This window comes from Filicampus tigris, chromosome 11 (assembly GCF_054856515.1).
Source record: "Filicampus tigris isolate MCC_2025a chromosome 11, RoL_Ftig_1.0, whole genome shotgun sequence".
Taxonomy (NCBI): domain Eukaryota; kingdom Metazoa; phylum Chordata; class Actinopteri; order Syngnathiformes; family Syngnathidae; genus Filicampus; species Filicampus tigris.
This window is the reverse complement of record NC_141227.1, coordinates 2936820-3008908: the sequence shown is the minus strand read 5'-3', so window position 1 is coordinate 3008908 and position 72089 is coordinate 2936820. Positions and strand designations below refer to the sequence as shown.

At 39.4% G+C, this 72089-nt stretch overlaps 1 protein-coding gene across 1 annotated transcript; it reads left to right on the top strand.

Annotated features, from left to right (window-relative positions):
- Positions 1–19544: 19544 nt before the first annotated feature.
- Positions 19545–29470, top strand: LOC147139424 (uncharacterized). Its single transcript, XM_086045738.1, has 3 exons — positions 19545–20223; positions 27926–27995; positions 29460–29470. Exons 1-3 carry the CDS (start codon positions 19936–19938, stop codon positions 29468–29470), a joined length of 369 nt encoding a protein of 122 aa, XP_085901864.1. The 5' UTR covers positions 19545–19935.
- Positions 29471–72089: the final 42619 nt, after the last annotated feature.

The window sequence follows — 72089 nt, the reverse complement described above, 5'->3', positions numbered from 1 at the left end:
CTCACCAGCTCCGGTGTTTTGACTTCCCTTCCCCTCCCACACCTCTCATCGTCTCTCACAGACTCTCTGCCACACTTAAACTTTTTGTGCCAATGGAACACGGACGGTCTGGACATGAAAGTGAATCCATAAGCAGTCTGAAGCACTTCCTAAGTCAGCAATGCGTTCTTTCAGATCTTAACGCTAAATTTTATAGCGAATCACACTTCCAAAGTGTCCTCCCATCCCAACTGCTTCTGCAAAAACTCTGCTGTGACGAGCGTGGTTTAGTAGGTTCACTTAATGTCCGCGTACAGCTGTCACTTTCAATCTGGAATAACAAAAATTGGTATGTTATCTCATTAGACATGTCGTAAAGATATATCAAAATTACAAAAGTGTGGGATGATTATAACTGGCCCTACGAAAAAAGTCTTAAAACTTATTGAAGGCACCTCATATGACGTATTTTCAGAAGTGTGTGATTTGGGGAATGTCTACACTCCAAACAGAACTAAACTGAGGCTGGTTTTCGCACCCACACAAATGGAATGTTACAGCCAGGTAAGTGTCCATGTTGATGGAGCGCTCATATGTTTTATCCATGCACCCATACATACCCGCCTTGTAGGGAGAACATAATTTGGATCCAGTTTGGACACTAAAGTCCAGAATCCAACATCATCTACAATTCACGATCATGGAAATGAGGGATTTATCCAGCTCTCGTTTTCTGGTGGTTTGTTACAAGAGAATATAGAGACTTCCAGAGTTGGGCATTGTACTACAAATTGAGCGTCCGTTACTCGTAATATGTCAGTAGCGTGGTTACCCTTCGGCTGTCCATCATTCGCCTTTTTTCCAGGGGGAAAAAAATAGTAACAACTATAGGCCGGTCCGCCTCTAATTTTAAGCGAGCATTCCGTCGGCTTTCACTGAAGTTGTTCCCGTCATCCGTCAATCTTCAGCAAAACAAGCGTTCGTTGGTGACGGATAGACGGACCGGTCCGTCACATAGGCTCTGCAGAGTACGGTATGTTACCTGTCTGTATTGGCACAATAAACAAAAGTCAGCAGGGTGGTAGTGTGTTTATAATATTATAATAGCTCCAGTTTCTTCCTTATTCTCATGCAAGGCACAGTAAAGCCTTAGCATCAATGAGGTGTAGTTACTATTCCTCAATTCCTTGGAATCCAAAAAGCTCACTTATGAATGAAATAGAAAACAGTGAAAAACACAGTTCTTGATAAGCAAACTTTTATATCTAGCAAAAACTAGCCAGACTCTGAATTGACCACATCTCAAAAACTCACATTTTGAATTGAGCACAAGGGCCAAACAGGCTTGGTGTTTCTGCGATGATCTAATTTGGTTTTGTTTCATGTGATTTGGAGTTCAGTCATTTCATGTTTCTTGCTCATGTTTTGCTTGTAAGCCCTGCCTCTTGTGTCAACCAATCAGCTCTTTCCAGCCACTCACTTCTCATCCAGGTGGACCTCGCCTTGTCAGTCAGTGTGTACAATATTTTGTTCCCAGTTCTCATGCACTTTCTCTGTCATCTTGAACAATTGCGTCTCTTGTTGTTTGTAGTGGTAAGTCCCATGTGTTTATGTTCACTTTGTATTCCAGTTTTTGAAGTTTGGGAATTATTTTTTTTTATCCTGTTTTAACAGGTTGCAGGGACAGCTATGAATAGAAAATATATGTAGGAGTTTTGGAGTATTTGGGATTATATGTGGTTTAGCTTTTGTCCATCACACCCTGGCCTTTGACAATATGCAAATGTCTGGTACCCTAAACATAAATCATGCACCAAATATTGTCAGGTTCTATTCATAAAAAAACATACAGTTGTAAAAATGAACTGTGAATACTCAATAGTCAAAAACAGAACACGAGAAAACACATGTTGTCGTGCTCAGTCAATATCAAGATTGAAACTGCAGGTAATGAAATAAAATATGGACATTTATGGTGCACCATGATAGCAGTTTCCGATTTCCTTAAAGCTTTCTCACCGTTTGTCTCTTGCCATATCTACACATGTTGCATTTAATAAGGCTCCACTTTCCACAGCAAAACCTCAAACTGGATGCTTCTAATTTGTCATCCCGAGTCTGGCACTAAACTGACCAACCACAGAGTGCATCTGGTACATCGCTGGGGGTGGGCAGTGGTTAGCAGAGTAGAGAGTGGGAAATGTGTGGTTACTGGGAGGAGGATGACACTAAAGGCTTTTAATAAGCACTTGTGTATCTGTTTGCATGTGGTAGTATTTTGTGTGAGGGCAACAAGTTAGACGAGTCATCCTCAGCCAAGGCAAATGGCGATTACAGAATTCATCGGCCATGTCGGACTCAATGACAAACAGGAAGTGTGGATAAACACTAATCAGATGGATTATTGTTGACACAAACTGATTCAATACATACTGTAAATACATTGTGAACTAAGAAGAGTACACGGAAGAGTGCAGACCTCCATTAAGGTCCAATGCTTCTGCAAATCAGGCCAGATAAATGCATAATGAATCATTTAAAAAAGAAGGAAGGTGGCTGGATTTGTGGCTGGATTTGTGACACCAGGGTTTCTCAAAAATTGGCGGCGAGATGTGGACAAAAGAAGACGACTGTTTCAGTGTTGTCGACTGGTGGCCTTAAAGGGGTAGACCAAAATATTCGACAGTCGGACTCGTGACCAGCCCAGGGTGCACCCTGCCTCTTAACTAAATGCAGCTGGGATAGTATCCAGCTCTCCCATGATGCTAAGATGGATACGTGTTTATAAAATGAATCTATAATTATTTAAAAGACCCTTAAATATAAAATAGGCAACATACAATCTTGTTAAAGGGGAAGTCAACCCAAACATATTTTTTTTCAAGAATATGTTCTATGCAGGTTCACTAGTTGAAACAGGTTGCTAATGATAACAACTGCTTGCTACTAAAGCCGGAGACTTGTGCCGTATCGTACAATGACAGCGTAATTAACTAGCGGTTTGTTAGCGACCTAAATTCGCGACTGAATATGACTTCGGAATGGCGTTGCGTTGATGTTGGTGGCAAGTTGAGACGTCGAAAACGGAAGTCAAGTTAGCTGTTACGCCACCACGGAGGTCAACTTTAAAGTAAAAGTCTTACTAAGGCAATTGCATTGGTATCAATGACGCAATGTATTATTTGGTAAGCTTTATTTTGAAGTTAGCCTTTGCGGAGGTTGTGTGTTAAAGAACTGTTGTTCCATTAATTCCATCGACATTTTACACATTATTTTTTACTCTGACGATATTACGGGACAAAGTGTGTCCCTTTGCAATTCAATAAGGGACGCGTACTTACGTTCCTAAATACGGGACGATTCTGTTTTTCAAGGGACGGTTGGCAACCCTAGACCTAAATCACTCTGCACACTTTGATGCTGATAGCCTGACACAGATGTTGTTCCTACTGAAAACTTTTTAATAAACCAGGCATGCACAAGTATGTTGTTTTGGCCGGCAAAATCGCTACGTCACTTCGTCTCATAGACCAAAATTTATGCGGAGAGATGTATTTAAATTCTCACTAATGTTTCTAGAGAGGAAAATAAGTACAAAATGTTGATTATGTAAAAATTAAAACCAGTTGGCCATTCCGTAGTGGAACTTAGTATTTTTGTCTTCTGCATCTTTAACCAAGGCAAAAAAAAATATGTTTTGTATTTTTATCCGACCACCCGATAATTTGATTCAAATATTTAGTAGGATATCTGAATAGCAAAATATTCTGTAGCAGCAGCCATACTCTGCTTGACCTTCAACCAATTCAACTAGAAAATATATATGTACTCTATCAGCAAATGCACCACCTTTTACATGGCCATCTATTTTATATTTGGGCCTTTATCCACATTAGCAAAACCATATGTGCTGCAGAAGGATTCAAGGACTTGTGGAGATGGGCACCTTTTATGAAACCTTAAATAATGTTCCAGCTTTTGCTCTCTTACCACAGTATCAAGCTGATGTGGCTTTTAAATATCCAAATTACAACCTCTCCTTCTCTGCTGTGTTATTATAGTTATATATTAAAGTAGAGCAATCCCAAGGTGCATTTGGGAAAAGAGGAAAGCTGCATGAACTCAAAAGAGTCAATAAACGTCCTCTATTAATATTCTAGTGAAGACAAGCAAACGACTCTGATCCTTTCTCTCGTTTTGATGCTCTGGTTCTTTTGATGTTAATTTACTCACAAGCATTTATGACTACATTAACAGGCCCACGAGATACATTTTCTCAGGCCTAATGACCCTATGCTATTCTCTCCCATTTTATTCTTGGTTGAATCCCAGAAACGTGCATATTTTTAAGTTCGAATGGAATACGAAAACTAATTCAGCAGTACTGTGCTTTCCGATAATGATCTGAATAATGAATGAATGAAAACTACTTGAGCCTGCTAGTCTTTCCGTTTGAAGCCTATCTTATCCTCCTGATTTCGACCTCATATATGGTGGGCAAACAAACACTGATCACATGATGGACACTATAGACTGAAATATGTCATTGTGTGTGCTTGACAGTAATTTCATTACTGATGTTCAAATAAGAGAGGGGATCATGATCTGTCTGATCGCAGCTAGGGCTTTAGGGCAGACATCTGGGTGAGTTGAATGTTCTAGCTACGAGCAGAGTGGCTGGTTTATTTAGTGGCTTAAATAAGCGAGTGTAACCACATGCAACTACAAGGCCAAGTGTGAGATACTAATCTGATGTGACTATTATAATTAGCACCCATCAGTATTTCAGGCCGACCCACGTGGGCCCACTCTGTCCCTTGTTGGCAACAGCTAATCGGTGTCAAGAACATAATTTCCAGAGATGGGCACAAGGGATGGAACGGTCCATCCATTCATCTCAAACAACGCCCATTTTGTGGATTTTGGCGGATGGAGGACGAGAAGTCTTTTAAAAAGGACTGAGTAAGCAAGGACAGAGATAGAAAGATACAGTAATTGGTCATTCACCAAAAAACTGACAGAACTAGCCAATTCATCTACTGTATGTTCATAAAGGGTAATATTAGAAAGAAAGAAATATACATTTTCTGTGTATATATACTCCACTACACAAACTCAGTCTCCACTAGCAGTGTGTTAATTAAGTGAAGAAACATTAAAAGTGCTTGCGCTTCGCTTACGATTTTAGTGAGGAATGACATGTCGCAAGATGTTACCAAACCTCATTGCTGCAGTGCTGTTTGTGCATATATTAAACTATCCATATATCAAACATTTTTAATTCTACTTGTCCTCACTGGGGTCGTGGGAACCAGAGCCTATCCTGAGATATGGGATACACTTGGACTTGTTACCAGTCAATTACAGAGCTAAATAAAAGTGAGATATTCTTTTTCAAGCTTCAAAAGACTGTATTAGCTCAAGTCATAACCAAACTACTTCTTTCATTAAGTCTTAATGCTAATGCAGGGCAATGATCTTCTGTACTAAAATACAGATGAAAATTGTCTAAATCTTTCCATCACATTCACGGAATGTTGCAAGTGTATTTCCCTCAACTTGTCTTTCATTATAAATGCAAGTAGAGTATTAATAATACTAAATTACTAGGGTTGAGTGTGGTCACCGTAATGGTGCTTGCAGCTGTAACTTCTCTTTTTAGAAAACGGATGATTTCATAAGGTAACCCTAGAAACACGCCACCGTATGGATCACTGTCTCACTGAGGCTGGGCTGGTTGAGGAAACTATTAGCAAATTGAACACACCTACGCCCCATGGGCAGAAATACAGCCTACAAACACATTTATGCGCTCACCTGCTCTTTCACTTTTTACCGACTGAGGCCGGACTCACTTACTGAATGACATGTCAAGCTAGTGCTACTTTATTCATAGAACTAAGTTTACCTTCTGTAACCACCCGTTCTAGTTTATATTTGGGCAACATGTAGGGTAGCCAACCGTCCTTTGAAAAACGGAATTGTCCCGTATTTAGAAACATAAGTACGCGTCCTGTATTGAGTTGTAAAGGGATGCACTTTGTCCCCTAATATCGTGAGAGTCAAATAGTCTGGAAAATGTTGATGGAATAAATGAACAACAGTTCCCTTTTTCAGACGTTTCTGTCAAGACAGAAAGCTCTTTGCCCTTGGCTTTCTAAATTATAGATTAATAAATACATTGTATACATATAAGTGTATATATATATATATATATATATATATATATATATATATATATATATATATATATATATATATATATATATATATATATATATATATATATATATATATATATATATATATATATATATATATATATATATATATATATATAGTGGTCATCTATCAAGCAAGAGGTTGTGGCTTTGATCCCCGGTCAATGTGACCATGTCGAAGTATCTTTGAGGAAGATACTGAACCAGTGGCTCATCAGTAGGTAAATGAGGTACAGTGTGAAGCGCTTTGAGTATTGACAGTAGAGAAGCGCTATACAAGTGACAGCCCATTTACAATATGTCGCAGTTCGGTACACTGCCTCCATCCCGAGCAGGTTGGCATGAGCTCCCCTCCAGATGGAACTCCACTGGCCCAGGGTCATGTGGTTCTCCCACACGTTAGAGTTAGCGAAAGGAACTGTGTTGATCATGCTATACATGTTACTACATGCCCAGGGCAACAACAAAAAACGTGGTGGCCTTACTAGTATTAAAGTAAAAGTTTTGTTAATATCTTGATGTCAGAATACATTTGAGGCCATATCATGCTAAATCAACTTTTTTGAGCTTTTAGCCACGCTGAAAAGCTAATTCCTCAGCAAAAACACCCCCAAATTGATGTTTTGCCTCCATTCACCCAACTCTGAGCATCCCTGCTCATTCCTCCTCTCCAAGAAGCAGCTCCACTCCATCCAAGAAAACGACTGTGTCCTCACTTTTCTACATCACAAAGTGAGGAGCAACCCCCATACCGCCTCTCCAGACTAAACACACGCCCGCTTTCTCATATCAGCCACCAGTAAAACACTTGATTTTTGCACCGGAGTTTTTTACACACGGTGTTCTAATCACTTGAATGAGAGGTCTCCAGCCACCAAAGCGGAATGTCTCTGCTTCCCTGGCCCAACACTTGTGGCTCTTGCCTCAGGGATGGCTATTTTGAACAGCTGCCGACCGGCTTTGGACGCCACACAGTGAAGTGAAGACGACTAGCCGTTGCCTCGAAAGTGTGGCCAAATTAATGACAGTGACCTCGGAGTGGCGTGTGGTGCGGGGCTGTTTGGGATTAATGGAAAAGCGGCACTGCCAAGTGATAACGACTCTTCATTTCTGTTTCGTGCGTGGTGCACGTTGCAACCAGCTTTAGGACGACGTCATGAAAGGGGTGCAGCAGTCATAAGTCTAGAGGTGGGGTTTTAGAGAACTTTCAGGTTTATGGCCAGTCATCCCACTTCCATCTTAGAAAAGTAGCCACCAAATGACTAATATTTCAATTAGATTGCCATTGTGCCAAAGGTAATGTCTATAGTAGTGCTGTCAAGCGATTACATTTTTTAAACTAATTAATCACAAAATTTTCCATAATTGATCTTGATTAATCATATTTTTCTGCTACAATTTTTTACGACCTTTGGAACCAATATTTACTTGAGTAAAATCGTGGAATTTATGTGGAAAAAATAAAAGTACATTTTGATTCAAAGACTATTTATATATTTGTTTTCTTTGATCATTGAATACAATTCTTTTCCTGTAAAATACAACTTTTGAACGATACACCCAAAGACGTACAACTATTATGGTATTTGAATTTGGCTTTGCAAAGTGCGCAAATTATTTTGGAATTCTCCAATGAGCCGATCAACTTTTTAAAGTAAAACTACATAATAGTCCATCTTTGTGACTCTCTCCTCTAAGTTTGCCCGCAAAGTAAGCAGAGATCAGTTGCTACAGGAAGTAAATAAAAACAAAAAATGTGCATGATACTCCCGCGGGAGAGATGCTAATGGAAGAGGTTTATTTAAAGACAATTAGCTGGCTAACTTACTATTCAAACCCGCTGTGGACACGCTTCAAACGCGGCACTTACTCATGTACTTACCCAGCTGTGTGTACTTACTTCCATTGCGACCTGGGGTTGGTTTTGTCGTAATGTATAATTATTTTTGTCCAACAGACGACAAGTCTGCAACCTTTCAACAAGTTACTTATTTTCCACGCTTCCCCTCCTTCACATTTCCCGGTCTTCAAAATAAAAGCATGCCAGCAAACCACTACACAGCAGTTTTGCTACGGCGTATTTCCGGATGTACAAAAGTGCATGATGTGCCATACTTGAGTGCTTGCACGCAGCTTGAATATACTCCCGGACACAAGTTGTTTTGAAAGAAGCCTAAAATGAAGCCTTTCACCGAGTAGGCTGAGATGAAATTTTGCCGCCTCGCGAGTACGTCACACGCATGAGGGCCGGTTAGTGGGCCGGACTAAAATCCACTTCCAGCCATGCTTAGTCCAGCCATTTTTTAAAATGTGTCACCCCCCACCCTCCGCCCCCAAAATGGGCATCCAGCCGGTCTGGAGCAGGGACGGACTGCCCAGCTCTGAATATAATGCAAAAACATGAACGTTTAAATAAAGACGCTCAAAATGAAATAATCACAAAAACTTACTGGATGATGAATATACGGAGCCAGTACCGGTTCTGGCGGAGCCACCACAGCTTGGTTTATGGTGGCCCGACGGGGCCAACTCTCAAAAAGGCTTCACGTCAGACCCTACTTATTATTTTTACGTGACGAGAGAAAAACGGTGTTTGTGAACTGAGTTTCCAATGTCCATATGTATTTCTGAATCTGCCTCATTCTACAGGTTAATAGATAAGATAAGAAGATAAGAATGCCTTTATTGATCCCACAGTGGGGAAATTTTCGTTGTTACAGTAGCAAGGATATAGGTCACACAGGGGCGGCGGCATAATGTGGCCATTAATGTATAACATTGACGGCAAACATTTAGAACCAAACCTATGTAGATATACGCAGTAACATGTGTATATACACATGTGTATACACACCAACCTACATCTACATAAAAAATATGAGGAACACTCATTTCGGCCTGTACATAGTACAGAGGAAAAAATACTCTAAGTGACAGTGCTGCAGTGCTGTAGTGAAATGTAAGGAACAGCATTGGGTAAAAATAAAACTAGACTAACAGTAGTGGGGAATGTTGAGTATTGCACGGTATTACAGTAGTGGGGAATATTGGGTATTGCACGATACGAGCTCAGGTGCAGGACTGCACAATTGCACTAATGACCGCCAGTTTGTAGAGACTACACAATGTTCTTGTTAAAGAGTCTGACAGCAGCAGGCAAGAAGGAACGGCGGAATCTCTCCTTTGCACAGCGAGGGTGTAACAGTCTGTCACTGAAGGTGCTGTGGAGTGCTGTTAGGGTGCCCTGGAGGGGGTGGTCCGGGTTGCCCAGCATTGATGACAGCTTGGCCAACATCCTCCTGTCCCCCACCGAGTCCACAGAGTCCAGGGAGCAGCCCAGGACAGAGCCGGCCCTCTTGACCAGTTTGTCCAGCCGCTTCTTGTCCCGGGCCGAGACGCCGCCTGCCCAGGTGACCACTCCCTGGAAGATGACCGATGCAACCACCGAGTCATAAAAGTTCCTGAGGAGTGTCCCCTGAACCCCAAAAGACCTCAGTCTCCTGACATTGAGCTCATTAAAATGTCAAATACTCTCACGCAAGTCAAATGAAAAAAAAAAAGGTAAAAATATTCAACAGTAACAGAACTTCAAAGCTGGATTCAGACAAAGTTAAGTGTTGTGACGTCTAGTCCATAGACTCCTACCTTGATACTGACAGGAAAGAGGTGACAAAAGTAATTTACCCTATTTCAGCTGAAGCTGTTGTGAGAGCAGATGTCAGATCAAAATTGAAATTATTAACATGATTGCAATAAATGTACCTTCAATTTTGAGGATCATTTTCAAAGAGTTCAAAAGTTAGGAGAATCACAAAGCCAGCTGCCCATACTAATCCACACTGTAATTATACGGGTTTGCAGCACATGTCGCCATTACGCCAAGTGATTTTGGACCAACAAGCTTCCGCCTTTGCAGGCACATGGTATCCTAAGATGTGGCTGACACTGAAGGGACATCCCATGATCCCAACCCATAAAATTACAGTGTAAAGACCAGATTTTATTAGCTATTTATACTGTGAATCCTTCTGTATGGCTCAAATCCATATTAAAAGCTGACAATGAGATTATATAAGGCATATCTGAATATGGATGACTGCTCAATATTCTTATTTCTAAACTGCTGAGAGTTTGCCAGAAAAGCATTCCAAAAGACCATATGTGACATTTGTTGATCGAAATAAAAGAAATAAAAAGGTATTTGAAAAGAGAATACTGTTATTGTGCTTTCAGAAAAGAAACCCACAGTGCCAATTTATGAGGTTAACTTAGTTCCACTTATATGACCATAAAACGCACTCTGCTTACTCACCTGAGACATGCACGGGCGCACGCACACACGCACGCTCGAACACACACACACACACACACACGCAAAAATACCCACAAACAGGTAAGTATACAGAGTGGTGCAAACATAGTCCAGTTGAGCGGCCAGTGTTTTTAATGGGCTGGGAGATGAAGACTTCAAAGGCCACAGGATCTGACCAAAATGTTTTTTGTTTTTTTTTAACCATGGGTAAAACAACTGAAGCGAACTAATCATCAGGGATGGGCTTGTATTCCTTCCCCTTCTTCTTGTTTGTCGTCTCCTCGTAAGCGGTGTGTACCTTTTCAGGCCAAATATCCACACTAACGACAGTAGCAGATTTAACAGCTTTTTCTATCAACTTTAATTAGTCATTTATGGACTAGCCATCCATTTTGCTCACTTATCCTCACTATGGTCGCAGTAACTTGTATCGTGCTTTTCCACCATCAGTGTACATACTCAAAGCACCTATCCTCATTCACCTGATGAAAAAGGAATAATTTGGGGTTCATATATATATATATATATATATATATATATATATATATATATATATATATATATATATATATATATATATATATATATATATATATATATATATATATATATATAAAGAGCTGTCAAGAGATTTAAAAAAAAGAGGGATTCATTAATTATGATCTGTAATTGATCCAATGAATCTATTTTTAATCTCACAAAAAATACTGAGAAAAGACCCAAAACCCCCCATTACCAGCCAGTTGCTAAGCACACATAACATTTGTCTGAAGTCTAATTAAGTCAGAAAACTTCGACACCCTTGATGAATTTGATGAAATTTTCATCTTACCTCAATATGCTTTTTCAAGCTTGACGGCGAGTTTTTAAAAACTTTTAGGTGGTGGCACTTTGCTTTGCAAAGTTGCAGCGCATTTGAAACCAGTCGTTTTCGAATTACTCCTGCAAGTACAACCAGGGATGTGAGATGGTTGTCTGGGTTTTCTCGTAACGAACCTTTTCACTGCTGCTACTCGGTTGGAATACAGACAGGCGGACATTTTACCTAAACGTCTGCACTAGTTTGAGTGCGGCGAGATCTCATTGATATGTTCATTTGTGTCACGTGCAGGTGCAATGCATTGCCACGTACAAACCAATAGTGCCAAGATGGTTTATACTTCTCATACAACCACAATAAGAATCACTCGATCTATCCTAGCGTGATTTGGGTGTTTTGAACAATGATAAATGGGAATGAATGCAATCCAAAATGAAAAAAGTCACACGGCTTGTTTGTGTGTGTAAGGGATGGAAAGTGCAGATGTTTGAATAAAAATGTAAGGATAGAAGTACAAAGTAGGCTGAATAAGTACTCCGCTAAAATAGTTACCCCAAATTTCTTCTTAAGTAGGGTCACCTGTCACCTCTGCCCATTACATTCCTGCTGTGGTGATAAATACAATTGGGGCACATATGCTGCGGTACATAACTTTTTTTTGTTTTTTTAAATATATCTCTGTGATCTGGTACCAAGTACCGGTCGCGGACCAATGTAGTAGGTAGCCTGTACGCCAGTAGCGCTTTAATGCCAAGCAACTCCCCTGGCACTCAAGTGGGCATCAATGGAAGCGCTCTAGAGTGGTTTAGATCCTATTTGGCTGGCAGGACTGTTTCTGTTAGCCTAGGTTCTTCTAAGTCCCGCTCTGCCCCTCTATCGTATGGTGTTCCACAGGGTTATATTTTGGGGCCCTTGTTGTTCTCGTTGTATTTGTTGTCCTTCGAAAACACAGTATTTCCTTCCACTGCTATGCGGATGATGCTTTCTCCTTAGGACCACTTTTGTCCTGTCTAGAGGACATCAAAGCCCGGATGTCACAAAATGTTTTAAATTTCAACAAAAAGAAAACAGAAGTTATGGTGTTCAGTCCCAGTGGCTCTACTACATCCCACCCTGTTGACCTGCGCCCGCTGGTTTTATATCTAAAACCCAAAGTCTCGAATTTGGGTTTCAAAATGGACAGTGATCTTAAATTGGACTGGCAAATCAGCGCTGTTAGGTCCAGCTTCTTTTATCTTGGAAAGCTGGCTGAGGTAAATCCCCTCCATCCTCATGAGCACTTAGAAACAGTCATCCATGCCTATGTTACTTCCCGGCTAGATTACTGTAATGCATTTTATTTTGGAGTCAGCCAGTCCTCTCTCAAGCATCTTCAGTTGGTCTAAAAACGCCCCTGCTCAACTCCTAACTGGAGGTCGGAAGACGGAGCACATAACCACAATTCTGGCCTCCCTTCACAATGGCTCCCAGTGCATTTTAGGATTTGTTTTAAGATGCTTATATTTGTTTACAAGTTTTTGAATGGCTTTGCTCTCAGAGCTCCTCCACTCCTACACACCTTCCCGGAGCCTCAGGTTTGCGGACCAGGCGCTGCTCGAGGTACCGAGGACTAAGAGGGGATTGAGCCTTTTCTGTTGCTGGTCCTTCCCCTTGGAATGACCTTCCATTTAATGTTCGGCAAGCCCTCTCTCTGTCCATTTTTAAAACCCGTTTGAAGACCCATTTCTATTCTTTGGCTTTTGATTCGACGTGAGACTGACTGTTTTCTGCTGATTTCCGGTGTCAGTTGTATATAGTATTTTGTGTTAATTTATTACTTTCACTTATTATATTATTGCTATGTTGTTGTTGTATGTGAAGTGCTTTGTTACATCTGTAGCTTTATATAAATAATGTTCTATTGTATTGTATTGTAATGTGACTTACCATGAGCAGATCAGCAGCAATAAAGATCGACACTTTGAGGTTTCCTCACATGAAGAGGAGAAGGGTGGAGCAAAACACGCAGGTTCCCACAGCCGTCGAAGAACTCGGTACCACTGTTGTTTTTGGCAGGCATTTGAGATTTAGTCTTGTGCTTATGCTTATTAGTTTTCGTCACATTTAGTCATTCCTATTAGTGACAGTTTGAGTCTAGTTTTAGTCGACGAAAACTCAAACAGGTTTTAGTCTAGTTTTAGTCAACAGAAACTCCCCAAAAATGTTTTATTCTGGTTTTTGTAAATTGAGTCAATAAAAATTCAACAAGGTTTTAGTCCATTTTAGTTCAAAATAGGCATACAAGGTTTCGTACATACATTCCGTACCTACAGGCATACATTTTTTAACTGATTCATCAAAAAAAAATGTAAGTACTTTGGCGGCTAACCGCATTGCTAAGTCTAAAAAGTAATTCAATATTGGTGAAATAAAAAAACCTGGGGATTCCCGTTTTTTATTGTACACACACACACACACACCCACACACACACACACACGCACACACACACACAAACCCCAACGCGGACCAACCGGTCCGTGGTAGAAAAATGGTTGGGGACCACTGCCTTAATCTACTTTTAATATTTGACTTTACACACAACAAGTGAATGAATTGACATTAGCCTTGACGTTAGCTCAACCAAAATAACTTATGCCTCAAGTCAGCCCATTTACGCCACGAGTTATGTGGAAAACTTTAAGCACAATGAAATTGATCACAAGCCAATTGTTGAATAACAGAGTGCAAGTAAATGTATACAGTATATGTTAACAGGATGAGTTGGGACAAAATATCAGCGTGGTGAGCCCTCAGATATCGTTTGAGATTTGTCATTCTTTCCACTTAGTTTGTGGCCACATTCACCATTACCTTACCACTTTCTACAATGCATTGTGTTGTTCTTTCTGCTGGGTTGTACAGAAAGTATGTCCATATCTTTCCTTCGTTTCCGACCACCAAGCCCATTTGCTGTCACTGTCTCAATGTCCATGGTCCGTCAAAGGAAAGCGTGTGAGACACGTTTAGCTCGTCATCGTCTGGTTATCGTCATGAAAAAAAGTGGCGTTAACGAAATATTTTCGTCATCGTCATCGTTGACAAAAACAACACTGTTCGGTACTAATGAAACCAAGTTTATTTATTTACCCATGTTATAAGGTGGGTAAATGAATATTACATGCTGTGAGCACATGCTCAAACATAGCGTCCACAGTGTAAAAAAAATTTCATCAATTATGTTATTGTAACTTAAGTGTGTAATGTGTTTCAGCACATCAATAAATGTTTTCAATTGTTAACATATTCATATGTTCAAAGGTAAAAAACACTTTTAAGTGAGTTCCCCAAACAAAGGGTAAATTCAACTTTTGTCATCCTATAATTTAGGAAACACTAGTGAACAAAGGTGGCGACTTGGCGGAAGAACACTGAACATAGAGCTTCGTGACGTACTATGGCGGTGTAGACGTGGGATGCTTAAGAGAAAAGTAAGTACAGAACTCTGTTAGAAGATGACAACAATTACATGAATATTAGTCGAGTGGAAAAAGAATGGCAAAATAAATAATCACTCCAGTGCAACCATGTTTCTCTGTGGTACATTTTGGCTACCGGTTTGGCAACGGACTAGCCGGGCTCTACCCGGGAATATATCGCTATCCAGAAGCGACGCCACCGGCCCTCGAGTGACGTCTGCCCTGTGTTCCCCGACGGTCAGCGACAGAAGCAGGAGCAGGTGAGTAAAAATAATGATTTCTTCCTATTTTGCAATAGCTGGGCACTTGACCCTTTTTTGCCGGTCCGGCCGCGACCCTCCTTGACCTGGGTACCCTTTCGGCCGTGAACCCCCGCCCTTATTCATAAAAATTATCACCCCCGCCCCATTCTGCCCCCCGGGCCCCCCCCAAAAAAAGTGTCTGTGATTGACGCCGCTGCGGGAGAGATGCTGACGGCAGAGGCTTTTTAAGGATCATTAGCTAGCTAATTTACTATTCGAACCCGCTGTGGACATGCTTCAAAATGCGCCACTAGTACTTTACTAGTTACCCAACTGCGTGTGCTTACTTCCATTGCGAGCCCCGGGGTTGGTTTTGTCGTATTGTATAATTATTTGGATCCAACAGACGGCGAGAAGTCGCATTCAACAAGTTACTTATTTATTTTCCACACTTCCCTTCGTTCATGGCCTTCAAAATAAAAGCATACCAGCAAACCACTATACATAGCAGGTTTGCTACAGCATATTTCCGGAAGTAGGAAAGACGCCAGAAGAAGTGCATGAAGTTCACCTTGATGTGCCAGCGTCATACTTGAGTGCTGCGCCCAGCTTAATATACTCCCGGAAACAAGTTGTTTTGAAACAGTTGCGTTCCAAGTCGGGGGGCGCCGCTTCAAAAAGACAGCAACAACAATGGATATTGTGCCTGCTACAACCATAAAGGGACCGAGGTGACTAGACTATGCATTTAATTTTATTGCCAAACTAGTTTGCTTTGCAGCAGCAACGAGCTGCGTGCTGCACCCTCTCTCTCCTTCTCTCCGTGTGGGAAACTGTATGTCATCGACATAATGGACCGATCAGAGCAGCAACAATTCCGGATGGGTGCGTGGCATGTGTTGCAGACCTGTCGCCAACAGCACAATGCATCGGTCACGTGAATCAATGTGGCAGTTGTCGCTCGCGCTGATGCGGGAGTAGAAAGAAGCAGTGTGGGCTTTCTAACAATCTATAAAATCTGACAAATAAGAAAAATGATGGGGGTGAAAGAACTATAATGTTTTACCTAATTAGAATCAATGGGAATCCTTCTGGGTTAATCTTTTAAGTCGTGTTGGGAAAACTGCGTTGTTACAGCTGCAGCTGTGACGAAACATTTTTTTTATTTTATGAAATATCTTCTAATTAATATATAAGTCAACATTTCACAACACTAGTGTTGTGTGTCGTGGAGTACTCAGAGCCATTATCCACCAACATTTTGGTACTGACAAAATGGCGGTGATTCTCAGTCTTGTGCCAGCAAGCTGAACTGATGTTGACAAAGTGATTCATTGTTCTTTCTTGTCTTCTGCTCACATACAGATTATTTTAAAGTTACAGTTAAGTCTCAACATTCAGTATAAGTGTAAGTATTGGTGAATATATTTTTAACAAAAGCAGATAAGACTAACTATTGTTGACAAAGTGATTAATTGTTTTTTTAATGTTACTGTGAAATGACAGTGAAGTGTGAATACACAATGTAAGTACTGTGAATATATTTCTGAGAAAAGTCCTGTGTACTGAACTGATGTTGACAAACTGATTGTTTTCCTTTTGCTGCTTTATATATAGTACAGGTTGTTTTAAAGCTTAAAGTTTAGTTTGAAGATGCAGTATAAAGTGTAAGTATTTGTGAATGTATTCCTAACAAAAGACAACAAGCCTAACTATTGTTGATTAAGTGACTAATTGTTTTTTTTATGTTACAGTGAAGTGACAGTGAAGTGTGGAGACAATGTAGGTACTGTGAATATATTTTAGTGGGCTGAACTGATGTTGACATTGATCGTTTTTCTTATGTTCACTTTATATATAGGTTATTTTAAAGCTGCTGTTTAGTTTGAAGATCCAGTATAACTTATGAAATGCGCTATATGAATAAAATTGCATTGTATTGGATTTGTGAATATATTTTTGACAAAAGCCAATAGGCATGACTATTGTTGACAAAGTACTTAATTGTTGTTGTTTTTATGTTACAGTGAAGTGCTAGTGAAGTGTGAAGACAAAATGTAAGTATCTGCGAACGTATTTATGAGAAAAGCCAAGCTGAAATGATGTTGATAAGTGATTGTTTTCCTTATGTTCTCTTTACACAGGTTATTTCAGAGGTACAGTTTAAAGTGAAGATGTACCAGAAGTGTTAAAGGCTTTGTGAGTACAGTGATCCCTCATTCATCGCGGTTAATGGGGGGGACAGAACCCGACGCGATAGGTAAAAAAACGCGAAGTAGCGTCGGACTTATTATTATTATGATGATTATTATTATCTTGTATGATATTTATTGTACAGTTTTATTTTGGGGGGATTTGCGCCACTGTTATGCTGTTGCGAACCCCGACATGGTTCCCACACTTCTAAATATTTGTTAAACAATCAATTTAACTATAAAAATGCAAAATGAAGAACATAAATACCAAGCTGTAGGCAGCTTCAACCACGGCAGCTGACGATCACGATGGAACGTTCGCTAAAAACTACGTTAACGTTTTAATTTTAATCATAAAATTGACTTACCTTAACTAGAATGCCATAGTGTAATTTATCCAATCCTGCACTTTAAAACGCTTGTCATCGTCATGAAACATGAAAGTAAAACGGCCGCTTCTTATTCTATTTCTTCTTCCCTCCTTTTTCTTTGCCTACTTTTTCTTCTTCTTCTCCTCCTACTTCATTTAAAAAACGAAGACGGAGTATGGCCGCCGGATAGGAATCATGCATTAACTTTATCTTTGCACAATAACATCAATAAAGTCCTTTGGATAAAATGCAACGCGGGATTGTAGTTAAGGTAAGCTGTTTTAAGACAACCTAAGACCAAACTAACTAACACTTTCACACTTTATTTGGCGGTGTCTAAGTCGTCCGTGCTGCTGGCCGGCCAGGAGCGTGCTGCGGTGCGCTCACGACTTATAAACACAGCTGTTGTACTGTACTATCCGATTTTTACAAAACTTTATTAGAGCAAACACATCATTACAAATATGGACGAGAAACGGCTTGACTGACGAAATCAACGGCATAATTGAATAGTGGACAAGACTAAGCAAGAGGCTGCGATGATGCGCACCCAGTCAGCTCACATATAGTACCCAGTGGAAAAAGTAAATCCACTTGTGCCCTCGTTGGTCGAGCTCGCGCTGGGAATCAGTCACCGCCTTTTATGAGTGCCTGCGGGTGTGTAGAACGCCTCCGAGTCAACTCATATCTTTGAAACAATGCGTCTTTCTGCAATATAGCTCCCGACATGGCTGTATTGTTTCATCTTTAATTTGTTAGGAATGCTTCTGAAAAATCTGCGATGCACCGAGGGCGCGAAAGTTGAAGGATCACTGTATATTTCTGAGAAAAGCCAATAAGATGATCTGATGGTGACTGTGATTTCATTGTTGTTTCTATTTAATTTTCATAATATTATGTTATAATATTTATAATCTTATGTTATGTACTATTTTAGGATTTGAGGTACTTAATTTCTGTGTATTTTAATCTAATATTTTGTTATAATTTTGTACTTTTGCTCTTTTTAATAATATTGTGTATATTTTTCCAATGTTACTCGAACAATTTGTATTTGAAAAAAGTTTTGTTTTAAATAAAAATGTGATCTATTGTGGAATTGCATTTATCCTGTTTGTACATGCAGAGGTATTGTCAACTGGAATAAAAATCATACTTTGTTTTAACTTAAGCGGTTTCGTTTATTTTTCGCCATAAACATGTATGTTCTCCTAACATAGTAAGTAGTGCAAATAGGGTGTGCAAAGGTAGAATTTTGTGCCCTAGTGACAAACCTCTGTCATTTTACTTAACTCAAGGGCATTAGTACAACAATTATCCAACATAAGTTACTTTGTCGTCAGAGGCCAAAATGCAGTGTTCTCCTAACAGAAGGTTGTTTGTTAAAATGCATTTCAACTTAGTCGGATGTGTTTAAAAAACATATACACTGGCATTAATATGAAGAAGTAACACCAGTTTGCACAACACGTGTTCAGTGGCAAGAAGTCATACTCTTATGTTGTAACAATTTGTATTTATAAGTAATTTACAACGTATAACGTTTATTGCTTCATTTGATTAAACATAGACTAGTATGTGTGAAGAAGACTATTATGTTGAACGACCTCTTTTTTTTTACAGTGCAGGTACCACTATATTATCAAATAACAGTTTTAATTTGTTTGAAATTTGTTAAAATTAGAACAAATTGAGTGTCAGCCATCATCACACTTGGGATCTGGATGATTTTGCGTGTTGCTTTGGTTCGATGACAGCAGTACAGTCAGCAGACCATCACCACAGCAGTTGCTGGTTTTGCGTCCCCTAAAAATACCCCTCGCCAAGTGCGCACATCAAAGGGGGCTACAGCGTTGCCACGAATCCCGCCCCGGCTTTCAACCTAAAGCCAGCCGTGGAGGAGGAGCGTGCAGTGTGGGAGCAAAATGGGCCGCGGCATCTGAGGGAGAGAGGACAGAGACACTGGTTCAAGTTTCAGTAAGACGCACTGGCGGCAGACCTGCGGCACACACCGCGTTCACTTTAGAAGAGGAGCAACCAATTTACGCGACGCGAGTGGAGCTGAGATGACAACCCTTCCATCTCTCTGCGCTAACACCATCAGGAGCATATCTGACCGATGGGAAGCCACAAAATGTATTTCTTTCCAAGTTTGATATAGTTGCTCACGTGAGGTCATTTGGCGTCATTGTCAATTACTCGCAATTCGTCAAACGCAACAAATTGACAACTTGTGACAAAGCCCGCATTTGCAAGAGATCAAGATTTTCAACTGGTCTCCCTCATCCTGATGAGTTGACTGATTTTCAAGTGAATAAAAACGTTCTTTTAAGTTTAAAATGGAAACGGAACAGAAGTGGACAGCCGCTGGTAAAACGAGTCAAAAGCTACAGAAGAACCCTCCCGAAAAGCTGAAGTGGGACAACTGGAGACATTTTTATTCCATAACGATTTGTATTGCATTGTCGCTGCTAAGTGTTGGAATATGCATTGGAATTTTTGTGCGGACGACAGCGTTGCAGTCAAGGATAGTAAGTCTTGAGCAGCAGCACCTCTCTGCCTGGATGTTGTCCCTGGAGCAGGTGGAGCCCGTTATTTTGGACAGACTGGACCAAATCCTTGACAAGGTGGGTGCTTTTTTCCATTACTTTCACTATGTGTTGCCTAATCTTGTTGTTGAACTTAACAGAAATTCCTGCACCTTCTCAACAAAAGATGCCCTGCATCCATCAGAACCCAATTTTATTTATAAAGTTGGCAATTGGCTGGTAGTCATTAGTAATTAGTGATTATTTAATTATTTGTATTAGTTTATGGAATGGTTTCTAAGATTACAACATAATATTTACGAATTTTAATAGACCAAGTACCCTTAAACCCAATCCGGTGGATTGTCCAAATTAATGAATTGATGGATTTGTAAATTTGAGTGCCCTCAAGTAAATTGGTAAATTAATATGAAACTGCATTGGTTTAATAAAAGGGGCTCTTCCCGGCTTTTCACATCTGTTGCTCCTAAAGGCGCCCTGTGCTGCCCATTTATTGACCACTTCCACAGCTACACTAACAAGCTTTAGCAGAGTGATTGAAGTCTTCTAAAGGCCTGTTTTCTCTCCCTCTGTTTTCTTTGGCCAAACCTTTATCATCCCCCACCTCAGCCCTCTGTTTTCTCCGAAACAGGCATTTACTCTTACTAGGTGAGCAAAGAACCCAATGCCTACTAAGTCTAAAGAGGTTGCGGACCCCAAATTGTCCAGTCAATTGCAGTAATACAAAGACTCGTGCAAAAAAAAAAAAAAAAATTACAATTACTAAATTTAATTTCACACATATTCACAATTTTCTTGTTACCTTCCTATAGTATATTTAAAAACACCAAAAACTGGATTTCATTGTTTTTGTTGTTCAGTGCCAAAAACGTTTTTTTACAGTCCAGCCATTGAACCCCAGGAAGTTATTTATATATTTTTTCCATTTATTTTCAAACGTTACGGTAAAAGAAGGTCTGATAATGTCTGGCACTGAATGAGTTGATGAATGCAATTTGGTATCCCTCTCCAATCAGGGGACTGAAAGAATTCGTTTGTTGCTGTTGAATCAGATGGCCTCTAAGTGTAACTGTTTTTGTTAACTTCCTTGTATTGTGTCACTGGTAAATTTAAGAAGGCATAGTTGTACGTTTTACCATTGTATTGCCAAAATACATCCATCCATCCATTTCTATAGTGCTACAGAAAATTTGTAGATGTGTATTTTTTGGGGGCCAATATTTAATCTGTTGATTCTTGCGCAATTAGTTTTTTTTTTTGTTTAATCATGCAGTCATAATTTTTCATAATTTCATCTATCTGCGAGTTAAAGAGTTATATGCTATGAGAAGATTTTTTTGAAGTTCAATTTTACAATTTAAATGCTATGGAGATCTGTTAGTGAGAGTGACGATGAGGCCTAGAGTGATGAGGATCTCCTTCATCTGCACAGAAATGCCCAGGGCAAGGCAGCAGACCTTTTTTGTTTATCTCGGTGCGTATACATAGTCATTATTAATGGGTCACAACCAGATGTACCCTTTCACAGAGAGAGACTTCACTGTTACTTTCAAATCATTTGCGATTGGTGTATTTTCAACACAGCTCAAAGCTGTCCAAAACTATGTACACAGTACAGAGGAACTCTGTTTGAACGCAGTCTATTGCATGGCGCTGGTCAAGCTTCCATTTATTTGGATTTTTAAAGAATTTTCCATTGAAAATAATGGCAATAGACTGAATCTGTTTTGAGGTAGAACGGTGTGTCACCATAATGAAACCTGTTTTACAGTCAATGCTAGTAACATTTGAGCCCTTTGTGGTTCTTATTGCAAATGTGCTTGACCTATTTCAATTGGTAACATAATTACTAGTAAATATAGCCAAGTTATAACTGTCTCAGTTCAGCCAATGAATGACTGCATAAGATGTAAATGGTGATTGCAGCTTAAATGGAGGTATTGTGTGAGAGACATTCCATCTTGGAGAGGCGACTCTTTGGGTCAGAGGACTGGACTTGGATCAATGTTCAATTTCCATTGCCTGATGCAGGTCAAGCTGTTTTGCCAGACTTTGCAGCACACAGCTGTTGTTCCATAGCCTTATGCAACCTAACATTTCTATGGAAAAAATACTTCTGGTTTTAACCTTTGTAGATATATATACTTATACAACTCTGGTTATAACTGTACCATTTATGGATTATTTTACTACTTTTATCACTTTATTTTTGGGCATTCTTGAGTCAATGCACAGTGGTTAATTGAACTGGGGTACACATGTATGGATTTTTGACTTCTTGACCGATTTTTCAAATGTTAGCAACTCCACACGTTGCCAGGAAAAAGTGTACAAGTGCGTGTTTACTGCTTAGTGTTTGATCTATAGTTGAGATGACCAACACCACACAGTTAATGCTGTACTGGTAGTGTATGGGGTGGTGGACCCAAATGCAGGGAAGCGAGGCAGGAGGGCAGTTTAAGTGATTTAATTAAAAAATGCAAACACGGTACTGGGCATCAAGAGGCGACACGGGCAGCAAGGCTTGACGTGACTTGACTTTACTAAAGATAATACATGAAACGACAGGCCAGGTCAGAACAACACCAGACGTTGCAAAACAGCACTTGAAACCACAAGACACTGTAAGACACCAACATGACACCACAAGACATCACAATGACCCAACAAGGACTGAAAGGAAAACTGACAAAGGCCTTATTTTGGTAGCGGCAGGTGCCAGTGCTCTCTGCATAAAAACGGGCGCATCTTCATTTTGGTGCTGAGGCAAGTCCGGTCTAAAGTGTTTGGGACACCAATTTACCTCACTGGGTGTTGCGGCGCACGGAGCTGCTGCACCCCTGACGCATCTGATAATTTGGGAACAGAAGTAGACTCCGCTAGGCGTTAAAACAGACACATTTTCATTTTCGCACAAGTCTAGTTAAGCGAGTTTGTGAATTTGGCAGAGCTGGGCATCACCTAACCGCCACCAAGTTCCCATCTGCATATTTAAACGACCCACGTGGTCCAAGTCAGTCCGAGTCAGCCAAAATGGCGTCGAGAACGGACTTAACCTGTACCACGTCACACGCAGGTGCCGCACTCCTGACACGTGGCCGACTAAGGAAAAAACAAAACAGTGTTGTGTACCTTGTGTACATGTGCCTCATATTGTTTTTATTTCATCGATCACCACACTGTGCGTGTGTGTGAGTTGTTTTTGTTTGATATTTTTTGATTGATGGAATTTGATAAAGGTGCTATACCTAACTGTGGGCGTTCCAGATGACGCGTCTTCCGGGGCCCCCGATGTATTTCGCAATTTGACAAAAAGTAGACTACGTTTTAAACTACCTAAAAGGAGGTCTTTTGTGTGGCGCAGGAGGCATAATGCGATTTTGGTGGATTTGATCGAGGCACAGGCAGAGAAATTTGAGGGGGGGGTCACACACGGATGTACAGTCGTTGGTGCAAAGCGGTTGCCAATTGCTCACGTCACATCCGCATCTGCCAACATCATCCGCAAGGGGAGATCTTGCAGTTTACTTGCCAATGTCATGCACGAATGCCAGTGTGTCTATTTCCTCAATGTAGATAGTTTTAGAGTTTACATTGGAGGTGGAGATCGGGAGGATAAACTAGGTTTCAAATAGAAAGACTAGAAGACTGACTCTTATCTGCGTCACACAATGACAATGAAGTCTTTGTAGTCTACTCTCTTTATACTTATGCTATATTTACAGCACTTTTTCGTTACAGCTGCTGTTATTTTTTTTCAAGGTCTCTAAAAAAAAAGTTATGAGTCTAAAGCAGGGGCAGCAACCTTTATTAATCTGAGAGTTACTTCTTGGGTACAGATTAATGTGAAGTACTACCAGTTTGATAAGCACTTTTGAATTAACACATTTGCTCAAATTAGCTTTAATGTAATTATTATGGATGGATGGGTGGATGGATGGATATTCATTTATGATTTCACATAATAACAAGGAATCTATCAAAATAGAACCACTTGGGTGTAGTTCCTCTTTAAGGTTTTTGTATAAGATTGTGTAGTATTTAGGTCTGGGCTTTGTATGGGCCATTCCAAAACCTTCAGCAAAATAAACTTCTGGTATAGAAATTCTTTTGTTGAGTTGTATATAGTGTATACCGGTCTTTGCGTCATTGTCATGCTTAAGGGCTGAATGGTGAAATTTCCCTTCATCTTTCCAGCAGGCATCTGGAGGTTTGGGGCCAAAACTGACTATTTGAAGTCTCTCCAGGCTTATAAATACTGTACTTTTTGTGTGGACAGATTGTTTCCAACTTCACTAATGCAGGATTTCTAACCCTAAGGAGGCAGCTGGAGAGTATTTCATATATATTTAAATACCAGTTTATGTCTGGTATTTGCACTTCCTCCCAATAACACTATTTCCTCACTATCACCACCCAAAAACACCCTGACCTACTGACCTTCTCCTGACTCTGCCGCTATCCTGCCCTAAACATGGCCCCTATAACATTTACAATAATCCAAGAAGTGCTCTCTGCAAGCTTGGCAAAAGCCTGTTGCACATCGTGAGTGCAGATGCTGGCTGGGAGCGCCACACCACATTTGAGGTGAAGAAAAGTGAAAAATACAGTATCCCACTGCACTGATTTAACCACACAGCTCCCCGCGGAACTGTCACCCACTATACCGAGAAGCCTGTACGTATGTATGACAACTCTGCTTTACATAGACCTCACAAACACAAATAGTTAGTGTGTGTGCGTGTCTGGTTAGGAGTAGACATGACACATGCTAATCAGAAAGCCGATTGCACACTCAAGCAAAAGTGCGCCAACTACATACCTCTGCACTTCATCAGGAGACAGTTAGAGACTACATGCGCACACACATAAAAACCAACACGAATACACAAGCACACACATACACAAATACACTACATAATAGGGGTCACTACTTTCACCACACAATGACTTTGGAGCATGAGACTAAGCAGGCCCGCTGACAGTTGTAGTTATTGTAAAGGCTTAAAGCGCTGCAAGGACAAGGAATAGAGTTGATGTGACATTATGATTGCAATCATGATGAATCCAACCTATGTCAAGAAATTGGAATTCATGTAAAAATTGCTGATACAGCGTCAGAGCCATTGTGGAGGTCTGTGTGGATGTAGCTGAAGTTCCCATAACCGACAACCAGTCGAAACTGACAATAGTGGCTCGGTTGATTGCAGCCGAGTCTAGAGATTAGTGAACCCGTTTGTCACAGGGGGATACGTTGCAGACCCACCAGTGATCAATGCTGCCACAGTTACCTTGAAAAGGTAACTTAGTTACTTTACTGATTACTTGCTTAGAAATTAGTTACTTTACTGATTACTTGTTTTAAAAAGTAACAAAGTTAGACACCAAGTTACTTTAATAGTTATCTTCAGCAGATACCGACAATCCTGCTTAACATAAAAATGGCACCCGGTTTTGCCACTTAATCTGAAGTGCATTTTTGACAGACACTTAAGAATAAAGTTTGTTTTTAGATAAAATAAGCACACCCTTTTTGACTTATCATAATTATTGTAATTTAAAAAGAATGTGTTGTTTCTCCCTTCAACATTGCAATTGCAATTTAATATGCGATTCGTTTTTCTGAGTTTCACAAACATGGGCAAAAAATGAATCAAAATTACAATGAACTAACTAACTAAACTATTAGATTTGTGATATATACCACATATGTTCACACCAAAATAAATTTAAATGACCCCTGCATTAATATGAACGACAATTTATTTACCTACTTCAATTAGAGCTGTTAATCAACACTTCAACTTGCAGTCTATCAAGCGTTGACTATGACAACTTCACAAATTCTACCAACCAAGTCATTAAGTTACAAGTCAGATTACAACATAATGCAAACAAATCTGTGCTTTAGCCCTTTCATTTTTCATGAAACAATGAGAAGCACTTTTTAAGCAGTGAACATATCAAATAAATAAAAATACAAACAGTATACATAAAAATGAAGACCACCGACAGCCGAAATTAATCTTTTTTTCCCCGCTTTGCAGCCTTTGCGATTTGAAAGTTCTATTCTACTACACTTCGATGTCGATATGAATTCAGTTAATTGTTCAGCCTTAGTATGAACAACAATGGAAGCTTTGTTGAGGACCTTCTCTGCTTCTTCTGCACCTTAATTTAATTACGCTGCATGTACATCCACGAAGCACAGTGCTGACTGACATGTTGCAGCACAATGTTGCACAACTCTGAATTTGGACTTTTCTGTATTCTGTACTGTAAAAACCCATAAAAAGAAATTGCGTAAAAAATAGGTAATATAGCTGTGGCATAAAAAATGAAATCCGACACACCCCAATTTGTCTCAAATGAGAGGCAATTAATCAACAATCAGTTACACACAATTGAGTAAATTCCCTGTTAGTATCAAACACATTTCTGGAAATTATTTTAAATAATTTAAAGTGTTCAGAATGGAAGCATACATTTTTGTTTGTTTGTTGTATTTTAATAAACAATCCCGCATTTGGTTTTGTAATCTTCAAGAACCTTCTTCAAAAATCTTGTGTTGTCTTCTGGGTGAATACTTCAGCTGTTTTTTGGTTCTTTTTTTTAACATCTGCAATCCCTTTTAACATTCCATTACCTTCAACAACATTTGAACCAACACAGTAAGTTTTCATCTGTATGAATGTGAATTGAACGTATTAGCAGCCGTTACTGAAGTAATCTTGTTTATCTAGTTGCCAAGTGGAATTTAATTTTAGTCAGATAGATGCCTTTGAAAGACTTTTTTGAAAGGATTTTGTGTCTCTTTTCGCTCAATGACACATTGACCAAACCATCGTCGTTGCCAGACTAAGATAACAGGCACTGATGTACTTTAACAGACAGTGCCCAGAGGTCTAGGAATGCTTTGAATGACAGCACCTCCATAGCATCCCCTCCAGCACCTGTCGCCAGCCTCTAAACAGTCCATGCTGGCATTCCTCTGCTAGTAACCACTGCCAGTGAGACTGACTGCTATGCTTTGGAGTACTTGCATGGTTTTGTATTCTGCTCAGGGTCAAATCAAAGACAGACATTTGCAGATATAATGAGGTCAACTATTAGACTTTGATACAGCGACAAGGACTTATAGATATGAGCAGGTTTTGTTTAGAGAGTAAACAGTTTGTGCACCCCCCAAATATGAAGAAATTGGCCAAAGTGATTGGAAATCACAGTGTACCAATCTGCAAGTCGCCTGGACAGCTCAGCTCCTCGCAGAGGATAAAGAATATATGATTGTGCGAACTTTTTTTTTAACCTCCACATATATAATATATATATATATATATATATATATATATATATATATATATATATATATATATATATATATATATATATATATTATATATATAGGGAGCTTTAATGTGATGTACTTTGAGTTACATGGTGATGTATTAAAAGCACTGTCCGAATAAAGTTTGATTGATTGATTGATTGGATAAACATATCTATATGTGTATGTACATATATATATATATATATATATATATATATATATATATATATATATATATATATATATATATATATATATATATATATATATATATATATATATATATATATATATATATATATATATGTATATATATATATATATATATATATATATATATATATATATATATATAAAGCAAAGCATGAGCCAGTGGTATTTTCAATTACTGTAAAAGTCTTGCTTTCGGGGTTTGGATTCATTCATTTTTTCTGTTTTTCACACGTGCAGAAACTTGCAGCGCGATTACCAAAGACGCGAGAAGTGAGGGAGGCTCCTTACAGCTGCTTGTGTCCCCCAGGTATGTTTCCCACTCTTTGGCCTTGTTTGAAGAAACTGTAATAGTACACATCAATGTTGGATGCAACCTTTTTGCCAAACTTTGTTCTTCATTTTGTTTTTGTTTATTTTAAATTAAGTTGACTTTATTTTAGTGATGTGGAGGGTTGCTTCCCTCTATTTTCTATACATAACAACCAGTGCAGGGCCATCAGTGCATTGGAGTCTATCACAGTTGGCAAAAGTTGGTCCCTCATGTCCAGTTAGTCAAATTGACTACATTTTTATGGCATGTGGGCATCGAATCTTTATTCAGTCAGTCAGACTCAGACAAAGTCTCTGTATCTGCGCATGTTAGATACACATAAACACATAAGCCTGATTGAAACCAACACCACACAATACCAAATCGATTTTTTGGAGTGATTTAATGCTGAAAGGAGACTCCTACGGTATTACAGGTAAACATAATTCAGTTCCCCCTCATGTGCATGCATACTCGGACAATGGATGTGCATAGCTCTTCACTGGGTATAATTACATTTTTAAATGATTTAATTTCACACAGGCATAGGAATAAACTGAAAATGGTATGACATGCATGCCAGACACGACGAAGGAATATACATACCTATTAATTGATCATTCCATCTTCTGGGTATTTTGCTAAACTGTGCACAGCCAGGCCCACCCAGATTGACATGGCTCCGCCCCTGATGCGTGCGTATGCATGCGTTCCAATACATCAACTGTTGTACTTACTATTCACATTATGTGGTACACAAGCATTCCCATGTTTATGGCTTGTGGGGGTTAAATAATTGCGATTGTGGGAAATATCAATAAATATTCATAAATCCACAGTGTGCTAGTATTACATTTTACAAATGACTAAATCGAAGAATGTACTTAAGAAGAAATGATCAAGTACAAACAGTTCTGCTCTTTGTGCATTGCAGTCAAAATATATATATAATATATATATTATATATATAATAGTATATATATATATATAGAATAGATAGATAGATAGATAGATAGATAGATAGATAGATAGATAGATAGATAGATAGATAGATAGATAGATAGATAGATAGATAGATAGATAGATAGATAGATAAATCATATAGTCACATAGTCCCTAAATGTCATTTGATGGAACGCTTTAGTCATTTCCCACTCTTGTGTTTTTAAAAGCGTTGCATGTGCGTGTGTGAATGTATGAGTCCCGCAGCGCTGTGGGAACAGCAGGAGGTGCCCGTCACAACACATTAGTGCTAATTAGTCTTGTCAATAGGATGTGAGTGTTCCAACATGGTGCTAAGTGTCTGTGGGTCGGGCCGTGAACGCCCATTAATGTAGTAATCAGTTTGTAGCTTCAGAGGAGAGTCTCCACTTGCTGCTGGTGTGGCAGCCTTTCAACTCCAAGCCAACCAGATGGTCTCACCCTTTTTACGGCTTCTTGTGACTTTCTGTGTCCCCCCAGCGAAACAATAGCAATCATGGGAGTCTGACCCCCCCAAAAAGTATCGTGTTGTCTGGGTCATTTTAACAGGTCTGTCAACATTGCTCATGTAAGATTATCATTTTGAAACGACCTAATATTGAGTACACTTTGATAGTGTCATGACCTCAACAACACACACACACACATATATATATATATATATATATATATATATATATATATATATATATATATATATATATATATATACACACACACACACACACACACACAGCCACAAAAGAGGTCCAAAACAGCATAATGCTCACAAGTAAAATACTCAGTAATAGTGCTCAGTTCATCCTAAAGTGCCTCACATGAAAAATAGACTTACACGGTTAAGACTTAACAAACTAAAGAGTTCTCTTGATTCTCATAGTGCAGTGAATTGTAGAAAGTGCTGCCCACCTGGCTCCTGCCAGTCATCACCAGGCGCACACTCTGTTCACATGAATGCCATACTTTTGATTCTTGGCATTGCCTGGTGACTGAGAGGGCAGAACTGCGGTGCCTTGATGGAGACAGGATCCTCAATGAGTCGTGTGTAAAGGAAAGAAGTAGTTCCAGTGACAGATGATCAAAACTGGTAACATCATCTAGGACTATAAATGTAGCCCCGTGCAAAAACACACCAGTTGTGGGTACAATACCACACATTCGATATTCTTCAAGACATATTGTAATACATAGTGGTGTGCTAAGTTATTCACAAGAAAAATCCCAATTTTGATCATCATAAAACTTTAAATGGCTTCATTTTAGGGTTTACTGTATATTTCTTCTGCAGGTTGGGGGCTTTATTGGGGGTTATCTACATTTTATTAACATACATCATTCATTTCAAACATTTTTATTTAACAGTACAACAAATGTAGAGTAATATAAAATAACACAGGGAATTACTAAAATTGGACCCCTCAGGAATAATGAATATGTATTAAATGTAATCTTTTGAAGTGACTTTTTAATTTTGAAGTAATGATCCTACATGCGACGCATCATCACTACAGGAAATCCTCAAATCACGACATACGTGACTTACGACGTGTCTTCCTCTTCTCTTTTGTCCCCAGCACCATAGTGACTATGTTTATATGCGGTCAATATTCGGGTTAAAGTACAAATTCCGATTTCTGAAACATTCTGAATATCCCGTTTTCATGATTGAGTGGACAGTGTTTCTCCGGCATTTGAATAACCCACTGTGTACGGCGACACACGGCGTCATGACTCAAACAGACGTCATTTCCACTTGTTACTTTCAACTGTCAATAAAACACTTGATATTCATGTCACTCACCACATGAATGAAGCAGCCGGTTTCCTCCTCGCTGCAAAAGTGTGCTTTTGTGCTGCATCTTTGAGCTTGTTTACTTCTGCTTGTGTATTTGCGCGCCAATCAACGCATTTACGCATACAGGCATTGTATGGCATGGCTAGTAGGTAGATGAGGTACAGTGTAAAGCGCTTTGAGTACCCAAGGTAGAAAAGCGCTATATAAGTGACAGCCCATTTACGCATACAGGCACTTCCTGTACTACAAAATACCTTGTGGTTGAGCATACGGAGATCATTTCAATCGTGTCTGCGTGTCTGGAGTATCTTTTAGTATCTTTTCCAAATTAAAAAAATGGCTAGACTAAGCATGGCCGGAAGTGAGTTTTAGTCCGGCCCACTAATCGGCCCTCATATGCGTCTGGGTTTGGACGATCCCATTATCGTACGCGCAGAGCTGGGCAGTCCGTCCAGCGACAGGTCTGCAACACATGCCACGCACCCATCAGGAATTGTTGCTGCTCTAATCGGTCCATTATGTCACATGTTGCGATGACATACAGTTTCCCACACGGAGAGGAGAGAGACGATGCAGCACGCAGCTCGTTGCTGCTGCAAAAGCAAACTAGTTTGGCAATAAAATTAAATGCATAGTCGAGTCATCTCGGTCCCTTTATGGTTGTAGTAGGCACGATATCCATTGTTGTCGCTGTCTTTTTGAAGTATGATGCTGGCACATCAAGGTGGAGTTCATGCACTTCTTCTGGCATCTTCTACTTCTGGAAATACGCCGTAGCAAACCTGCTGTGTATAGTGGTTTGCTGGTATGCTTTTATTTTGAAGGCCGTGAACGAAGGGAAGTGTGGAAAATAAATAACTTGTTGAATACGACTACTGGCCATCTGTTGGACCCAAATAATTAAACAATGCGACAAAACCAACCCCGGGGCTTTCAATGGAAGTAAGCACACGCAGTTGGGTAAGTAGTAAAGTACTAGTGGCCAGTCAATTTGACGGCTCTACTTAATCTTAATTAATCTTAATCTTATGCTGGGACGTCGCCGCCGGGTTTCTACAGCAACCATTGAGAAACACTGTTACTTGTTACTTTGCTGCTTCTTCTTTTGTTTATTGGTAGATTCTGTTTACTTCAATTTGCAAACCAAAGTTAGAAGGAAAAACTGGACTGTGATTGGGTGTAGTCATACGCATTTCCATCGTGTCTGATGGGGTGAATTTGCTCACAAACACCCCCCCCCCCCAAAAAAAAACCCCACCAGTCTATGGACCAGTGGTCTGGGGACCACTGGTGTAATGTGATTTTGTTGAATTTGATGAAGGTGCAGGCAGACACGAACATTTGTAGTGGATGTCATCTTATTTAATTCATAAATATGACAACAGCGTGCATCAATTCATTTAACATATTATTATTAATATTATTATAATCTTCTTTATTGTGGCGGCACAGCTATGTGAGGTAGGTCTCACATGGACGCGAACAATCGGGGTGGAAGGCGGCCCCCAAATGCCCACTTCACAGATCTGGGAACTTTTCATCATCTGCTCGTGGAGTTCTGTTCTCAGTTCCTATAAATGTACTTTGTGTGCTTAGACTTCCTGCTTTGACTCCAGCAAATCAGTTTTTGCTTCCACATTACCAAGGACTGCGCGACTCTTGCCCACTTTTGAGGAAATGAGTAAAGCTGCTTCGTTTTGCAGCGAATCACATCAGCTGTGTTGACACCCACTATTGTACAAAATGCTTGTTTTTAACTGCGCCAAGATGTATGCGCCTGTGAAACTACCAAAACCTAAATGCTCCTGTGCAGATTTAGACCCCGCCTCGCGCTAGACTTGCACCGGCCACTAATATATAGTGGTATATATATATCAGTATACTACTGATGTAGTTATATAGTAGTTACTGCAAATTGTGCTTTGTATCTGTGTATATGTTTACATCCTGGATGCCTGTGCTTGAGAGGAATTACACTGAAAAACATAGGGTACTCCTCATTGCCTTCCTCTTAGTGCTTGTTTCCCCTGGCATGATGATCAATGTGGAGAATGAGTGCTGACAGGTTGACAGTGGCGTTGCTGGGCTGTATTCCACATGGGTTTTGAGGTCAAAGGGGCCCAACATTGCACACGCCAATAGAGGACAGAAAAAAGCCCAACAAGTAAAGAATAAGTAAACCAGGAATAGACCATGGCAGTGATTAGAATTGTAATAGCTGCCTTGTTTTATTGCCATCTATTCCCACTCTTTCCCCAGACCCTATAGAAACAGGAAAATTAAATAAATAAATAAATAAATAAATGACATACATGGCCGCCATAACATAAATAACAACATGTAAATATTTTTCCCAACACAAACCCGATACAAATAGATCCACAAAATAAAATTATAATAAAATAACTTAAGGTTGTGCCCTGCGACTGGCTGGCGACCAGTTCGGGGTGTAGTCTGCCTTCGCCCATTGACGGCTGGGATAGGCTCCAGCAACTCCCCGCGACCCTGTATAGGATAAGCGGTTTGGAAGATGATGACTCTCTCTCTCTAACTTAAGGTGTCATTACACTCCAATGACATGTCATATCAAAACTTTCCCAATATACAATACACAAAATAAAACTCGACCCATATACCCCCAACACAATGCAGTGGCCCAGTCTGACGTCCGTGCTACCTGCCTCTGTGAGGGTCAACCGCGGCAGCATTACATTAAAAAAAAAAAAAAAAAAAAAAATTGACAAGAAGGCCCATGGATTTACAAAATCCACCAACCCTACGTCACCTACGCCAGTGCAAGGTTGATGTTTATTGGTAACCATGGTAACCATGTTGACAGTCTCTAAGCTTTGGTTAATCAATAAGAACTTTGCAGACGTCTTACGACCTTTTACAAATACTTACGTTTCTTTTGCAAACACTTGCCACTGCTAGCAAGACAATGGATTTGCAAGGAAATTTTGAACGTGTTCAAAACTTCCGTAGAACAACAAAAAACGTTTGCAACAAGTAGAATCGTTTGCAAACATATTTGCAACGTTTTATGAACCCTGATGTTACCCAAAATTCGTTACGTTCACAAGCTTTCGCCGCTCAGTGAGGGACAAGCTGTAGGGATTTAGTGCTTGCTTAAAGGCTGAATCAGTTACTTCCATCCATCCATCCATTATCTGTACCGCTTATCCTCACAAGGGTCGCGGGGCGTGCTGGAGCCTATCCCAGCTGTCTTTGGGCAGTAGGCGGGGGACACCCTGAACTGGTTGCCAGCCAATCGCAGGGCACACAGAGACAAACATCCGCACTCACAATCACTCCTAGGGGCAATTTAAAGAGTCCAATCAACTTACCATGCATGTTTTTTGGAACGTGGGAGGAGACCGGAGTACCCGGAGAAAACCCACGCAGGCACGGGGAGAACATGCAAACTACACACAGGGAGGCCGGGATCGAACCCACGACCTCAGAACTATGAAGCGGACGTGCTAACCTGTGCTGCCCCTAATATATATATATATATATATATATATATATATATATATATATATATATATATATATATATATATATATATATATATATATATATATATATATATATATAGATAGATAGATAGATAGATAGATAGATAGATAGATAGATAGATAGATAGATAGATAGATAGATGGTTCATTGGGCTTTCTTGCAGTCAGTGTTAGATATGTTTCCACACATTGCCTAGTAGTTTGTCATTAGTTCATGCACAATGTGTGAATATGAGCGTGACTGATTGTCTGTCTATATGCCCTGTAATTGAGTGCTGAGCAGTAATGGGTGTAGTCTTCCTTTGGTTGACTGGGAGCTGGGAAAGGCTCCAACCCTCCTCAACCCTTAACAACAAAAGCCTTCTTGAAAATGGATGTTTCAATTGAAGGCTAAGGACTTTTTAAATTGAATTTTAAACATTTTTACCATGTTTTTTTAATTCACATATATATGAAGCACATATGTATTTATTGCACGCTTGCATATCCCCAAAAATCAGATTAACAAATACACAAATTTAAATTGTTATAGTTGATTACAAAATAAACCCGGTTGACATTCTGAAACAGGTAACATGATCATCAGGGTTTTTCAGAGTTGGTACCTTCCTGACCATGCACCATGACGTGCATGTATTTTGTAAATTTAACTGACTCACTTTCTATTACAGGGAAGATACTTTAAGTTAAGACTTCCAATAAGAATGCCTATTATCACGTTAAAGCATTCATTTCCGGACCGGTCAGCCTCTGACGGAGGCCCATTTTGGAGGCGATAAACGACCAACGGGAAAGTTAAAAAAATAGTTGGACTAAGCATAGTCCATTTTTTTTCTCATTGATTCTTCCAAGAATACTATCTTTCTTGTAAAAATTGTTGAAGCTAAAAATGAACAGCAATGATGGTCTTGTATAATACAAGAGGAAGAGGCTTCCTCTAATCTATGCAGCTGACACGGGGCCGGGGGGGTCTCAGGGTCACGGTGTTGGTTATTTAAGGAGTCCCCCAAGTTCACCTTGACGTGTGTGCTGACAGGAAGAGAGCACAGCAGATCCCCTTTCTTTACTCATGATAAGTTTACAGTGCAGCTGCCAGTGTGTGGCCATAATTGGAGGAATGTGGCAGGCAGACATGGGGAGAAGGAAGCGACTGGACAGTTATACAGACAAAGGAGGAGGAAGGTCATTGAAGAACTAAAAATGATAATGGCACTAAAGCCCGATTTCCACTGAGCTGTACAGTTCAGTTCAGTTCACCACATTACATAATTTATTGCATCCAGTGTTGTCCATTGTAAAAGGTTGTGAATAATATATCAATACTGTACCACATTTTGGTTCCCCTTTGTTGGTGGTGCCAGTTATAAGCGATAAACACTTCAGGTCATTGATTGGTTGACAGGAAATGTGTACATATTAGCTTTGTAGGGTTGGAAATTTGAATTTCCATGTATTATGGAGCTTCCACAATTGACCACAAGCTGTTGTGCCTTACATTTTTGGGTAAGTACCTAATAATTCTTCCCATTGAAATAAAAAACATGGAATAATTTGTTCCAGTCAAACTGTCAGCGTCATAAAACTTGTACAGTGGTGGTTTGAGATACAAGATGATTTTCAGCCTTTTTTTGGGGGGCTTTGACAGGGTATGGGAACACAATGGGCAATGCATATATACCCCTTAAAAAAAGTGATATTTGAAGGTGACAAAAGGTGCAGCAACACAGTTAGACATTCTATACAACAGCAGTCACGCTCACATGTTCTTTATCCTCTCCTTTATATATATTAGGCATGGGACGATGTCAGATTCAGTCGGTATGATAATCTTGAGCACAAATATCTTGGTATCGAAATTTAGCTCTAATACGCTTTTTTTTTTATTATTAAATAAATAAAAGCACCATGTTTTCCCATTAAGCACAATTTATTTTATTTAATCATCTACCATGTATTATTTCAAAATATCTGTGTAAATAATTTCCCCCCATCATTCGTCAGGACTGGATTTGATAAGGAAAGCGTTTACAAAAACAGCAAACGATGCCAAGAAATTGAAACTCTGGGAACTGGTTCTCAACAAGAACACGTTTTTGATTCCCATCCCTAATAACAAGTGTCGAGCATATCATCACTGTCCTGTGAAAAACATATATGTCAATTTTTTTCAATTTTCTTATTTTTACGTAAATGGTGTTTCCACATTGCAGACATGGCTTTAATGTGAAAATTATTTTTTTTCCAAAATTGGACATACGTGTTTGTCACAGGACAGCGACGATATGCAGCTAACTGTTTTTTTAACTTACTAGCAAGCAGCTAGTGCGTGTAGCTAATGTAGTAGTCCACCTCTTCAATCACTGCCCCTTGAGATGTGTGGTTGCCGGCCTGTATTTGTTTACCTGCCTTTTCTGTCTTTTGGGGGCTTGTAATTTAACTTTAGCTTGAGGTGTTGAATGTTAGCACAGTGAAATAGGATGAGTCACTCAAAGTATATGTAAATACTGCAATGACATCAGTATTGGGCAACTTTGGAGTGGATGGATGGATGGATGGATGGCTGGATGGATGGATGGATGGATGGATGGATGGATGGATGGATGGATGGATGGATGGATGGATGGATGGATGGATGGATGGAAATCAAGAGATTACTCCCTAAAACATGAATATAAATGAATGTGATCTGGCTGTGTTGCGCATGTAGCAAGGATGACGTTGGAGGACGTGAGCTGCGATAGATTAGTGAGGAAAACACACCATCTGGTTTCCTCATAAAAAATGTTGTAGTGAGCATTCCGCCACCTGATCTCTTGCTCCCACTATTGCAGCTCTCTTAAACACGACACGCCATTAAACTTGTTAGTATCTTGTTTGGAGAGTGTTCACAGCCAACTCAGAGAGAAATGTTTTTACAGACCCTCATGGGCACCGTCTCAGATTTTTATTTTAGGAAATGCAAATTAAATGAGTCTGAAAGCACATAATGAATTTTCTCTTCTAAATATCGTAATTGTGAATCAGATGTTTCATAATGCAATTTTTTCCCTCGCTGACTTTATGAATAGATGTTTATGTTCATGTGATTCAGAAAAAGCATAGTTATCAAGGTGACCAGAAGCAAACAGGCAGTTCAGCTACCCCCCGCGCCCCCAAAAAAGCATGATAGTGAATACATCAAGGTGAAATTAGACGTAACTGAGTCTGACATTCCCTGGTGCACACCACTTACTGTAGTCCAATTATGGACCTTATGGGACAAGAAGTTCCAAATGGAGACCAGCTGTCTTGGCACACTGGTCTGCAGCCCTGCAAGCTTTCAAAGTTACTGACAGACGTTTTTCTGTGTTTTGTTGGGTTTTAACACTAGGACCACAGTGGGTCACAGAGGTTGACTGGAATTAAAAGAAATGGCACTTTAAATCACTGGATTGAGTTTGTTTACTATGGTGTAAGTAACTGTCTCAGTGTTGCAATTTTGGTCATCATAATTATGAGTGTGCTGACCGACCCTTTTAGCACGATGCCATTCTTATCAGAAACTTACTTCCATTTCTAACTGCCAAAAATGCACTGTGTCAGGTCGTTGTGAGTGATGTTCACTTTTTTTTATTTTTTTTTATTATTGTTAACTTCTCAGTGTTAATATCGCACTTGTGATTTCATTCATTTACTACTGTACTAAACGCTAGAAATTGCTGCGCTGTAATTAGTTTTTAAAGGTGTAACTCAATTCAGTCTAAAGGCTTTTTAATGTCAGCATACTGTTAATGAGCGTGTTAATGAGGAATATGGTAGGTAATATGGCTTTTCCGGTCACAGTCATGCTGCACCAAACGTAAAATGTTCTTGAGAAGCGCAATAAGCACAGATGTTATGATAGTACAGTGTTCAGATTTGATTCTTGTGACATAAGGTGCGCAAGCATGCCAAGACTAAATATTTAACATGCAGTTGCATCTTCCCCTATTTTCAAATGTGCTACAGTGTTGAGACAGGGAGATTGTTTTCACCTCAATTTATGAAACCTGCTTTCAAAAGTCATTTTTTAAAGTAAAAAATGCCACTTTCTTGTCTTTAGTTGAAAGGAAGCAACCAAAACGATCCCCAAAAATTCTCAGTTTTCACATCGTTTTACAACAGTCCTGTGTAAACGGCCGCTTTGGGTGAGAGGTAATTCACACCCACATTCTCGCCTATGGCTTCACTCCTGCGTCTTGAAATAACTTTACAAGCATACTGTACATCTAGATTGCGCGAGGAAGTCAGAGTTCCCCAAGAGAACACAACTGGGGGAGAACACGTTAACTCCATACAAAATGACACGATTGGAACCCAAAAACAAGCCTGAACCGTGTTGCTGTAAAAAGTGCTCACCATTCCTCCACTGTGCCAACCAAATACATGTTTGCAGATCACACTTCTCTACTGCTACTCTTAACACTCATGTCTAATGCATGTAGAATCCTATGTCTTACTATTACTCATAAAATAAGGTTGACGTTTGTTAAATTACCTTGTCATACTTGTTGTAACTTTATAATAGATTTATATGATAAAATTGATCATCTGTAAATGATTAAGAGTGACTGGAATTTACGTTCTGACAAATGCACGCACATACAAGTGCGCAGATACACACACACACACTCACTGTGTGAGACCGAGTTGCTTTGCTCCAGACATCCTGTGGCTATCGAAGCAATTTACCAAACCAACAGGGAGCACACTCTTATGTTAACAGAGCTGGGCTGCCTGCCAGAAACAGCATATTTCATCTGCATTTTTTTGAACCAAAGTCTCGTATCATTATTCTTTTCTTTATTTTTAAGCCTCAGCTGGCTACTTGAGAACAGTAGTCATGGTAGTTAAAATTGCAGTAGCTCATTTGCAGGTCATGTAGCACCTTTAGGGTTCAAGTGTAATTAAGGCTTCTTGAATCAGAGGGTCAAGAGGTACCACAACTCAACCACAAGACACTTTGCTCTTTTTAAGGGGCCATAGTATGTACAATTGAATTTTTAATTGCTAGTTATGTGAGTAGTTGCGTCTCTCGAGACTAGCTATATCATCGACCATGTTTTGTTTTTAAATTGCTGCATTGGCTGCCCGTGTGTTTCAGGATCGATTTTAAGGTACTTTTATTGGTTTATAAATGTCTTAATGGTCTTGGCCTATCTTACCTATCTGACTTGCTTTTGTCATACCAACCCTCGCGGATCCTGAGGTCCTCTGGCGCCGGCTTTTTAATTATTCCTAGGGTGAGGACCAAAACCCATGGCGAGGCTTCATTCAGCCATTTTGGTCCTCAACTTTGGAATTGCCTGCCAGAGGACGTCAGGTCCGCAGAGACTGTTGATATTTTTAAGGGGAAGCTCAAGACATACCTTTTTAGTTTGGCCTTTGGAACGCGGGAGCGGGTTCTCTTTTTATGCTGTATTTGACGTTTTTAATGTACAGCACTTTGGATTGCATCCTATGTGTGAATAGTGCTATATAAATATAATTTGATTTGATTTGATGTTAACATTTGATTTTCTATTTCCAATTAACGATATTATAACGCGAGTATGACTTTGTGTTATCATGACGATTAGCAGAGTTGTTTACTTTTGAAGAAAAGTAACCTAAATGCCCATAAGAACAGCAAAAGTATCATATTTTCACGCATGTTGTTTGCGGATTTACGTGGGGATCAGTGCATGTGATACATGCCACGGATACATCGCAAAAGACAAATCATTCAGTAATGGACACAAATAAATTTGAACCTGTGTGTATTCGATAAAATAAAGGAATGAATAAACTTGTGCACAAAAATCTTGTTTTCATTTTTTAAATGTATAATTGATAGTGTATATTGTATTGTATGTATTTTGTTAGAATTTGCGCCGGGAGAATTGGGCGCAACGGGGCATTTGCGCTTTTGTGCTCTGTTGTGGGATGGAAGTAGACTTTTCCCAGCCAATCCACGCAGTGTCCCTCATTTGCATCAAAATCAGGGTGGTTGAAGCGCAAACCCAAGTACACCGTGTCTGACATTGCAGAAACAAAAAAACTCCCAACTTGGGGATCGCACCCGGGCCCCTGGCTTGGAAATCCAGAGCATTAACTGGTGAGTTAAAACTCAGGGCTGAGGGTGTGTATGTGTGTGTGTGTGTGTGTATGTGTGCGTTGGTGATGATGAAGATGATGATTAAAATAATCCGTTCAATTAATGATTCAGAGGGATTATCCATCGCTGGTGTCATATTTATGAATGAAATGCATGACATGACGTCCACCACTCACCAATTTGTCTGGCTGCGTCTCGATCAAATACACAAAAATGGCGCCTCAAATTAGACTTGCTTTTCGCGAGACTAAAATCGAGTCTACTTTTTTTAAACTAAATTTGCAGATGCGCTGGGGGGGTGAGGCAGAAATGCCCAGTGAGGTGTAGCTAACACATTCATAAACATGCCAAACTAAACCATTGTCCCTGCACAAAAATGACGATGCGCCTGCTTTCACGCCAAGCGCAGACCACTTTCTGTCACCAAATTATCTGGGGCGTCGGGGACGAGGCTGCTTCTTGCACCGGCATGCCCAGATGAGTGCAAACACACTGGCACAAAAATGAAGTTACACCGTTTTTTACGCACAGGTGACAGTGTCCCAAAATAGGGCCCATAGAGATAAATATGAATCACTATGTATAACTAATTTTCAAAAATAAGATAAAAATAATAAACAAACAAATTCACAAGAATATATTTTTCTTGCTGTTATTCAAAGAGCCACAGGTTTCTGACATATGGACCACACAGCCAGGATAAAGTTAACTCAAATTATCAGCACACTCAGTTGTTTTTCTTTAAAATAAGTGTGAAGGTAAGTTATGTGTGACTGTTCTGCAAAGTGTGAATGATTGATTAGTGAAATTAGTGAAAAACTAGATTGCTGAATGTTAAATGAGGAACGGCCATCTGCTCTCGATCATGGTCACGCTGGTCAGAAAACTAAGACTGTGAGTAATATTATGTCTGCCTGTAAAAATGACTTCCTCTCCAGTAACTAGGAAATGTTTCCATCTCTCTTTTGCCCACATTGAACACCAACGCCGAGATGAGGGGGAAACGTTTATTTGCCGTGGCCATGTTGATGGATGTCCCCCTTCTATATTGGACAGCAAAGTAGTTTTTCAATAGGTTTGCACTTCTAACACAACTTACCTGTTGATGAGAGAAATGCAATGAAAGGTTTGTGGTTTGAATAGAAGCTGACTTTGTGCTCTGTACAGCACATTGCATATTGGCAGTTAGAGAACTTAGTTTGCTTCGGAAGTATGGATATCCCACTGTTATTGAATTTCTGCAGACACTATTCCATGTTTATATTTGGTTGCTGGAAGAGGACTCCACATATTTGGCTTTGTGAAAGAAGTGAGGAATGTTGAAAGATGAAACCTGCAACCTGGAATACAGGAAAAGATTTGGGCCAAAAATGGCTTCAATGTTGAGCCACAAGTGTTGTATGTTGTATTCTTGTGAGGTGCAGCTTATATATATATATATATATATATATATATATATATATATATCATAATATATATCATAATAATAACAATGCTCGTGTGATCTTAATGACAATAATGATCTAAAATGATACAGTACAGCAATAAAACAATTATAAAAATAATAACTTCAAATTATGTAGCATACACAAAGAGGTACTTAATTACTTTATTGTTTCTGAGTAAAAGACCAACAGACTGCAAAGGCATCTCCAGGTACGTGACCCCACATATTTCAAAATGGGCTGGACCATTTAAACAGTAGTGGTTGCACAGTTGACTTTTACACAATAAACACTGGTCAACTATAAATTAAATCTTTCCCTGGTTCTTCTTGTTGTTTTGAAATTCAAAAGATGTTTTTTAGATAAATCAACATTGGGTTAAAAAAAGAAAATACACATCGAAGAAATTTCCTGGCCTGGGGTAAGAGGATCGATTCTGGGCTGACTGTCGAAGGACCTCTGACTCTGACCGTAAAATTGCCCATGACAATCTGGGAATGTGTAGGACAGCAGTGTCTTATGTCTGCTTTGTCTTTATTAAAATAAGGATTCTTCATTTGAGAATGTGTTCCCAAGCGTCGTATGTGCCGTCATCAATCTATCCTGCATGAATTTCCACTGGGGATTAGATCACTCAAAGTTCTTGTAAATCGGCGTTGTAAACAGGACCTTTGCTTGTTTATTTGTTGTTATCGTCTAATGCTACCACATATACACACACCTCAGTCATTTCTACACACCTAACTTGTGCACTCTTGGGTCTCCTATGATTTGGTTTATGCAATGACAACATACAGTACATATTTACCGTAAGCATGCCACTTTGATTTATTGTGTGATTGTCTAGTTGAAGTGATTAGAGTTTTGGTTGATCAAGACTGCATGGGATTCCACTTGTGCATTTCAGCATCGGACTTTGCTTCTTTGCTCCATGTTGTCTTGTAAAGACGTTAGTGCGTCAGGTCTCTGAGGTGAGCAGAAGAATGTAGCCGGAGCTGTATGGCTTTTCCAGAAATTCTCAGTCCTCAACTAGTCAGAGCGATGCAAAAAGGTGGAGAAATAGAGAGGGTTTTTTTTGTCAAGAAGAGAGAAATGCTACAGACTTGATTGAAGCACTCAAGTTGCATTGTTACCTGACACCCCATGAGTAGGTGCCTCATTGGAGTGGCCTAAAAATGGAAAGTTGAGTTTAGTCTCTTACACAACAGACAGTACATAGATAGTAGAAGATAGTGGCACTAAAATACAAACTGTTGATTAAAAACAATGCTCATGAATAAACCAAACTCATGTTAATTTGGGATTGGGCTTGGTTGCTACTGTTTTGGACTTTGACAAGACAAAAAAAAAAACCCTAGCCAAACAAAGTACAGTGGTACCTCTATTTATGAGATTAGATGGTTCTGGAAGAAATTTCTTAAGTAGAAAATTTTGTAAGTAAAGACGTGTTTTCCATTTAAACGCCCTAATCCGTTCCAAGCCCCCCAATATTCAGAAATAAATGTTTTATAAAGCATAAATGTGCATCAAACATGTAAAAAATACATGTTACAATTAGATTATTGCACAATAAATGAGAGTTGTGCATAATGTCAAAAACAAAGAATTGAGTAAAGAATAAAAATGATGGTCGTTTACCTTTTAATTGCTGTCCTCATTGCTATTTGCCCTCTTTGGTTCATGTTCTCTCTCAGGAGTGGCTTTTGCCTGGCGTTTTGAAAAGAACTGATTTAATAACGTGGCGACTGTCGATACATTACGGTCGTTTTCTTTGGTGAGATCAACCAAACACATCCCTTTTCATACTTTTCTATTATCTCTTGCTTTGTTTGTATGGACAAAAAAAAAAACCAGATCCTCTCCTTTTTTTCATTTCCCTGTTTCTAATTCACGTAAAACTAGGGGCGAATGACGAGGATGCCGCATAGACATATCTATCTATCTGCACACATAGACACATACGGTAGAGGTCCCTCTTAGCCAATGGGATGCCAGGAAAATGCTAGGTAATAGCCAATGACAGAGCAGCTATGAGTATGTTGCTTTCAGGAAACTCTGGCGCTGCAAGTAGCAGCCCATACTGTATTTTAACCTTTCGTGTCCTGAAATTTATTTCGTAACAAGAGGCAATATTTTCCTGTTGAGGCCTTTCGTAACTTGAAAATTTCGTATGAAGAGACGTTCGTAAGTAGAGGTACCACTGTAGTGGGATGACTTCATTTTTCTCAGAGGCCCGACTCATCGAGTACAAGCATCAACAGTGATCTGTGCCCTAAGAAATGACTGGACACACCCTACTATGTATTCCACCAACAGTACAATCACCTTTCGTCATTTTTTCAACTGTTTTTGAAATGTAACTCATCTTGTGGAACAGTAACATATATAACGTAAAGGTACAGTGTGTACGTACAATTTAGTGCCATCTAGTGGTGAACTACTAGAATGCAACGACCTAAGTTCAATTGGCGTGCATTTTGAAGCATGCCTCAGAGAGACCACACTTCGCCAGCCTATCACCAATTTCTTCAGCAGAGGTGCAAGAAAAATGTCATCACAAACAACTTCTAGTATTCCATCAAGTGACGATGTAAGTGCATTGAATTTTTTTTACGCATACTGTAGTCATGATGTGGAGGAACTACATTCGTAAGTTTTTCTCCTTTGGGTATCTGTAGCAGAAAGATGCAAAACATGGCAGCCTCCTGTAGGGGAGCCAAACCCTATGTAATATATTTCACCTACAAGTGCATTTAAAAAAAAATGTGTTGATTTGACAAAACATATATATTTTGAGCAGTTTACTGAAATAAATAGTAGGTTTTAAAAATAATGAGCATTGAAAAATCAACACATTTTTACACACGAGCCTTTTCAGAAAAATGTAATTGACAAAAGTTCCACTAAAATCTACTCATATAAATCCAAACCAGTCAGTGACAGCTGTATACAGTACATTGGGACAATTTGTTTCAGGCATGGATCAGATTGATTTCCTCCTCTTTTTTTCTACTATTTCTACTTTTTAATACAAATCTATCTCTGAATTAACTTCTGTATATACTCCATATAGGGATGCTGTGACGTGATATAAGGGGTGTTTTTTTCATTCCACTACAGGAATAAAGTGTACATTTACCATGAATAAGGCCACTGTACTGCCCTCTGAAATGGATGAGGGGATGCTCTCTTGCTGAGTATTTCAGGACATAGGTCAAACCTGTTGCTGGCTCACCCCTGAGTTGTCTGTGTGCGTTTGTGTGTGAAGGCAGATGATGACAAACAGCATCTGTACACAATGACTTCCCCAGCTGGGAATGAAAGTGCACTAGTAAAGGGGGAGGTAATGGGAGGGGGATAAGTAAAAACAGATGAGCGATGCCCTGCTGAAAGAGTGGGACAGTTGGTTTGCTCACGAGCTGTTAACCAGCCATTTGATGTTCCTTACATAAATAGGGTTATTTATGGTGCAGGAGGCGGTAGTGACGTGCTGGAGGTGACGGACACTTTCTCGCCCTTTGCTGAATGGCCTCCTCAGCAGGTCAGCAGTCTGATGTGTGTTTAAGCAGTGTGGTTGTGTATTGGCCCAAAGAAAGTTGACAGCACGCCATGCTGTTTTCTAAGCGTGCCTCACATCCACGTGGGGGCTTCCCACTACAACCACACCGTGAAGACTATTTGCTTTAACAGATGAGGGTGTTTTACTTTGCATAGTGCCACTTCACACTCACTTTCCTTTACAATATGCACTTTCCTTGACAAATTCAGCATGGCCCAAGCCTCGAGTCGAGACTTCTGTGTTTTGATCATCTTAAATTGTGAACAACTTCAACGAAAGGCAACATAGTTATTGTTATTTTATGGTGCAATACTTCCCTCAAAGCCAATTTTGACTGATTATGTTCAGTTAAATCATTGCCACTTGGAGCCTTACATAATGTGGTTAGACGCGTACAATAGCAAATTGGCTGTGATTTCAGGTAGGACCAGGGCCCTAATAGGGCCAACACCAGCAACATTGAGGGTCCTATTTTGATAGACAGGTGACTCGGTGTAAAAATTAGCGCATTTTCGTTTTCCTGCCGGGCCAAGTCTAGTTTATCATGTTTGGAACCGCGTTGCGCCTCATGGGTGTTCCAGTGGATAGAGGAGGCTCACCGCACAGCACCTGTGGCTCAAGTCAAACTGTGGCATGGTTTTTAATTTTTGGACTTGAATTTCCCATCTCTGCTGGACAGTACTCCATTCTGGGGACTCCCTTTTTCTGCTCTGGAACTTCTCACATGGGCAATGACAGTAACACTTGTAAGGGTGTGATTTGTTTCACTACACTTCGAAGAAGAGAAAGTAAATGGGAAGTACGGCACACAATACAACTCCGTCCTGATCGGACACTGGAAATCTTATTTTTGGGGGGGATTATGTCAACAAGCACTACATAAGCTCATTATTGTATTTATTTCAACTGTCTACCCACAACGTCATGACTATCACATCTAACAACCTATTTTACCACACGCAACATGGCTCCTCCTCCTCACCAGGGGGACTTTTTTATACTGACTCGCTGTGTGTCAGTCGGGCAATTCATCCTCACAGTCTGGCAACTCATCCTCAGAGCCGTCAATATTTTGAAGCAGATGTAATGAACCCTCTACTCTATAAGATTTTTTTTTTTAATCGATCATGGTCACCAGCAGGGTTAGCACGTCCGCCTCACAGTTCAGAGGTCGTGGGTTCGATCCCGGCTCCGGCCTCCCTGTGTGGAGTTTGCATGTTCTCCCCGTGCCTGCGTGGGTTTTCTCCGGGCACTCCGGTTTCCTCCCACATTCCAAAAACATGCATGGTAAGTTGATTGGATACTCTAAATTGCCCCTAGGTGTGATTGTGGGTGCGGATGTTTGTCTCTGTGTGCCCTGCGATTGGCTGGCAACCAGTTCAGGGTGTCCCCCGCCTACTGCCCAAAGACAGCTGGGATAGGCTCCAGCACGCCCCGCGACCCTTGTGAGGAGAAGCGGTACAGATAATGGATGGATGGATGGGTCACCAGCAGCATTTCTCAATGCAACCGCTGGTTACTATTGAAACCCGGCGGCGCCATCCCAAGATCAGAACCGTCAACTTGACTGGGACGCCCTAGTTAAAGGAATAATGACTTGTAGCTACTTTTATATTGTTTAATACCATAAAGTTGCACCATGGTAATGACATATATACAGAATTAGGAAAAGTCAAACATCAAAATTTGGAAAAAAGTCAAAATGACTGCTCTCGTACTCCTAGTATTAACAACATTTACTGTGTGTTCAATCATAAAGATGTCCATATGTCCACTTGGCTGCAGTTTGTTGATCGACTTTGGTGCCATGTCTGGCCTTCAACTGCAGCTTCGAGGAAATTCTTGTCAACCATCTGCTGTCTCAGGAGGGGGAAGCAGTGCGCCATCAACACTGTGAGTAGGGGGGATAGGCTGCTGCTGACCAAGACTCAGGACATTGTTAGTCTGTAGGAGGATCATTTGAAGACCGGCTCAGTTCCACCAACAAGCTTTCTATGTGATATCCGAGTTTGGGGTCTCTGAGCTGGGCTCTCCTATCTCTGGGGTTGAGGCCGCCAAGGGTGTTAAATATTTCTTGGTAGCAGGGCCCCTGGGGTAATGAGACCTGCCTGGCGGAAGAGTGAGCATGTGTCAGTGGGATGAAGGCTGACGATCAAGAGGAACGCTAGATGGATATTTTGTTTGGTGTCATCAAACTTTCTTTTTCACAGTAAAGAAGTTATTGACCGATCACCATTGTCTTTCCTCTAAGTAATTCTGCTTAATATTGTGTTTGTGGAATATGAGTTAAGCAGTAAAGTCTACCCCTCGACTGAAAATCACGGTTGCTCCGGGCTTAGCTAACGACCAATCATGGCTCAGCTTCAGAAAAAAAGGTGAGGTGTGGTTGGTCGTTATCTGAGCAACTGTGAGTTCATTTTCAGTCAACAGAAATGAAAAATGGCCGCTCCTAGTTAAAAACAGGTGGATGTTGCTGCTTAACTTATATTCCACAAACGCAATATTAATCAGAATGCCATGTTTAGACTGGTGAATGTGCATAGAACATATTACAAAAAAAATGGGGGTGACTTCCTCTTTAAGGCTGTTTGTCAGATAGCGTTAGTGGGTGTCTTTTCAGATGGGAATACATTTATTATGTTTGATTTAGTTGCATTTTTTTTCAATGACCCATTACAATCTAATTTTTGTGAAATATTTCCATGAGCTTGAGGCACAGCTGCTATTTGGTTGCACAAAATCAGCACCTGTTCAAATTAGTGAAGATTCTGTACTGCTTGATTAGAAGGATCAGTGATTGGTGAACGATGTCAATCTAAAGGCCTAGATAGACCAAACCGACGTCAGAGGTCGTGAAGCGTCGTGGCGTCTGAATGCGGCATCTGATTGGTGTAGTGGCCACCGCCGTAGCGTCGTAAACCGTCAGGAAGTGTCTGGTGGGCGTTTACGCATGTTGAATTGGCTTCGCCCGTCGTCACATTTGGTCACTCTGATTGGCTGTTAGCGAGAAAATCAGCGCTCGGAGCACCAACGGGAAGTGACAAATACGGATAAACAGTGAGCACGCCTTAATCTTCTTACAAGTACACGAGCGAGGGTTGACAAATAAAGTATTTCACAATATAGTATCAAGAACGTTATGGTTTACTTTGCGTGGGAGTGGGAATGCATTGTTTACATTTTTACAATCCCCCCCCGGCCAACAGCTTTCCGGTTGGATTTTTCTAACCATGAGAAATGTTGACTACCGCCGCCGATGGTATGGAAGGGTATTACATCTTGTGCATGCGCAGAAGATGCTTTGATGATCAGCGTTGCTGTCTGTCGTTGCGGTGTATTTTTCAAGCGTGCCGTGCCTACAGCCGGCCCTACGCCACAAGGGGTAAGCGTCTGTCACTGTTGGCCAACGTCGTTTTGGTCTAGCTGGGCCTTAAAGGTAGCTGTTTGAATAGTGACTCAGTTATACTAAAATGGTCCCGTGGCTGCATCACTGTGTCCAAAAATGACCTGCCAAGGTGATCAGAGTTGGATTTGTTCAATAGGTTTTATTCTGGTGAACTGAAGTGCAACAATAAGCAGATTCTGCTTTTTCCAGTGTGCTTACCAAATGCTCGAAATGTATGTCATAAACCGTTTCATTTATAGAATTTCATTGTGTATTCTTTCATAATCTGTGATTCTGACTTCTCCATTTACACTAGAAAGAATGTGCCATGCATTTAATCTCATTCATTGTAACATATTGACGTTGTTCTTGACTGTTATATGAACATGAAACAAATACAAATGTATTTTAGTGATGGGCTGTCCTCCACATAAGAGAAAGTACGCTTTTTAGGCCCAAGCAGAGCAAAAACTGTCATTCATCATGCTGTTGTCAGTCATCACGAAACACTTTTGAAATCAATATCCTTAATTGGATTTTCAGAAGTCTTAACTTCAGTTTTCTGTAGTTTAGTTATGGGGTGACTTATAGAGAGGTGCATGGTGTATGTGTGTGCCTATGTGTGTGTTGGTGGTGGCTTTGCAGCAGCCAATCTTATAGGCAGATCTCCACAAAAATCACATGCAAATTGAGGGAACATTTACTGTATGTTTTAGAAAGAGACATGTATAACATGATGAATAAAAGTATTTTTGAAGGAATACGACATTTAAGAAAAGCATTGTGCTGAGCAGGATGCAAATCTCAATCTTTATTCGTAAACTGCATATGCACACACTGTAGAGTCTTTACATTGTGGCCTGCATAGTACTTAGAGATTTTCCTAAAATACTTTGTTATCAGATTTTTTTTTGGGGGGGCGGGGGGGGTGCAAGATGGGTTTAGAACATATGGAAGTCTAGAAGGGGCCACTAATGTTGAGATGAAGAAATCTGAGAAAGTCTTGTCAGTCATAACTCTGCCAAGCTGGAAAAAAATGAAATTTTTGTGGCTAAGCCTGGTTTCCTCATTTAGGACTCCGACAAATGAAACCTGATTCCATCATATGATTGAGCTTTTCATTTTGTTTGTCTTTGCTGTGAACATACTATCCTTCATCAGACATGACTGCTTATTTTGATTGGCTGTTTTGGAAGGAGAATGAGACACTCCACAGAGCATTGGAGTAGAGGGTTTACCACATGAATCACAATGCGTCTTTTTGTATGTTTACCATTATGATGATATAGCTGCGTCGAGCTAAATGTAATACTATGAGATATCCAAAAGATTTATGGTGATTTCATCTGATGCAGTTTTTAATCCAACTCTTGCTTAATTTAAATGTTTGGGAATTTTAAGTCATCTGTGACAAATTATTTTAATCACTTTCCCTTTTGTGTGCTCCATGTGTTATTAACACTTTGAAAATTTCAGTAGCCCCATTTGATTATTAATGGCCCACCCTTAAAAAGAAATTCCCAAATCCAAATGGTGTTTTCTCTATGATAAAGGTGATGCTCCCCATACTATCTTTATATTGTTTCCTGAAACTCTAGTGTAATACATTGCACTTCTCTCCATGGTCCCAGTTTACATGTTCTGGGTGTAATTCAATCTTTGAGCTTTGATCTGCCCTCCGCTATAACCTCAGGTGATTATTTTGCTTAGTTATGTCAAATTAAAGTAATTGGGGATGGTTAGTAATCAAAGCAGTTGTGCATCTTAGTCTGGTTTAACAATTTATTTACATTTTTGTACAAAGAAAATCTGCCTTGGTTTGTGTGGTAGTGGTGGTTTTCAAATATATATATATATATATATATATATATATATATATATATCCATCCATCCATCCATTATCTGTACCGCTTCTCCTCACAAGGGTCGCGGGGCGTGCTGGAGCCTATCCCAGCTGTCTTTGGGCAGTAGGCGGGGGACACCCTGAACTGGTTGCCAGCCAATCGCAGGGCACACAGAGACAAACATCCGCACTCACAATCACACCTAGGGGCAATTTAGAGTATCCAATCAACTTACCATGCATGTTTTTGGAATGTGGGAGGAAACCGGAGTGCCCGGAGAAAACCCACGCAGGCACGGGGAGAACATGCAAACTCCACACAGGGAGGCCGGAGCCGGGATCGAACCCACGACCTCTGAACTGTGAGGCGGACGTGCTAACCAGTCGACCACCGTGCCGCCCATATATATATATATATATATATATATATATATGTATATATATATATATACATACATATGACAAATGCTTCTAGAGTGTGATAAGAATATTCCACTTTTTGTTGGAACTCTTTATTGTCCAAATCAGGTTTTCTCAACTTGCCTCAGACTGGCACCGCCATTTTCCAAGGTTAAGATAAATGTTATCAGTTTGTTGCCAAGAGTGATAGATGTATGGCCTTCTTAAATATGAATTCAAATAATTACATTTTGCAGGACACTAACTTGACTCAACTGCAGAGTACAGTAAGAGTTACTACACAAATTAAAATTCGGAAATATCTTATACAGTATTTACATATTCAGAACAAGAAGTGAGAAGGAACTTGACTACTCCATGTATAAGTCAATAAAAAGCATGAAGACTGTGTAAACTGATCTGCATATTGCCCTTATAGTGCCACAGTGAGCACTAACTGATGAGGAACGGGCTAACTTCTCAATGTACAAAAATCCACATATCAAAAACAAATATGCTAATTACGCTTTGCCGTCTTTTCTCTGAACAGCAGCACAAATCTGCACTAAAGGCCTAAAATTGTTGCACATGGTGCTAATATTGAAAATAAAAATATAGGAGAATCCATTCTATGTTTAACAGTCTTTGAATGTATGATTGACTTGCTTTGCACGAACTACCCAGAATATGGTCTTTTTATCTTAGAAAAGCCCTTAAAATGGACATTGGGCAGTATTAGTATCTCAAAACAGGAGCAGCCTTATAAGCACCGTGCTTGACGCTTGCCATGTCCTTCAGAGGACCTGGACGGCAGGCTATGAGTGGTTGTATCGTGTCATGTTGCAAGGCAGGTCTACGTATTGCGACAAGATCCTGACTGACTCCCTGGCTCCTAAGGGCCACACATCTGTCTATGTCTCACTCTAACTACGTCTCCCTGCTAAGTACTCGTAAAGAAACACTTGGTCCATTTTTCTCGGCTTAATTATCATATTTCTCTTGGGTTGATTTCACTTTGAACCGCAAGAGAAAAACTCAGTTCCTGTGTGCTGTTTAGAAATCATTGTTTATACCCATCATGTCTGTGTGTTTGTATGATTAATTTGTTATGGGCGGGGGTGATGGTGGGGGGTCGCGCCAGCTGACTAATGTCTATGATGACAGCACCCATTCTAAGCCTGGCCATGACATTCAAGTGAGTTGAAGTATGCCCTGCTAAATACAAACGACACACTTGGATATGATGATAGCTTATCCAGTCTGAACACTACAGCATAACTCGTCTTTAAATCACTGTATTTGATGAAAATGCTTCATTTTGGCAAACAGATCTTGAAGAGGCTCCTAATCTCTCATCAGATTGTTTCAACGGATAAAATCTAGGCAAACTTGTATCACAGTAAAGGGAAGCAAAATGTATGGACACTGAAAAGAACGGCCCATTATCCAAAATGTGTCACATCACACCAAACATGATGGAGACAGTATTATGACCTGGGCATGTACCGGTACGTAAAATTGCAGATGGAATTGTTTCATTGGTTGGTTGGTTGGTAGGTAGGTAGGTAGGTAAGGAGGTAGGTAGGTAGGTAGGTAGGTAGGTAGGTAGGTGGGTAGATAGATAGATAGATAGATATATAGATAGATAGATAGATAGATAGATAGATAGATAGATAGATAGATAGATAGATAGATAGATAGATAGATAGATAGATAGACAGATTTACAGTAATGTAAACTTCATCACAATGTTATCCGCAGGAAAGATTAAAGTTGGTAAATTGATTGATACTGATGCAGAATACGGCCAGCGTTATTTTAGAGTTGCTGAAACTCAAGCTATGGTGGGCTCCTTCAATCAGAATCTCCAGTTCATAGAGTTTCTACTCCTTGGAGCCAAAGAAACACTTCAAGGACTCTGTGGACAGTGGTAGTTGCTAAATACCTTTTGACTGCAAGGGATGAAGAGGTGGATCCTCAGGTTTCCTTCCAGTTCACAAATACAGGCCATCTGATCTATTCATTTCATGGGTTAAATGGTTTAATTTTGTTTTCACTATGATGAAAGTCAGACGTTTTTTCACATGAAAGACATATAGTATGTTGTTTGTGAGGTGTGAACTTGGGCAAATACTGTACCAAACCTCTACAACAGATGGTATAAGTGTTGGCGTGTCTTCCATTTATTGGAGTAATGGCTCTTCCTCTCTCTGTCTGAGCTTCTGTTTTTATACCTTGCAGAGTGTGTAGTGTGCCAGACTTCTCCTCACTGGTAATGCAATGAAAAAGTGAAGTGCCTTTTAAAATCTTCACAAAACCACATTCTTTAACTTGGCTGTGGGCTGATGTGAAGTCAAACAGGGGACTAGGTTTTTTTGTCCTCGAGACACATCACAAGTCATGACAAAACCAGACTGTCAACATTTAAACCTGTCTCCCACTGAGGGGCGAGCGATGTTGATTTTTTCCTTGCGACAAGAAAAACTTTGCGACAATTAAAACTATTGGCAAATGTCTGACGAACATCTTTGTGACCGTTTGCGACCATGAATGAACCCTGAAAAATCAACATCCGCTATCCTCGCAAACACTCACAAACTTTGACCACCCAGTGGTATACGGCCTTTACCTCACTTACCACAGTTGCCTGGCACCAATTTTTTGGCATACAATCACATGACGGTCAAATGACATAGGAAAGTGGCAAAAGACTAGTGTATTTTTTTATGTGCATTTTGACCAAACATGCCTTCTACCAAATTTGTTCATACAACTTCTCAATACACTTATATCCGGTGTTGTAAATGTATAGTCTATTAGAATGCTTTATAATATGTTACACGTCACCAGGACCCTTTGGTTCCTCAGAATTATCTAAATGAAATGAAATGAAATGAAAAATGGCAATTTTATGTTTCATAAGTATTTCTAGTTTCTACCACAGCTTCTCAGGGCATTTTGACACAATTATTTGTCATTATGAGCCCAAAAATTCAACCATTCAATGTCAATCAGTAACAGACAATATAACATTTCATTTTTGCCACAATCGTGCCAAATCTGTGATCTTTAAAGTCAGTCATACACCAAATGATGCGATTGAACTGTGTGGAACTGGACAATCTGCAACAAATTACTGCCGGTGACTGACCCTCACACACCTACTGAACTAACAATCCTGAGCTGTGACAGATCACACCTTGCCACTAGAAACGCAGATGTGTACGCAGTGCTTCAATCAGTTCACTGTCTTCTTCCGGTGAGGTAGCCATTTTTCTTGTGAAAGGTCACTTGATGCAACCAGACATTTTGATAGGTAAACATCCGTCCTGTTGAATTGCGTGGTAGAACCCCACACACCGCTCAACGCAAATGAATAGTTTAGATGCATTTTGCCGTGTTGCTCGGTATTAGGCCAAAGACAGTGGTATCTTGATGTGCGAGTGCGCCAATTTGCGTGTTTTTCTAGTTATGTGCTGTTGTTTGTATTGCGAGCCAAAATTGTAATTCTGAGAGATCTTCAGATATGCCACTGCTCAAACTCAAGTGTCAAAATGATTATTGCAATGGTGTTAGGTTTTTATATTCCTACAATATTTTACAACACAGTGCTACTTTTCTGTATCAAAAATGTAACAAAAAAAGTGGTGTTTTTTTGAGGGGCTGGAACGAATGAATGGCATTTCAATTTATTTTAATTGGGATTTTTTTTTTCGTATGAATCAACAGAGTTACAAGCTTTGTTATGGAAAAAATTCCAGGTACGACTACTTATTATACTTATTTTTGATGTGACTAATATTTCAACCAAATTATGAACCAATTAATACAGGTTTATCTTTTTAATTTATATGAACTGTTTTTAAGACTAAGGGCATAGTTTTCCAAAGATTTGCACGTGTAAAAACGGTCGCAAATTGATAGATTATCAAGCACCCGTGGAAGCTGTTCTACTAACCAAGCGCACCCAAGAGTGCGTGTATGCCAAACGTGCAAAATGGCCATTTTGTATACCATTTTGTTCGTTCAAGGAAGAGTGTATGATGATGAATTTAAAGTTTCCCGTCATTCGTCATTCACCTGCAAAACGGGCATCCATCAGTGACGGATTGACGGACATTCCGTCAGCACTGACGGAGTGGCCACCTCTGATATACAGTAAGTCTAATGTTTGTTTCTCTTTCACTTCCAACTTCTCCACCTAAAACTCAATTTTGCGCTTGCGGTGCTCTCCCAAATGTTCACTGGTGAAAACTGTCAGAGCTACTAAAAGCCCACTTTTAAATAAGGCATTCCCCACCACTTTTACCTGTTGCCAAAACTGCACGCACTCTGTTAGACTGAGCGCACATGCAATTCTGCACATTTGGGATCTTGCTTAACTTCTTAATAAATCACATGCAACACGCGCAAAAATCTTGTACAATCCGGTGTAAACACACAATTTAGTGCCCGCTTTTTGGGACCTTAGTAAAGCAGACCTCAGCAGTAGTATTTTTATCAGGTTCTGGAAACAACAATTGACTACCGTTTAGATAAAGTGGACTGTGAAAAGCACGGAAACACCCATGCGCACATCATGAACAAAAGGTGGCATAAGGGCAGCTGTGCAACCAAGCACAATGCAAATGCTGTTTCTTTAACCCATACGCAAAATACAGTGTGGGTTCATCTTGGTGAATTTGTTGTTTTAACCTTAGCTGGGATACCATTTGTCAAGGCAAAAGTAGTGTGCAGGGTTGATGGTTCAGTCAGAGGTGGGATTTTCCTCACAGTCACGCTCACAGTCTGCTGCTAAAGCGTGGCTGACAGGAAGCGAATGGCGCCTGGATAGAGCCCCCTATGGAACTGCCACATGCTCAGCCATTTATTGCTCCCAATGTCTGACTAGGATGTTATCATGAGCTCAAGACTCTGTTGATTGATTCAGTGCAAGGGCATGGGCCGTAAATGTTTCGTATCGGATGAGCACTCTGGTCTTGTCTTGGTTAAATTAATGGCAAAATACATTTTTGTTGGCTCACAAAAATTTCATATTGCCAACATCAACACATGTATCAGTTATCAGCCATACAGAACGTTAAACAATGCTGTTGGGAGAGAGGTGTTCTTAAAGATCCAAAAGATGGTGCTGTTTTTCTTGCCTCTGCTCTTTTGAAATATATTTGAAATATATTTGTATAAATATACAGCAATTGGGGGGAGGGGTCATCCTTTAAGTGGAAGTCAACGCAAACATTTTTTTTTCAAGAATATGTTCTATGTAAGCCCACTAGTTGAAACAGGGCACTCTGATAAATATTGCGGTTGTGGAATAAGAGTTAATGCACTCGTTTTTAGCCATCTCTCGGGGCGGCCATTTTGTCTTCTGTCGACTGAAAATGACATCACAACTGCTCACAACGACCAATAGCGGCTCGGATTTAGAAAACAGGTCAGCCGTGATTGGTCCTTGTGAGCAGTTGTGATGTCATTTTCAGTCAACAGAAGACAAAATGGCCGCCCCAAGAGAAGGCTAAAAACGGGTAAATTTTGCTGCTTAACTTATATTCCACAAACGCAAAATCAACCAGAATGCCGTGTTTCAACTAGTGGGCCTGCTGGGAACATATTCTTGAAAAAAATATGTTTGGGTTGACTTCCACTTTAAAGCCGATTGCGCTTTAAATTGAAGCGCTTTTTTTCATGGCCTGAAAACACCAGGCCAGGAGCATCTTATGTACGCATCATAATAACTAGGACTGTCAAAGTGTTAACTATGGAGATTAATTAAAATTTTATAACGCATTCAATTTTTTTTAACTCAGTTACCTCAGTTGTATTTACTTCCTGTAGCAGCTGACCTCTGTTCACTTTGCAGCCAAACTTAGAGGAGAGTTACTGTCACAAAGACGGACTTTTACATAGTTTTACTTTAAAAAGTGGCTCGACAGCCCATTGGGGAATTCCAAAATAATTAGCGCACTTTGCAAAGCTGAATTCAAATATCATATTAGTTATACGTGTATCATTCAACAGTTGTATTTTCCTGGAAAAGAATCATATTCATGGGTCAAAGAAAGCTATTAGAACAGTCTTTGAATCAAAATATACTTTTACTTTTTTCTGCATTAATTCCATGATTTTACTCACTCAAGTAAATATCGGTTCCAAGCGTCGTAAAAAATTGTTGTTGAAAAATACAGTTAATCACTAGTAATTATGGAAAATTTGGCGATAAATTAGTTAAAAATAAAATTATCGCTTGACAGTACTACTAATAACACATCAAAGTTTGAAAACTGTCAAAATGACTGCTCTTTGTACTCCTAGTGTTTAACTGTATATCTGTGACATCAAAGCACAACCTGTAAATACTATGTGTACCATTCTCCGACATTGCGCCACAGACAGTAAAAAACAGCGGCCAATTCTGGATCTACCAGACTTTGACAACTACTGCACACAAGTTCACTTTGTGTGGCCTGTACATTATTCCTGTCCTTTAGATCAGAAATCTATTAAATTGGGGCCCATTAAATCGAGGTTCCACTGTTCTGTTTTTTGTTGTTGTTGTTGTTTTTAACATTCTGAGAGAAATGCATATGGCAGAACTTCGGTTACTGTGTCTGCCTGTTCCTAACCCTCTCGTCCTGTCAAGCTCTCACTTTCAACTCCCACCTCAGACATCCACTACCCCACCCACAACTTCAGAGGAATTGTTCCAAAACCGACCGGATAGGATTGAGTCAATCTTGATGATTTTAAAAGCTGGAGCAGATGAATTGCAAATACTGTCTCTCTGTTTCCCCTGCTCTCTCATTGACTTCCCATAATTCTGCTACTTCCTTTTGCTGATGACATCGAACAAAGGAAGTTCAACCTGGATGACATATAGCTTTTTGGGATAGAGGCCGGTGGACTTTTGATGGTTATTTAAGAGTGCCGGGACCCCTCCTCGATTACCGCGTGGGAGGCGGGTGCATCCAAAGGAACCGAGAAGTCTTTTCCAGTGGGTCTTTTGTTATGACTGACTTTTTAAAAAGTCTTTTTTCTCCCCTCCAGTGTGAGGATTTCCATGTAATTCCTCTTTCTTTGTCTTTCTGTCTATCTCTCTTACTTGGACACTTGAACACTTTTATGTATTCCTATTTTTTTTTCACCAGAAACACATCCATATATTCATTTTCTGAACCATATCTCTCTCTCTCTCTCTCTCTCTCTCTCTCTCTCTCTCTCTCTCTCTCTCTCTCTCTCTCTCTCCTCTCTCTCTCTCTCTCTCTCTCTCTCTCTCTATATATATATATATATATATATATATATATATATATATAAATATATATATATATATATATATATATATATATATATATATATATATATATATATTATATATATATATATATATATTCTATGCAAGCCTCATATATATGACAAAGATATTCTGACAAAGATCGTTTATGTTCTTCTAATATTCCTGCACTAAGACAGTTCACAATGTACGAAAAAACACAAAACCTGGAGAACTCACAATGGATGAATGCAACCGGACCATTAAGTCGGTGAAAGAGTAGCCCAGTACCTCATTTAAAAAAAAAAAAAAGAAAACATGACTTTGTATTTCTCATGGTTAGTTAAATTAGTCAGTGAATAAAATGAAATCCCGCATCTTGTGCCACTTATGTTTAGCCTAATTGTTTATAGTCAGGTTTAAAATTAAAACTATTAATTGACCAGGCTTATAGGAAGTTGCTATTGCATGAGAACTAATCTAACACAATGGGAAAACTCATAGATCGTATAACACAGAATACCTAAGAATTAACAGACATTTAGGGACAGAAGAAACGAGTAAGTGTTTTCCTTTTACATTGCTAAGATATCAAAAATGTCATCATGTCATCTTCCAAACCGCTTATCCTATACAGTGTTGCAGGGGGGCTGGAGCCTATCCAGCCGTCAACGGGCGAAGGCAGACTACACCCCGAACTGGTCGCCAGCCAGTCACAGAGCACCCACACACAACGTCACTGAACGGGAATCGATCCCACGCTGCCCGCACACAACTCAGGCGTGTGTACCACTACACTATCAGAGACTCCGATATCAAAAATGCTCTCGCACTAATCACTTTGTAATATTTACAAGTGCGGTTTCACAGAGAAACTCCATTCTTTAGTATTTATTCAGTTTCCTTTTGCGATATTATTAATCAGACTTGTGCTAGTTTTTAATAATTTAGAAGGATAATTTAGCAGGGTTATTGCAAATCTTAAATCCAATGCACATGCTTTTTCGAAAAATAAAAATATTCTTTGATTATCATTTGCATATTAATGGGGCTCTTCCTGACACATTGGATAGTATTATTAGTACTTTAGTATTTAATCAGTTTCCTTTTGCGATATTATTAATCAGACTTGTGCTAGTTTTTAATAATTTAGAAGGATCATATAGCAGGGTTATTGTAAATCTTAAATCCACTGCACATGCTTTTTCAAAAAATAAAAATATTCTTTGAATATCGTTTGCAAATTAATGGGGCTCTTCCTGACACAATGGATAGTATTATTAGTACAAGGTTTTTGTAAATTTGACAACACCGATAACAATGTGACAAAAGAGCAATGCAGCATTTCTCTTTTGTGGAGACTACCATGAGAGAATTTCAGTTCAAGGTTACAAGTCCCCACTCATCACCATGGATCAATTTAGAAAGCTTGTTCTCTGCCCAGACTAAAATGTAGCTGGTTTATATCATTGCCTTTCCTCCTCTTTTTAGAGACTAATGAGTTAGTCAGGCTAATAGAGCCTTTTCTGGCAAAGTTACACTGTCGTCTTTGAAGTAATATACCATAAAGCCAGCTGTGTAATTACTTAATTCTACATTAGGCAGCCATGCTTTATCTGGGCTGAACTTGGTTGAGAAAAACTACAGTCAAGGATTTAGAATCATGCGGAAAACTGCAATATGTTTATTATCTGAGTTTTTTTTTTTTTTTTACCCTGCAATCATGATGTTCAGTTGCTTTATTAAGGTTTGCGCATGCAGAAAATGGGGCTCAAATGTGATTGCTCATGCAAGCACATGTTGAAGCTGATCTAGTGCACCTAAGAACAGTGACAGTTACCTTGAAAAAATAACGTTGTTACTTTACTGATTACTTGCTTTAAACTGTTTTTAGCCATCTCAGAGGGCTTCCTTCCATTTTGTCACTTCTGTCGACTGAAAATGACATCACAACTGCTCAGGGCTCAGGTAACGACCAATCAATCAATCAATCAGAAAACAGGTCAGGTCATTGGTACTCGAGTACGGCAGCCTTGTATTAAGCATATTGAGTACGACTACCTTGGCGTGGTTTCCCAAGATGCGAAACCCTCTTATAGGCATAGCGGATTCCACTACTTTTACACCTGTTCCCAACAGCATGCGCAGTCTTCCAGTGTGAGTGAATATGCAATTTAGCTTATCTTACATAACCATCAACAGTATGATAGAGCGAACGTGTTTTCATCATTTTACTGCTTATTTGTTTATTTGTATTGCACATTTTATGTAGAGTACAAGACAATTCAGACTGCTTTACATAAAACATTAAACGCATTACAGAAAGAGAAACAAAATATCTAATATCATCTAAAGCAGTGTTTTTCAAACACTGTGCTGCGGCACACCAGTGCACCGCAAGATATTGTCAGGTGTGCCGTGGGAAATGATCTAATTTGTGTGCCTGTGCAGTCTAGGGACTGGCAGTGTAATCATTGTAGTACTCTTCCATACCAGTAGGTAGCAGCAGGTAGCTAATTGTCTTTGTTTAGAGACAAGTGAATTAGTGACGCATCTTTATCCAAACAGGTCCATGTTTCACACTAAGTATCAATATGAAACATTATAAAATACTTTTTTCTTTGTTTATCTAATTCCCATTCAAGATGTTATAATATAACGTCATTCTTCAATGTTAAAAAATGCTTATATGAGCAATATAACACTAAGATTTTTTCACAATTTCAGCCGTTTCACTTGCTTTGGTTCAGGTTCTGGGAGAACACTATAGACCTGTCCCAGACGACCTGAGGGGTCTGGATGCTTTGTTGGGTACTAGTACATCTTGCATCTATTTTGGGACAAGACCATTGAGTGCTCTATAGACCAGCAATAAGATTTTAAAATCAATTCTTTGACTCACAGGAAGTCATTGTCGTGATTTGAGGACAGGTGTGATGTGATGTTTGTAAGGACTCTAGTATTAGCATTTTGGATCATCTGCAAGATTTCCTTTGCACTTGCAAAAGTAGTTGTGACAATCACAACACTAAAACAGAAGTGTTCAAATGGATGCTTCATGAACACAAGTGACCTTGTTAGCGTCATAGAATAGCTTGACAAGTTGTCGCTCCTCCCACTGGCAGTAAGTATATAATTCTTCTCCTTCCCATATAGCATTTGTGTTTGCATGAGCAGAACTAAGATCAAAACGGTCACCTGTGCAAACTAAGAAGGTAAAGCCACACTAAATCTATATTAACAAATCTAAAAAAGAAAGAAAAAATATATCTATATTATGCACGGTATTAGCACAAAAATGTAGGTCCAGACATTATCTGTTTAACTTATCTGACACCACAAAGATATCCAGGGAGTGTTCTTGGAGTATGTGATGCTGATACTATGTAGGAATGCGATTCTTGTTGCAAGGAGGTTTAAATCAGCCGAGTGAAACCTTTCTTTTTTTTTTTTTAATCCTACACAGCTGATTCATGGAGTTGCTTTGAAGCCATATTTTGTTTTCGCTACGAATCAAACACAGGGGTAATTTTTCAGTTAGCGTTTTCTGCTATATTGTTTTGTTTGCCAAGAAATGAATGACCCCCAAGACTTGGCACATATTGTTTGGACTGATATGACAAAAACTGAACTTTTTAGAAATTGCGCAGCTCATTACATGTGGAATAAAAATAACAGAGCCTTTAATATTAATAAGATCATGCCAAGAGCCCAACATAATGCTACCCCCCTCCCCCCCACAAGAAACCAACAACAACAACAAAAACAGCAACAAAAACTTATAAAGAAACTACAAAATAAACCAGTAGAGTAAAAATGAGGTTTAATAAATGTAAGTTTTGCAAGAGGTGCAGATCTTTTTTCAATTTGGTGACCGCGTGTGATGATTATTGTATAACGGTTTTTGTGTGCCTTGAGGCATGTTTTTTCCACAAAATACATAGTTGAACTTCAGATTGTTCAAATCAAGAAGCATCTCCAGCTTGGCCCTGCACTGGCCTCTAATGCGTGGTTACAAGAGCAACTGTTGAGGCAGGCAATTTGAGAGAACAGGACGGCGGCTCTATGATGGGTTTTAGGTTTAGATTCCACAGGTTATTCCAGGGACCGTATTATTAGACTGAGCTGGGTTAGTTTTGAGATAGCAGGTGATCTGGCTCCGATACTGTTTGATTATTTGTAATTTAAAGACTCAAGTAAACTGAGATTAAAGGGCACATATCAAGCGATATTTGGAAGGTTTATTGAAATCGTGGATGTTGAGATGAAAGCATGATCTTCTATTTGAGTGGAGCTCTGGACTATGCATGTGTGGGCAAGTGTGCTTGATTTGTTTAAATTGGGTGCACATTAGGCCTGGGCGATATATCGTTATCGAGATATGAACTTCCAAGATATTAACATCGAATTGAGGACAATATCAGTCAAGTGAACTTGCCACACTTGTGTTGCAGTTCAACCAACCACACTCCTCCTTTCAAGTTTGGCGTTGATCGACAGCTAAAGTCAGCCAATGACACTCATCTTGCGGAGGGAGCGGGACACACACACACAGGAGGAGCAGGGGACACACGCCACCGCTGCTGTCAAGACAGCACACACACGCGAAATCCACCTCCATGTTAGCGACAGTTGCGACGCACATAGATTGTGTTTTAGAACATGATGTGACCTTATTTATAATTTAACAATTAACAGTGGATACCATAGCGGAGCTTGTTGTAAAAATGTCCGAGCAGCTCGCCCCTCGGGACATTCAATTGAATGGGAGTGAGCCTCGCCTTTCAATATATCCAGACCTTCCTCATGATTATCGCCCACAACCTATTTCTGAAGGAGCACAAGTCTTCTTTTTGGGGATTAAAAAAAAGTCATACAACGCAACATATTTTATGGGGAGCTCAAAACACGATTCAAGTTGGCATAGTTCATAGTGTCCATGCCGCCCAATGTGCGGGAGTGGCCAACTGTTTTTTTTTCCAAGTCACACAACACATCTATCCAACTATCCATCCATCCATCCAACTATCCATCCATCCATTTTCTGAACCACTTATTCTCACTGACATGTTATTCTCATGGACAAATTGGTTCAGAAGAACACACACCTTGATGCAGTTAACACACAAACAGAACATGTTATCTATCATTAAAGCACAAGTCCAATACAGTGTGCATTTAATTATTTTTAATTTATTTCAGATTTCGGAAATGTTGATGTCTGTCAGTAAGTTCTAAAAAATCATTTTGGTAATATCTCACAGCCCTACTAATAGCACTAAATTTAGTGACTTATTCTGATGTGATTGGACACTCTGAGACTCCCTCACTGATGTTGTCATATTTTGAAACTGTTCAAATGAAAATTGCTTGTGCAAAACTACCACTGGCTGGTTTGACAGTCTCATCAAACAAGTGTAATTGTTTTTCGTGAAAATTGCACGTAAACAATATTAAAGGTGGACAATGAAGAAAATAACAAGTGTTAATGCAGATGCCACACAGCTGTACATCGCCGTGACTCCTGCTGAGGCAGGGCCAATTAATACCCTCTGTATTTTACACATTAAGTTATGGATGGCAGCTAATTTCCTACAGCTCAACATGGACAAAACAGTGGTTTATGTCATTGAATCCTGAAGGCAAGAGAGAACATTTTTTACCAAGATTACAAGACTTTAAAAAATCAAAATGTGAAAAGAACCTCGGCTTAATTTTTGACTCTGATCTTAATTTCATTCCACCAAAATAGGTTTTTACCATCTTAATGTAGAATATAGCCAGAGTCTCAAGCTAATACAGAGGTACTTGTGCATGCTTTTATCTCAATAAGAAGCTGAGGTGGGCTGGCTGCACATATGCAGTAGTGATGTCAAGTGTCACTAACTTGCAATATTAACTAAAACTAACTTGTCCTCCTTCAGTTAATCATAATAATATAGATAATTCACATCTGTGGCCCATGACATGTTTTATTAGCTTCTGTATGTCAAACATTTTTTTTCCTTTTATTGGTAACAGTTGCATTTCCAGTAACAGTTCCAAACAGTATTCATTCGTTTCCACTTCACAGACAAGTACCTCAAATGTCAGTCTCAGAGATTCTCTCCGCCCTTTTTGCAAAGCTTCTGGATTTCTTCAAGGTATTGCTGTTACTATATACTGTATCGTCAATAGCCGTCATCTCTCTATGTAAATGAGGCTAGACATGTGCGAGCATGGCAGTTTGCAACAGGAGGGAAAAATCAACACCCGTTACTTACCGCTGTGCGTACAACAGGTGTTTGTGCATTTGATAATTTCAGTCATACGAGCGAATTTAGAACCTGTTCTATGCACTCTGATAAACGAGGCCCCCGATTCCTCAGTGCCTTGCATCTCTCCATGCATTCACTAAAATATGCGTTGGGTGTGTACTTTTGTGTGGGTGTGTTGGTATGAATGTGTAGGTGTTTACATGTGGCGATGGAAGGGGTGGGTTCCTGTGCATTTGTTGTTGTTTTTTTCTTTCGATTGATTTTGTTTACTTCTGTAAAACACTTAGTGTTGCATTTTTAATGTATGAAAAGTGCTAGACAAATTAAAAATTGATTTGATTTGACAATTGATAAATGTTTGGTTTGGTTTGCCTGTAATGAGAGCACGAAGCAGGCAAGATTTCGGATGTTAGCGTGCGAGATTTGGTTTCCATTTCCGGGCACATCCAAGCGGTGCCCTTACATAACTGGAGACAACAGGTGTTAGCAATAGTTAGACAGCATTAATCCCGGGAGAGGGCAAACTTCGCATACATGATATGAGTGCAGTCAAACAACATCCTCCGGTGTTGTGTGTTTATGGCTTTGCATTTTGTTTCATGTTGTGCCCACTGCTTGTTGCACACAAAGCTGTTCATCAGGCGCCACGTTCTGTACTATATTTGAACCCTGTTGTCTTTGGCCTCCCAACGTGCCTTTGGATCAAGATTCTCTGGGTTGAGTCTCCTCTGTGAACAGCTCTCGCCAAAAGGATGTGAAGGCAGGCCCAGAATGTAGCGGGAATCTTGTGTTGATGTTTGTTTTTACCAGCTTTGCTTGCAGAGAGAGCTGCAGCGGAACTTTACTGTCGCTAAAATATCTGCCCATGTAGCTCAAAAAGTGTAACATCAGCGCAGTGCTGACAGTTGCATCTCACCTCACCTCAACAGAAACAACAGAATGGGGGTGCTGAAATATAAGGCAAGAAAGAGACCGGAAAAGTACGTAGAGAGGATTATTTTTGAGGGATCTTCGATTCAGCAGCAGCAAATTTGAAATGGAACATGCTCATCACTCCCTAGCCCCCATACCTAACCCAAACCATAATGATGTGCTTCTTACATTCGTTGTCTCAAGACAAGGAGCTGGAGGCTACTATTAGTGTTGTTTTTGGTGGCCTGTTTTAATTTTAGACTAGTCTTTGTGTCAAGCTGTAATTGCAGTTTTTATTATCAATCAATCTATCCCATTTTATTTATATAGCACTTTTCATACACAAAAATGCAACTCAAAGTGCTGTACAATCAAAACATCCAAAACACAACATAAAAAGAAGACCCACTCCCTCCCTCCCAAACATACACAAAGACATATATCCACCAGTACATCAGCACTCACACACACACGCATGCACGCACGCTACATTCTCACAAATAATATGCAGACACATTCGTCTCATCAAGGGTTTCCAGCTAATGTCTAGAGCTAGCGTTAAAATATAAAACAATAACCACAGCCTCAATGGTTGGCAGTAAGCTTTCTAAAATAGAAACTAACATTACATTATTACATTACAAGACACACGTCTTGACTTGCCTCAATTTGATAATGTAATGCTCTTCAGATTAGTGATTTTGTGGCCACATTTCCCCATCTTTTTTGTTGTTTTTCTGACAACACATTGCGTTTTTTCGGAACTCCTATGGAATGAAAATGTGTCCAAATGTCGTTTCTTCTCTAAAGACAATCCCCTGCTGGCCGGCCGTCTGTCCTTTTCTCTGTGTTAAATTGTGCTTACCAAGTCCTATCCCAGCACATTCTTCTTCTGATCCAAATACTACCACTAGTCGAAATTGAGGAACAGACGTTGGGACCCAGGAAACAGAATGACATTTTGGGACATTTAAGACATTTCGTGGCACCTCGTTTGCGTTAATGAAAGTGAAGAGACATTTGAGCATAGTTTTTCTTTGTAAACAACATTTAGGCTCGTTTTTATTCGTCAATAATATGGCATTACAGATTTAATCATCACTATCGTCATGTGACCAGCATATTTCTTGCGTCTCGCCTCCCGCATGTGATAAAGGCTCGTTGACGAAGATATTTTCGTCCTAATTTTTGTAGACAACAGCAAAACTAGCTACCAGAGCTTGGCATTCCCATTCCACCATTTTGGCGATAAACGATGGAAACTTTAAAAAAGGTCCGACTAAGCATTGTCGTAAGCCCATTTTTTTCCGTCTATCGTCTATTTTCCCAGTGAGGTCCCACCTAGGTATCTTATGGGTCAAGCAAAGTGAGTTTAGTCGATGTTCAGGCATGGCTCTGCATAGCAACATCATGTTGTTTTATTTCAATCCAGGTTGTATGTGTTGTGTTTAAATTTCATAGGAAAATGATAAGTTCAAGTTGGCAATTGATTGAATTTTGGTTTCAATTGCAAAATGTTAATATACAGAAAAAAATGTAAAGTAAACTTCACATTTGGAAGGTTCTCCATTGGTACAGATAAAATTGTAAATATGGTTAGGTATTGTTATAAAACAACATATGTGTACCCTATATACTGTGTTTATATGACTTGGTGGTGTTTGCAGTGGAGCTCCTAGCCACATTGCTTGAGAAACACCTACATTTGCCGGCCAATCAGATAACAGTGGCGTCATGACCCTCCTCAGCCTGCCTGCATTTTAGAACCACCTAAAGGAGGTTCTGAAAAGTGCTTCCGTTGTTACTGCATGGCCCCGAAAAAGCGGAATGGAAAAAGCGAGCACTCAGGGCAGAGCGAGGCCATTCCGGCATGGAACTGCTACAATGGAGAAACAGCTTGGTATTTGTTTGTCCTAAATCTGTAAAATTATAATTTCGTCTAGTTTAGCTCACCAAAATACATTTAAGAATGGTATACCATGATCGTCAGCAAATTACCGGTAGTCTTTGAAGTACTGTAGTACTGATCATAAAAAAATATATGAGATTAACATCTTGAAGGATAAAGAGAATGCCAGACTGCTTCATGATGTTCTTGGTCTGTCAAGCAAAACTGACTTTGGAGGAGTGGCCATTTCTCCAAACCGAGATCATATCTTGCTTAGAAATGCTGCACTACTTTGTTAAAGACTCACCATTCACTGATTCAAGCCCCTTCCCTAAAGTCTCTCTTTACTGTTCCCACGATTATTTTTTTTTGTATTTCATGAAAATGGGAGGAAATTGACTCGACACCCGGATGAGTGATTGATTGATTGACCTGTCTAAAAAGTAAAACCTCCTTAGCACTGCTTAGAGGAGCTTTGTGATTAGTGATTTGTCTCCATCTACTTCATTTACTGCGATTGATGCAGCAACTACAAGAACATGTTGGAAGCAGACATTGTTTTCATTAAAGGTCTGTTTCGTGGTGCTGAAAGTGTCATGCGCTGGTTCTAGCGATCCATCCCTCTTATGTGTTTTCCATGAGGCTTAGTAAAAAGCCTGGCACAACTTTCACTGTTATAGTAGAGAATTTTTCTTCATTTTTTTTCTTTTATCTTCTTCTATCTATCTATTGGGGGAAAAGCAGCAACTTTCAAAGTACAGGATACTCTACGTGCAACAGCTCACAAAATTAGAGCCTGATTAAAAAAAGCCTCTGCGCCCTAGCTTTTGATGACTCTTGTGCTTGGTTGAACTGACATGTCACAAAGTTTTTTTTCTTCTTCTTTTTTCTTCTTCAAAAACACAGTCCATAGTTAGTGCATTAAGATCCCAGCAATGTTTTTGCATCAATTTCTCATGAGGTAATTTACTAACAGTAGACAGAAATTAGGTCATACGTTTATCCCTATGGACATAGTTTACTCTTATATGTGTGTTAGATATTTATTTTTAGATTCATTCTCATGTAATGATGAGAAAGTTAGTCAGAATGTATAGAAAAAAAGCATACATGTGGGCTGCCTATATTTTATACGCACAATGGTAACCTCTGTGTTTTATGCCTAAATGACTGAAAGCAACAATCTTGATTCCATTGGAACAAAAAAAGATCTATAGTCTCTGACTAAATGTATCACTAGTTTATCTGAATTCTAATTGTGTCTTTCTCCATCTCTTTTTTGTTTTTACAGGACCTCCAGTAAGTAGACAAGACACCTTGTGTGATCCATGTGGGGTAAAGTAATTGAATATCTCTGCATTTGGGTGGGCGTGAAGTGGGTGAACTGACTTCTCAAACTGCCATTACTATGTTATAAATATTTTACTATATATTGTCACATTTAGGTCACTGACCATTTTTTTCATTCCATGCCATCAACTGTTGCTAATGTGATCATCTCTACAATTGTTTACACCCAAACTGACATCTGCCAAACTACCATATTGGTTTCAGAGGCAATTGTTGCTTGTGCTCAGCGAGAAAGATAAAGAGTCTCATATGAGTATGCAGAAATAGACGTTTTTTCCAGCACTGTGAAGGTTTTTTTTTTTTTTTTTTTTACATGGGTGTAGAAGAAAATTAGAACCTTTTACATGCCACCTGGAATACTTGGACCTTAGAAACTAAAATAACTGATTGGTTTATATATCAGTATAAGTACAGGGTGCCTTGATTTATTAGTTTAGTTCGTTCCATGAGCACCCTTGTACTCATAACACTCTCAAATCATCTTTCCCCACTGAAAAGAATACAATTGCCATTAATCAGTTCCAGTCCTACATATAACATTATAAAATGCAAATGTTCTTTTAATTAAAAAAAATAGCAGACAACAGTAACATAATCAAATGAAATGTAAACAATGAAAAACAGTTTGTGCATCATAATCTCATGCTTTATTGTTTTTTATTTATTGTGTGGTTTCTACTGGTGTGTGTACCATAGCCACCAATACATATGTACATATAGGCAGTGTTGGGGGCAACTCGTTACAAAAGTAATGCTGTTCAGTAATATATTACGTTTAGGCAGTAACGACGTAATACAATAACAAGTTACTCCAATTTTTTTTGTAATATTATCACCGATACTGAGATTGGTAATGCTACAAATTTCAGGACCACAACACAAATATATTCAAATCACTTAGCCAGTAGACAGTTTATTACATCACTTAGATTGTAAGCTATTAATTCAAGCAATACTCAAATACAAAGTTTGTTGTCACGCTTTAAACATCACACAACAGATGTAATAAAAGTGCTCATTTCAACTCTCTTTCAAGTAAATCAACTGTCTTTACAACCATTGACAACATTCTTTGAGACACTAATCACTGTCTCTGTTTCATAAAATAAAATGCTAAACATAGACACAAAATACAAGCAGGAAATAACATGCAAAATAAATAAGAGCCACAGTGCTTTTTAGATATAATTTTAATGAACTTACTGCCATCAATTGCCGTATGTAAAACGTAGTAATTCTGGCTGTTCGCAATCAAAATGCAAATCATCTGCCGGTGGCCGATGACGTCACGCTACGGCAACTTCAATCGGACAAACTACAATCGACGCCATTATGCGCTCGTTTCTTATCTACTTTTTTTTTTCAATTCGCCTTGAAACTGTGTCTCCATGTAGTAAAAGAGAATTACAACTAATTGAACTTTCAATTATTATATACAGAAAAATAATAATGAAAAGGGAAAAACGTTTTAGTCAGGTCAGTTTTGACTTTATCAAGTCAACTCTTTTCTTAAAGAACTGTCCATTACCTCTAATTCAAAAAACACATTTTCCACAATACTGTGTGTCACATTTAAGGCATTCAATAGCATCGTGTAATGCAAACCCAGAAAATTAGCTAAACTTGTAAATATGATGACATTTACCTGGCATCTCATCTGCCTTTGGCTGTGGCTTTGAGGAAGGTTTCAGAGCTACCTCACCTGTCATGATGATGTCACATCACTGAGCAGGCACCTCAGCTTTCTGCAACATCATTGCAGACACGTGCAGACTGAGTGTGTGATATCTTTTTATGAATGTGACTGATGTGTGAGTTGATTTGTGTTTAGACTGTGATAGAGCCAAATGCAAATAGAGATGTAATGATACGTTTTTTGAACGATACAATACGTATCGATATGAGGCCTAATGATTCAACACAAAGCGATATATCTCTTTTTCTAACGATACAATTCGATACGATAAAGGCAATTTTGATACTATCTTTTGACAGAGTAACAATGGCTTTTGTAAATAAACCTATACTAATTTAAGGTAACTATCAGGGGCAGTGCATGGCATTGGATTAAACGTTATTTTGATATGCGGAAGCAATTTGTGATGATTGGCAATTATCGCTCATCATTCTTGAATTTTACTTGTGGTATCCCACAGGGGAGAGTATTGGGCCCAAATTATTCACTATACAAGTTTACAGCAGTGACATCTGTAATGTGCTGGAAACAATGAATCTGGTACTTTTTGCAGATGATACAATCACTTTTTTGTTCAGGTAATGATTTAAGTCAATTACAGCAAACAAGGAATTGAACATGGTTAAAATTTGGTTGGATTTTAATAAACTATCATTAAATGTAGACAAAACAAAATATATATTATTTGTAAATAACATAGGCTAACAGAAATTCAGGTGCATATAAAATAAATGTGTTTGAAATTGAAAGGGTTCAGGAAATTACATTTCTCAGGGACATAATTGATGAGAAAATTAACTGGAATTCACATCGGCCATCTTGAATCTAAAATAGCAAAAAAATACTGCCATCATTAACAGGCTCGATTGTTCGTCAATCCACTTTCTATACTATAATACCATAAGAACCATTCTTAAGGTAGGAGACATGGAATACACCAATTCGCTCTTCGTAAAATCAAATCTATTAAAATTTACATATATTGTATAATTTCAACCAGCACAACTTGTGTACAAGGTAAAACACAACAAACTACCAGAAAATATTCCAAATCTATTTCGGAATACGGATGGGAAATATGATTTAAAGCTCAAGTGTGAAGTAATTTCAGAAAATGCCAAAGGTAGTCCAAGTAAAGTAACTAAACATAACACAAAGAAATAAAGCATGAAAAAAATCATTTTGTGTTTGGTATATTCAACAAAGTAATTGTTTTTCCTAAGTGAGATTCTGGCGAGCGACAACCCGGAAGTGAAACGTCACGTCAAGACAACAACTGCAGTGCGCAACATGGAAAGTGTACAAAGCCAGTCAGAAATCGACTCGGAAAGCAATATTTTAAACTCATCTGAGGCGATCCAGGTGTTTGAAGAGTTGGAGGAAGAGGAAGTTGTTGGCATAATGCACGTTGGACCATACGTGTACGAGTCAGATGCTCAGGCGAGGAAAGTGTTGTGCCCGAACGACCGGACATAGAGTAGAGACGAGACTTAGATTGGAAGAATCGTAATATATATAGGCTACAGTTATTAGCCTAGCATTATTGTTTGAAATTCGATGCTGTGCCGTGCTGTAAATTACACATGATGAAATAACTCACTTGGTCCGTTTATTCTGCTAGCACTGAGAACACACGTCATAGTGGGTTGTTCGCCCACATTGTCAAATTAGTAGG

Excerpts from the sequence above, each read along its gene's own strand:
- LOC147139424 (XM_086045738.1), top strand. The coding sequence starts at position 19,936 with ATGGAAACGGAACAGAAGTGGACAGCCGCTGGTAAAACGAGTCAAAAG. Across the intron at positions 20,224-27,925 it reads TGGACCAAATCCTTGACAAG|AAACTTGCAGCGCGATTACC; the intron begins GTGGGTGCTTTT and ends TCACACGTGCAG.